Source organism: Danio aesculapii, chromosome 11 (genome assembly GCF_903798145.1).
Source record: "Danio aesculapii chromosome 11, fDanAes4.1, whole genome shotgun sequence".
Lineage (NCBI taxonomy): Eukaryota > Metazoa > Chordata > Actinopteri > Cypriniformes > Danionidae > Danio > Danio aesculapii.
In genome coordinates this window covers 25692119-25763893 of record NC_079445.1, presented here as the reverse complement: position 1 = coordinate 25763893, position 71775 = coordinate 25692119, and the positions used below count along the sequence as shown (strand labels likewise).

The 71775-nt window shown below is 34.9% G+C and overlaps 6 protein-coding genes across 7 annotated transcripts; 1 reads left to right on the top strand and 5 right to left on the bottom strand.

Annotated features, from left to right (window-relative positions):
• Nucleotides 1–3078: 3078 nt before the first annotated feature.
• On the bottom strand, nt 3079–13013 carry cxxc1b (CXXC finger protein 1b). Its single transcript, XM_056468731.1, has 14 exons — nt 12809–13013; nt 12305–12420; nt 12115–12215; nt 11892–12016; nt 9934–10089; nt 9714–9851; nt 9436–9543; nt 9174–9352; nt 6365–6572; nt 6147–6257; nt 6019–6068; nt 4258–4354; nt 3982–4134; nt 3079–3361 (listed from the first exon to the last, which is right to left on the bottom strand). Exons 1-14 carry the CDS (start codon nt 12809–12811, stop codon nt 3215–3217), a joined length of 1692 nt encoding a protein of 563 aa, XP_056324706.1. The 5' UTR covers nt 12812–13013; the 3' UTR covers nt 3079–3214.
• Nucleotides 13014–13378: 365 nt separating this feature from the next.
• si:dkey-245f22.3 (uncharacterized protein LOC492819 homolog) lies at nt 13379–23680 on the top strand. The gene is made up of 6 exons (XM_056468551.1): nt 13379–13450; nt 13768–13871; nt 14374–14521; nt 16911–17051; nt 19129–19353; nt 22899–23680. Exons 3-6 carry the CDS (start codon nt 14401–14403, stop codon nt 23210–23212), a joined length of 801 nt encoding a protein of 266 aa, XP_056324526.1. The 5' UTR covers nt 13379–13450; nt 13768–13871; nt 14374–14400; the 3' UTR covers nt 23213–23680.
• A 6130-nt stretch (nt 23681–29810) lies between these two features.
• Nucleotides 29811–49955, bottom strand: tfe3b (transcription factor binding to IGHM enhancer 3b). Of its 2 annotated transcripts, none has more exons than XM_056468199.1 (9): nt 49888–49955; nt 46472–46697; nt 43412–43636; nt 40805–40900; nt 38009–38120; nt 37839–37895; nt 37676–37751; nt 35632–35779; nt 29811–33170 (listed from the first exon to the last, which is right to left on the bottom strand). In XM_056468199.1, the coding sequence occupies exons 2-9, from the start codon at nt 46661–46663 to the stop codon at nt 32739–32741; spliced, it is 1338 nt and encodes a 445-aa protein (XP_056324174.1). In that variant the 5' UTR covers nt 46664–46697; nt 49888–49955; the 3' UTR covers nt 29811–32738. The 2 variants fall into 2 exon arrangements, with proteins under 2 accessions (XP_056324174.1, XP_056324175.1); XM_056468200.1 differs by having other exon boundaries at nt 37839–37889.
• A 1216-nt stretch (nt 49956–51171) lies between these two features.
• Nucleotides 51172–62179, bottom strand: gnl3l (guanine nucleotide binding protein-like 3 (nucleolar)-like). Its single transcript, XM_056468764.1, has 15 exons — nt 62117–62179; nt 61969–62009; nt 58494–58601; nt 58257–58373; nt 56657–56740; nt 56417–56552; nt 56226–56329; nt 55936–56080; nt 54918–55005; nt 54641–54818; nt 54423–54565; nt 53424–53560; nt 52944–53107; nt 51557–51728; nt 51172–51386 (listed from the first exon to the last, which is right to left on the bottom strand). The coding sequence occupies exons 1-15, from the start codon at nt 62127–62129 to the stop codon at nt 51319–51321; spliced, it is 1698 nt and encodes a 565-aa protein (XP_056324739.1). The 5' UTR covers nt 62130–62179; the 3' UTR covers nt 51172–51318.
• A 4149-nt stretch (nt 62180–66328) lies between these two features.
• LOC130236905 (red-sensitive opsin-2) lies at nt 66329–67837 on the bottom strand. The gene is made up of 6 exons (XM_056467641.1): nt 67738–67837; nt 67342–67638; nt 67088–67256; nt 66835–67000; nt 66509–66748; nt 66329–66427 (listed from the first exon to the last, which is right to left on the bottom strand). The coding sequence occupies exons 1-6, from the start codon at nt 67835–67837 to the stop codon at nt 66329–66331; spliced, it is 1071 nt and encodes a 356-aa protein (XP_056323616.1).
• Nucleotides 67838–69601: 1764 nt separating this feature from the next.
• LOC130236904 (red-sensitive opsin-1) lies at nt 69602–71407 on the bottom strand. The gene is made up of 6 exons (XM_056467640.1): nt 71305–71407; nt 70706–71002; nt 70406–70574; nt 70108–70273; nt 69782–70021; nt 69602–69700 (listed from the first exon to the last, which is right to left on the bottom strand). Exons 1-6 carry the CDS (start codon nt 71405–71407, stop codon nt 69602–69604), a joined length of 1074 nt encoding a protein of 357 aa, XP_056323615.1.
• Between the last annotated feature and the right edge of the window lie 368 nt (nt 71408–71775).

Sequence of the window (71775 nt, the reverse complement as noted above, 5' to 3'; positions counted from 1 at the left end):
TATCAGCTGCAGCAGATTGATCATATGGCTGGATGATCTCCAACTGGCAGTCTCCAATATTAAACCAAGAACAGGCTTGTACTGAAAACATTGTCCACCCTTCTCATAAGGTGAAATTGATATTAAATTAAACAATTCATGACTATAAAACATATATGGTTGTTAGACTGTTGCACGTTTTATGCTCGTGTTTATAAACTTGTAATGTATATTTACAGTATACCCACCTCCGAGAATAATGGGGGTCGCGGGCTGAAATGTTTGGGAACCCCTGATTAAGATTATGCTTTTATCTCTTGTAACCAGCAGGTGGTCTCAGTGTGCTACTGCCGCATCTGAAGTCTCCTCGCTTCCTTTCCTCTCCTTAGGATGTGGGGAAGAAGGAATGAAGTGAAATGATTTATCTTTGCCACCTAGCCTACATCACTGATTTTGCTTGCCTGTCCGCATTTTTAGCTAATACAGAGATAATTATTTACAACATACCTCTACAAAACCCCATGTTTGCCTATTTTGTGTTTTACCTATGATTATTATTCTGCTTTAACTGTGTAAAAGTACATTATATCAAAATTAAAGGAACTGTGAAAAACAAACCACATTAACAACAATTTTATGATCAATATTAATTTTGATGTGTGTTTGAATTCTCAACATAGTGATTATATTGGCGCAGATGTGAAGAGGGGAATTTATAACATGCGTCGTGCACGTTTAGTGAAAAAAAAAACCTTCAGCGGAAAGTCCTTTTTATATTATACATTTTATATTATAAACATTTATATTATATAAGTATTATTCAGCGAAAAATCCTTTTTATATTATATATTTTACATTAGGAACAACAGGGGATACATAAAACCTGTTATTTGCTCTAATATTAATAATACTAATATTATGTGACTGAGATTAATACAATTAAATACACAATTAGCTCTCATTTTCATTCATTTTCCTTTGGCTTAGTCTCTATTTCAGACGTTACCACATCGGAATGAACCACCAACTATTCCAGCATATGTTTTACGCAGCAGATGCACTTCCAGCCGCAACCCAGTATTGGGAATACCCATACATGTCTTTGGATTGGTGGGGGTAACCGAAACCAGGGCACCTGGAGGAAACCCACGCCAACACAGAGGGAGAACGTGCAAACTCCACACTGAAATGCCAACTGACCCAGCGTGAGGCGACAGTGCTAACCATCTTTCATTTTCTGTAAGCTTATTAAATGATTTCAGAACATATTTTGGGTTATTATTGATTACTTAAACTTTCTTGGACTGATTCGTTTCTGCATGTAAATTATTACAGATTATCTGTTATTCCAATTATTGATTCAACGTTGTTGTTCAGATAAAATCATTTTTAAAGCTTGAAGAATATGACTGACTGGATCTCAGCCCATTGATTTTTTTTTTTTTACATTTTAAAGTTTACATAAGTTTTATCTGGAAAATCATAATATTTTAAAATAGCTGCTCATAGAAACACAGTAAAACTGCTTTTTGATGTGCATTTCATTAGTCTTCATTATTATTTTAATTATAACTGTATATGATCATTTTTCATTCACAAACAAAACATCGGAATACATACTCATCCTATCCCTTTGTTAAAATTTGCTATATATACACACACACACACAGTAGTTGTAGTCAAAATTATTAGCCCCCCTTTTGGATTTTTTTTTTTTTTTTTAAATATTTTCCAAATGATGTATAACAAGAGTACGGAAATTTTTACAGTATGTCTGATAATATTTTTTCTTCTGGAGAAAGTCTTATTTGTTTTATTTCGGCTAGAATAAAAGCAGTTTTTAATTAAAAAAAAAAAACATTTTAAGGTCAAAATTATTAGCCCCTTTAAGCAATTTTTTTCGATAGTCTACAGAACAAACCATCATTATACATTAACTTGCCTAATTACCCTAACCTGACCAGTTAACCTAATTAAGCCTTTAAATATCACTTTAAGCTGTATAGAAGTGTCTTAAAAATATCTAGTAAAATATTATTTACTGTCATCATAGCAAAGATTAATTAAATCAGTTTTTAGAAATGAATTATTAAAACTATTATGTTTAGAAATGTGTTAAAAAATCTCATATTTAAAGAGAAATTGGGGAAAAAATAAACAGGTTGGCTAATAATTTTGACTTCAACTATATTTAAATAGATTCCTTAAATATTATAGACATATTTAAAGAAGATCCTTGTATTTAACACACAAATTAAGAAATATGTAGGGTGTTCAAGGCATTTGTTTAGCATTACTATAATAAAAAAAATCTTTTAGACAAATGCAGTGTACAGCATTGGGAGTCAAATATACGACCTATGCCTTAACAAAATTGGTTGGATATTGGACAATAAAAAAAACAAATGTACCATCTTTTCTGCTTTTTTATATGCATGGTTGAATGCCACTCTCATGGCATTTTCATATTCATCATTTTGTGTTTGTGCGTCCTGTAATATTTAAATTGTATACATATTTACTTTTAGTCTTGTCTCTAACTATTGAGCTTATTTCAAGGCTGCATGTGATCCCATGGCTATATTCACGTTCTCCTTGTATTGCTTGTTCAAGAATTACTAAAAAAAAAACATAAATATACACCATATTCATAGAATGTTTACTTATCTATTGATCTGTGCAGTACTGCTACATGACAAATTTTGTATTTTTATAAATAAAATTTCATGACAAAATGTATTATTTATTTTCATTTGGATCCTACTGAAACAAGAACTGCTTTAAATACGTACAATAAAAAAGCCTTTATAGATGTAAACCATGTTCACCTTAGTTTCACATAAAATATACATAAAAATAATCAGTTAAATATTAAAAAACAAACTAAATGTACGTCTTATGATTAAATCTATCTATTAGAAAATGTACATTTTCATGGATAATGATTTAAATTTTTTTCCTAAGTTATGGATTCTCACTAATTCTTGTGTATTGTGTGTTTGTATATATGATTTGTACATTATTTAATGAATAAATGAACACAAAACACAAAATATAAAATAATACTGTTATAATTCATTACTGTGACGCATGTGAAATGACTCCTGCAGACTACGGGAGACACATGAAGAAGGGTTTAATATGTATGGTCAAATAGTGACACAATATACAATATGAAAAGTATACAAATATAAACAGCAGGGGTTTTTCACATGAATACTGATTACTGAGATGGCTATCTGTCTTTGCTGCAGCGCAGGTCGGTGGTCAGCGGGTCATGCTGAATGGTCTGGTGGAGCATAAGGGCCAGCAGTCCTGCTCTGTTGGTCATGGCCGTCCTCACATTGCGTTCTTGTTCAAACAACTCGTCCAGCTTGTACCACTGTTCAGAAGAGGAAAAAACAAATCAAATGGATCATTTAATTAACTTTAATTATGATTTTACGATTTTAACTTAACGTTAATGTGTTACAGTTGACGACATCTGCAAAGCTGTAAAAACACTTAAAGTTCAATGCAATGAGACATTTTTTATCTGGTAGTGACTATGAATGAGTTTTTCCTGAGTTTGCGACATCCCCAACCCCCAAATTTACATAAACCTCACCCCAAACTCCCAAATTTACATAAACCACACCCCCAACCCCCAAATTTACATAAACCCCACCCCAAACCCCCAAATTTGCATAAACCACACCCCCAACCCCCAAATTTACATAAACCCCACCCACAGATGTCACATTTCCCTTAATTTCCAGTAGGCCAAGAGTAAATTATAATTCACTGACCAATCAGAGCCCATTGCATAGTTCTAAGGGAGGAGCTTCAGAGAATTTTTTAAAGAACGGTGGTGTAGAATTAAGAATAAAGAACTGAAGATTACTGTGATGTTTTGAGAATAAATGTTGAAAGTTACAGAGCACCCCCTAAACAAGATGAAGAATTCAAAAGCAGTGTATTGAGCACGCGTTTAAAACTCCCGTGGGGATTAATTTGACTGACCACTCTGACACGCTCCAGGTCCACCTCGGCCCGCCTGAGCTTCTCCCAGCAGTAATGCTTGTTGCACTTCCGTTTGGACACCCTGCAGTAATCTCCAGTCGGATCAAACACGTTACGCACTAGTGGACATCCACACACCTCATCTGATGTGACCTGAGAAGCAGAAAAAAAGGAATTTATTTAACATATATAATGCTAGGAAGAGACATGAAAATGGGTTATATTAATTAAGACGTTTTAAAGAAGAAACACTGCAAAATGTTGCAAAGCTCTCACCTTTGGGTCTCTGGAATGTTCTGGACATAAAACTTGCAGTCTCTTACAGTATGTTTTACTCTGAGGGTTGTACACGTCACAGAAAAGTCTTGTTGCACTAATAAGATATAAGAAAAATTCAATAAATAAATACACACACACACACACAACAAATGTATAATTTACAGTAAACTGAATACAATATTAATGTAAATTATGCTTAAATGTGACAGGGAACACTTGTTACTAATTACCTATGTTACTAATTGTTGTTTAACGTATTGTTAAACTTTTCAAACCACTAACAGAGTTTTATCTCAAGTTTCTAACCTCACACCATGTACCATATCTAAACTGAATTTTATATTTATTTATTACATATTTGTTGCCACATCAGCATCTTATGGCTATTTCGTGGCCAAATGGATATACATTAAAATATTATATGATAAAAACAAATTCGTATTATATAAAAAAAAAGAAAAAAAAAAAGACTTAGACAAATATATAAAATATAAATAGATTAAATTTACAAAAAAATTATTCAAAGTTAAATATGGTTTTTCAGTTCTATTTTTAAACTGAATTTTATATATATCCATCAAATTATTAGTATTTTAAATATCGCAAAAACAGAATTGACAAATAATTTATCTACTATTGGTTTACTCTAAAGATTTTGTACAAATGAACGAGAGAAGATTAAAGTGAAAGTAAAAGCAATTGGAGCAAGTTACGTGCTTTTTCTATCAGTGCTTTAAATAGTGTTAGCAAAACATTTAGTAAAACATTTTTAACCAATTTAACAAAGCCGACCAGAATTTAAAGACAAACACAAAATACATATTACTGAAATGAACGGTTTATATTACTTATGAGAGTAGACACACTCAAAAAAGTATGAATGTAATATTTAGTAGGCAAAGACAAATGTCGTTTAATACACATATAAACTCTATTTTCATAAAGTTTTAAAAGAATCAGTTTATCTAGGAGGCACACAATGCATTTACAATTCTTGAATCTGAGTGCTGGAGAGGGGCAAAGTGGGCTATTCTATCTAAATAGATCTACCCCTAGTCATTATCAAGCCACTAGCCTTTCAACACGCTTTTAACCATTGAAATATTGTGTGTGAGTGATGCTCTGGCACAGTTACTGATTTTAAAACACTTTTAAAACACTCAATTTTTGGATTTACATATAAGGGCAAGTCATTGATTACTCTTATATTCTGTTTAAATAACATATTTATTAATAATATTATATTTAAGTTTGTTTAAAAAAAACTTGACTTTATTAATCCCCAAAGGTAAATTCACATGTCACAGCAGAGCTCTCCATACTAAAAATAGATAAATAAATGACATTATATATATATATATATATATATATATATATATATATATATATATATATATATATATATATATATATATATATATATATATATATATATAAATATATATATATAAACAATAATAAAATTACATTCATACTGCACACCTTAGTTCCAAAAACAACGAGTAAACCCTTGCCCATATTTAATTCAGTTCAGCACAATTCATCTACTATGACTTTGGTTATACAATCTGATCACTGTTGGTAAAAAAAAAAGACTTCCTTTATCTTTTTCTGTTATTAAACTATCAGTGATGATCTTTTAATCCTGAATGTTCGTGTGTCAGTTATGACAGAATTTTAATTATGGTGCATCCATAGTATTCAGGGAGATTAAAAAAGAAGTGTTGTATCAAAATCATTTTGATATAGCTCTCTTACCCTTCTATTCTGGTTGGGAAAATGGAACCGAAAGATGTCTGGCTTTCATACTGTAAAAAAAAATATATATATATTTGTAAATGTGTTCATATTTCAGTGATTTATGAGCTTCTAAACCTTATGCTCACCTTAGCATAACATCTCTCCATATGCCTGAGCGCCACCTTGGGGTTGACGGGGTGACTGCAGGACACACAGAAGATCTGAAGGTCTGTGTCCTCACTGTCTGTTTCGTTCACCTGCATGAAAAGACATTAGTTTATACTACAAATGTAGTTCCCTCCACACGTCAGTTCCAGTTATCCTATAAAATTCCAACAACATCACCGTGAGACTGTAAACTCACATCTTCATCTTGTAAGACCAGCTGCTGCTTGGCTTTGGCAATGATGCCCTCCAGCTCGTGGAAGCGGCGCTCCATCTCTGCCAGGCGCATGCGTGCGGCCTGCTGCTCTCGGCGGATGCGCTCCAGCTGTTTTTTACCCTGCTCCTCCGCAATGCAAGGGCTTTGCTGCCACTGCTGGATGCGCTGCGGGAGGATCTCGTAGATGCGGCTGCACAGATTGACACATTATGAAGTCAAGTGATTGCAAATGTGATATTGTGAGACACCCAGAGCTCTACAGTGCGAATTAAAATAATTACTTTATGTGACTGTGGAATAATATTCAAGCACACTGGAACAACTGACCCAATCATAACTCATAAACCATTTTCTAAATGTTAGTAATATTAGTAGCAGGCATGGGACGATAACTGTGTTCAAGGTATATCGCAGTTTGGAAAAGTCAAGGTTTTAAAACAGTCAACATTTTCTGCTATACCATTCCTAAGGTATGAGTAAGATTTTTACTTTATTTTTTACTTTTTTAGGACAGCAGTATCTCCAGCAGAAAAGATCTCCAAAGATACCGTTTTAAGTTGTAAAAAAAAAATAAAAATCTGTGTTTTTGAAACAAATGAAGGCAGCAGAAATCAATCATTCATGTGAATTATTCAGCCTGACATGTTTACTGATCCAAAATATTTTAGAGCAGTAATCTCAATACCGTGATATTTTAATCCAAGGTTATCATACCATCAGAAATGTATACCGGCCCATGCCTAATTAGTAGTAGTGATGTGCAGATACCTCCGATACCAGATCTTTATGCTTTATAAGATCGATTCTCGAATAAAAACCTCAATACTTTTGATAGTTCAGTAATTTGATGTAATTAATATTATTAACAGGAACACAGTGGAAAGTAACTAAACTAATGAGATATTCTTTAAATAATATGCAGTTGGTGGGAACTTTTTTCCGCCTGGGAAAGTGTAGGCGCAAAATAGGAGCAGCTCGTCAGTCATTCACAGTCAGTCCAGTCACAACAATGGCAGACCGAGAGCGTAAACAAAGTCACTTGTGGAGCTATTACAGCTCTACAATCAGTCAAGACACGATTTCTATTTACCGCTACTTCAATTTACGTCAAAGTTTAAAATACAAAAATACTGTTTTGAAGCTATAATTTGAAATGTACTACTTTTTCACATTTATTTAACACATTGGTATCAGATTGGTATTGCCAATACCAGCCTTCATTTTACTCGTTATCGGATCCGAAAGGAAACCTGTGGTATCAAACAACAAAATATCTGGCCGACAAATAACTCTATGACAGGTAACTCAAATTGTGTCAACAAATATAAATGTGTATTTCTGTGCAGCTTACACATGCAGAGAGATCCGTCATTTACACGTGCACAAAGCATGGATCTACAGCTGACAGAGAGAGACCTCAGGCAAACTCAGCATCAACCTGAAAGACTTCTTTCTGAAAGACCAACGTGGCCTTGTATCCATGAAAAGAAAGATTGTTTCTGAAAGGACTTCTGCCAACAATGCAGAATCAGAACTTTTTAAAATGCTGAATCAATATCAGAGTTGCTTTTGCCCACTGGAGGGAAATGATGTTACGCAGTTCAAAACAATGATCTGAAGGATGACACCATGGCTGAAGAATTACTTTTAGACAGGTATGATTAAAAAACTATTTTAGTCATGCAAAGCTTATGTAGATTGGGTTCTTTTTTTATGAATGCGTTTATATGCACAGAGGTGTTTTTAGCCACTGAAAACTTCCAGAGAAAGATTGACTATGATTAAGTTCATGGAGTACCTTTTACAGCATCGATAATATAGTCGGTTAAATAGACATAAGCGTTTATTTAGTTGTTGAAGTGTAAAAGGAGATGTAAACAAGCGATGTACGAGGATCAGCGAGGACAATTGTAAATGAAAAGTCACTGGTTATCTTGTTAACGTAAGTGTAATGTAAAAACATGACCGGATATTTCTGTTTTTAATCATTCCTTTTTTATGATCTGATTTTTATTTAGTTGAATAGCAATACACAAGTAAATAGTGCTCTTCCGCCTAACCAGCTTTACTGAGGTGAAGTTTGATTTTCCCACATTCGTTCATTTTTGAACAGTGACAGCCTGTGACACGCTCCCACTCTAGCGTTACTTTGAATACTGGGTCTGAAATAGCGTGTAGCTATGACCGTTCCTCAATTGACTGTGAACAATGTTGTATTTTACAGTCATTGGGTGAATATATGATTTCACTACTTAGAATTTGCAAACTATACTTTTCTGAAATTATATTATTAAGGAGAAAGACTGTGCGGATATATAACCAACTTTTCCCCAATGCCAGTTTTGGGGAAATATAATTCCTGCACCTGCTGGCCTGTCTATGCTGGCAAAGTGCATGTCTCCACAGAGTTTTCGAATTGGTGACTGACATGATCTAGTGTTATATAAGGTTGTCTATCTTCATCTATTCGGTGCGCGTTCATGACTTAAGGAGGCGTGGCTTGGGATGGCTGGGGAGAAACATGAATTTTCAAAATTATGCTAACGTTAGCATTCTGGCAGATCACCTACTGCACCTTTAAACAAATCATTTCTTATATTGTGAGAAAAGATGGACAGAAAATGAAGTGTTTTTCTCAGATGGACATAAACCTTATTGTAAGAGACCTCCAAAGCAAAAACGATGAACTTTTTTAAAACAGTACATTAGGGGCACTTTAAAGCACATTAATCTGGTATTGGTATAACCTTGTGTTCCACACTGGTCGGCTGCACTTAATGAAATAACCTACTTGGCGGCCAGCTTCATGCCACAGTCCTCAGAGCAATATTTTGAGTTTGGCCGTGCCGGCTCAATGCAGTTCGGCCCCAGGCACTGTTGCGTGTCTCCTCCGTGTCTGCCGTCTGCCCTATCACTGTGTCGCAAACGGTCACGGTGCTTTTGCTTCTGCTTGTGGCGACGGGATTCTTTCTGTGAATGATAAACACGATCAAATGAAGATCAATTCCGTAATGCAATCAAATTTGTATTAAGTACTCTGCTCCCATTTGTACCTTCTTGTCAAATTTCTTGTCTCTCCTCTTGACGTGTTTGACTTTTATAGCTTTCTTCCGTGGAACAGGACTGTAAAGTTGGCCATCATCATCTTCACTGCCCCATGACTACATAAATATATATAAAAATAAAAAAGCAGATCCATTTTAAAGTGCTGAGACCTAACGCATCATCCCTAATAAGCAAATGTACTTTTGTACCTCTTATTACATGACAAGAATTCAAATTAATGTATATACTAAGTGGTTGTGGTTGAACTGCAGCAATTAGTAGTTACCGCATTTCTGTCCTTGTAGTGCTCATATGGATCCATATCGTTCTCATCATAATCATCGGAGTATCGTCTATCCCTGTGCATTATATTGTCTTTCCTCTCACGCAGCGAAAACTCCTCATCCCGAACACGCAGCATTTTCTGTAAAAACAATATGAGGGAAAATTTACTTCAAATCTAGAGCTAAACAATAAACAAACACGCTAAATATAAAGCTGCTTACCCGAGCACGAACAACACACTGCCTTAGTCGACACTTCTGACGAATCTTGTTTGGCCCTCCAAATTTCTTCATGTCTTTACAGAAGTCGCAATGACCACAGTCCTCTGTTCTGGTGCAGGGTTCACATTCACCACACATACGGGCAGAGCGCTTCACCTGGAACACAATGTTAAAGGACAATGTTGCTTTTACAGAATTTAATTATTTAACATTTTAACATTACAGATGTTTAAAGGGTCGCGAAACACCAAAACACATTTTTTGAGATGTTGACAATCATTTATATGTGCCACGTTGCTAAAAATACTATTAGGACACACATATTTGGCTGTTTTTCCGTTGTTTAGAGCAATTTTTTTCTTCCCATTTAAAAAGAATTTTTGAAGCAAAGTCACGGCGATGAGATCATTGTGTAAATTCCAGCATGGAGATTGGCTGCCTGGACCAGACAGTACAAAGTGTGACATCATTGAGTTTTCAGCACATCTGTTCATTAATTCATGAGAAAGACTTGGTTAGAACCAATCAATGCGCTCTATTGTGAATGAGATTCAACTTCATTAATATGCATAATATAGCTTTGAAGACTCCTTTTACCCGTTACAGTGTTGAGAGAGACGCCATGTTTTGCCAACCGTAATTCAAACAAGTAGTTGAAGAATTGTTCGTCAAACATGGGTCGCCAGTATTGCATTTATAAATGTGATGCAACGAAGGTTTTGTTTCTATTTCCCCACAATGAGAGCACAGCTCGTGTGTGGACCCACATGTGTGGATTACAGTGGTCTGCTAACATGCGACAAAAATATGTTTGTAAGGAACATTTTTACCCGAGAGCTTTTTGAATCTGGATATCCAGATTCGCCACTCGTCTTCTTTTAAAAAAAGACATGGCTCCAGTTCGTGTTAATTGTCCGGTCTCTACGGATTTAGTAAGTGTGATCAATATTCTTTGTTTGTGTTTATTCAGATGGCAAAGTTAGTTAGTATCGTCAGCTGTACTCTTTCAGCTTTTGAAGACATACCTTAGTTAAATGATTTAGTTACTAAGTTTACAGTAATATCACAACAATATTAGGGACTGAAAATCCTCCACTTCCACACAGCTCTCAGATACACTGTATATGCTGCTCTCCGAATGACTGTCTATCTCTCCTGGTTGTGTTAATGTTGCCGGTGTGAAAATCAGCTGTGGTGCACATAATAAAACTCAATTTTTCATGCAAACCCTTCCTTCTTTTGCCACTCGACACTCCCACCTAAACAAAGCTGGACTTTTTCCCTTACTTTTTTTTCAAACTAGGGATGTGAAACCACCCTGCTGAGACAGTGTGTGTGTGTGTGTGAGGGGGGGGTTCATGGCATATAGAGTTCATGGCTGGCTAATGTGAACTAGTGTCAAGTGTCAAAAAAAGCATAACAAAAATGTATTTTTCCCATGTATAACAGGTGTCCAACTTTCTGTTTGTTCAAGCATAAACAACTATCTTCAAACATCACTATCAATATTCACTATAAAATTTTCACCATCAATAAGTATTCTGACTATGAGTTTACAGAAAACACACACACACACACACGCACACACAAAAATGTCAGTTTTTATTGTAAAACACATCTGCAAGAATATTTAAAGCAAAAATTGTTTGATGGTGACATCATGAATAAGACGCAAGGATCACCATATGGCCTTAAAAGACTAATTATTTTAAAATCGTTATGCTTTCTAACTGTCATTAAAACCACAAAGTCATACCAGTTAATGACCAAGAGGATTTCATAAATATATATTTAAGATAAACTGAAATTACATTTTCAATAAAATCCCAAAACAATTATCAAATTTATACTTATTCCATTATTTAAAATGTTTATAAAATTGGTCAACGTGTTTCTTATTTCATAAATAACCTAACTGAAGTCATGCAACTAATATGGTCAAATGAACAAGCACCTACTTTAGACCCACGTCGCTTATCAATCTTGTATTCTGGAGTGCTGGATCGTTTCTCAACCCTCTCGGGCTCAACATCTTTATCGCGGTTCTTCTTCCGATACCGTATTGAAAGTGATGGATCCCTTCCTGAAAATATATATTGTATATAAAATATTGTTAAGTACATTTTTAATTATTTTGAAGCCAACCACATTAAGTTAACAAAAAAGTCTTGAGCAACTGACCCCGACACTGCTGACAGTACCACTCTCTTATAGCTTTAGCCATCTTCTCCGTCACATTAATACAGTGACCGTGAAACCATTCATTGCAGTTGTCACAACCACTGAGGAGTAAAGTTTTAAAACATGTTATGCTCTCTATTTGCCCTTATATACTATTTTTAGAGAATACGGTTAAAGATATTTGTCTCACATCATGAAGCAGTTGATGTCCGATTTTCGACAAATGCAGTAAAGAGGAGCATTTTCTCCTTTTTCCATACTGTTGTCCAGACCAGGAGTCTGGTCCATATCAGACATCTCGCTATCCTGTAAAGAAAGTAACGTTACAGTATTATAATAACAGACCACCGATCTAACAATAAAGAGAACATATTTTCCTCAATCTAAAGGCGAAATGAAACAAAAAAATAACTTTAGCCAAATTTCAAACATTTTAATTTAATCAAAATAATACATAAACATTACAATATATATTAGCATGATAGCTTTTGATAACCATTGGATAATCAATTAAGTACTACATATAAACCTAAATAAATATTTGTAAAATAATTATTAGTAAAAAAATATTCATTGTTTCATTCCAATAACTGATCAAGGAGCATTATTTGTGGGGTTTTTTTTTTGCTGCTCAAGTCGAAGCTAATGTGCTATCAAACAATAATAATGACGTTAAGTTAGCTAGCAGACTTACCATCGCTGCTCACCGCCTTCAAGAAGATCCGATCAAACAGACGAACTATCGATCAACTCATATAATATTTCACTGCATAGTGAATGCTGCGACTAGAATAACTGTAAAAAGTCCCCATATAAAACAAGAAATGAAGCGGTATGACAAACCAAATTATTCTGCCCGTGGGCTGAAAGCTAACGCCGTCGTTTCGGTTGTGTATGTGCAGAAGGCTAAGTGTCATAATAAAAGTCCCCAATCAGGAAAATAATTCAGTAACATAGTGGTCAGTGAAAGACTTCATAATTATGTTTTCTTAATTTTAATAATAACTATTATTGTTAATACAATAAAATATTATTAATAATAATAACCATATTTATAATCATCGTTATAATAATAATAGTTATTATTATTTTTGTTGTTGTTGTTATTATTATTATTAATAATGACAATTATGATGATTTATGCAATTTAAAATAATTGTTTATATTTATATGCCAGGTATTGATTTATTTATTTATTGGTAGGGGGTGTGGTGCACAGTCGCACTATCAACACTACGAGCATGCTAACAAATGGATAATGATGAGGCAACGGCCCCTAAAGAGCAGAGAATCAATCTGCCATCTGACGAGCGATGAGATGAATGTGGTGACGAAGGTTAGTCAATTTTATAAACTTAAACGATTAACGACAATACTTTATTTCAAATAACTTGAAGAACTAAATTATGAAGATTATAAAAATCACATTGCTGTTATCTTGCTGGGATATATACTTTGCCGAAAGATGATAATGATGATGATGATAATGATGATCTGTAGCCTAACGTTTTTATGTTGTTGTTTTTACGATAAATATAAAAAATTTACATGTGGTGAAGTTTGGGAAATTTAGGAGACCAGAATAATTTGTAATACTGGATTCTTTGTGATGATAATAATATTACACATTTGCTATAATGTGTTTAATTTCAGGTATAAACTAAACTTCTCTGCACATTTGAACAGTTTTGGGGTTTTCCCCCTTGAAAAGAAGGATTTGAAATCCTCATAGAAGTTTTTCAGCATTTTGACTCGAGGTAAGCAAACATTGGCCTAATAGGTTGCTGAAATTTATTGCCCTCTTTACATCTAAGATGCCTCTTATCCCTGTCACACAATATGTTTGCCAAATGGATTGAGATTAATAATAGATTAATGACTCTGGCACTTTTTGCTCCATCAGTACTTTTTTATGCTAGGCTTTGTGTTTTTTTGCATGTACTGTAAATTATATTTGTGCATATCAAATTCACAACTTCATAATTATCACATTAATTAGTAAATGTTGCTAACTTAGTCACAGAACAAAAATCTGACGCGGTGTAGACATTATTAACTGTTAGTTGCATAATGCATCAGCATGTCAAGTGATCAATTAGCATTCTCTCACCACAGTATTTTACCATTAGTATTTAATATATGTCACAGACTATAGCACATCTACTTTGCTTCCTGTGCTTGAATATTTCATGATATGGTTTTGAGTTGAACTGCTCCAGCATTTTCACTCTGCATCTTTACATTTTTTTGTTGTTGTAGCGAATACTCTGAGAGGAGTTTGTGAAGATGGACTGTGATCATGAGGATGAACATGGTGGCCGCTCACCGACTGGATCAAAATCTAGCATTCGTGAAGATGAGGCACAAACTAATCCAGCTCCTGCTATATCCACTTTTCAGCACTCTGGTGAGGAGTTTGTGTTCACTTGTGACTTTTTGAGCTTTTTTCCAAATATTTGGTAATTTACATCTCACAATTCAATAGTGAAACTCAAATTCAAACACACAAAATTCAGAGTTTATTGGAGCTCTAACCTTTTTCTCAGAACTTTGATAACATGTAATTCTAACAAAAACTAAAAACAGAAGCTAAATTATAAGCTATTATAAACTATTATAAAAATATAAGCTTTCTCACAATTCAGTTTTCTTTTGTTCTGTTTTTGTCCAATTTTAATTTATTTTTATGATATTATATTATAGTTTTGCAAGAACTATTATTATGTTGTTGCATAGTTATGTGCTCTTTCTTTATTCGAGGAGATCACAGTGAAATGCCATTCGGTTTCTAGACAAAACTAGATAATGTCATGTTTTTTCAGACAGAAATCAGCAGTAGCTGTATCTGCACTGAGATGTGTGAAATTAAATTGAAACTGAAAATTAGGCTATGCAAAAGTTCGGGCACCCTCTCTTTTGTGTTGATTTCAAAACCTGTAGTCACTTAATGCTGATTGATTTCAACACAAAATTGATTTGAGCGACTCAATGAACCATAACAATCCTTACACAGGTGCAACAAATTATGAAAAAGGATATTTAAGATAGCTGATTGTTGGTTGTGCTTCTTATTGTGAACCTGAAAGTAGCAACATGGGAACCTCAAAAGAACTTCCTAATGAGCTAAAAGATAATTCACCAACATTCAAGAAGGATGCAAAAAGCTATTACTAAATGTTTAAATCTCCACTGTCAGAAATATAGGAAGAAAATGGAAGGCCTCAGGAACAGTTCTTGAGAAGGAAAGATGTGGTTTGCCGAGAAAAATATCTGAAAGGTGAAGAATGGTTAGAATGGTCACAGACAAACCACAGACCACCTCCAATGAGCTCCAGGAACATCTTGCTGCTGATTGTCATTGTTGTCATTGAATGTCATTGTACATCGTTTCACAGTTAAGCGCATTCTTCACAAAGAACAGCTCAATGGAAAGTAATGCAGAAAAAGCCTTTTCTGCGTTCTGCCAGTAAGAAGAGTCATTTGAGCTATGCAAAGGCTCATCTGGACAAGCCTTATTCATTTTGGAAAAATATACTGTGGACAGATGCCTCAACCATAGGCACTTTTCATGATGGAAAAAAACACAACATTCTAGGAGAACCTGCTACTGCAAGATATGGTGGAGGGTCCATCATGCTGTGGGGATGTGTGGCAAGCACAGCTACTGGAAACAGCAGATTCTGAAGAACAATGTTCAGGAATCAGTCAAGAGATGGAAGTTAAGGCAGGGTTGGATTGTTTCAGCAGGACAATGACCCAAAGCACAGTTCAAGATCTACCAAGGAATTCATGCTCAGACATGATACAATGTTCTAGAATGGCCATCTCAGTCCCCAGACTTGAACATCATCGAAAATCTAAGGATTGATTTGAAAAGGCACTCAGCACCCATCAAACCTGACTGAACTGGAGAAATTGTGCAAGGAACAATGGTCCAAAATGCCATCAGCCAGAATTCTGAGACTTATCCTTGGCTTTAAAAAGCATCAACAGGCTTTTATTTCAGCAAAAGACGGCAGTACAAAAGATTATTCTGATACGTTATTATATTGTTGTGGTGCCCAAATTCATGCACCTGTCTGTTTTTGTTATGACTTAAATTGCATCGCATCTGTTGATTGAATAAATGTTGTCGAAGCTGAAATGCTGCTTTTTCCCTAGGATATAATTTACATCCAAATGAAATTGCTGATTTGAAAGGCCAGAAGGTTATGGTTTGCAATTATGAAAATTATCAGGGGTGCACAAACTTTTGCATAAAAATGTATATATAGTGAGATATAAACTCAAAATTATAAACATAAATGACACAAAACTGACTTTTTCAGTTAGGTCTGCAACTTTATTTCTTGCAATTTTCAGTTATCTTTTTGTCATTTTTATTTTTCACATAATTGCAGCTTTTTATTTAGCATTAATGTGTGTTAAGGCTTTTTTCCAAATATTTTTCTGACTTTGTATGTTGCAGTTTCAACTTATAAGCTGACAAATTGCAAGTTTAAGTCAAAAATCCAAGTATAAAGTCAGAAATGCAGGAACTCACTATCGCAAGAAATCACAATTCATAAAAATAAGAGCTAGAATTGCAATATCTGAACTTCACATTCAGAGAAAAAGGCTGAAATTGCAGGAATCCTTGTGTTTAAGTGTCACAATTCTGAGGATTTTTCTCCATTTATAGGATTGTTCATTTATATCCCATAATACTGTTTTCTTCTGCTTCGTAAATAAACATTGTAAAAAAGCTGACGTCTAGAGGAAAAAACAACTAATAATGTGCTTTATTTATTCCATAGAGTCATCTAATAACAAGGACATGGAATCTGCTAGAATGTGTCTAAAGGACAGTGAACTCTCACCAACAGATGAACTCTCTGATGGGAGGGAAAACTCATGCCTTATTTCTCCTATCACCAAATCCAAACCACTCGCATTTGGTAAATATCCTTCATGCTACCACTATACTTTTTAACAATATGACAATATTTTAAACATTGTCATACACATTGACAAAATTTTACATTTTCAGTTTAGCAAAAATCACAACAAGCATAATATATAAACTCAGAATAACTTCAAACATATTGAAAGAAAGAAAGAAAAAACACACAAATTCAACAAAAGAGTCACCATTTAGACTCTCCAAAATTGTTAATCTTTTTAGAGTAAGGCAAGAGGTCATCCCCTTTAACCACTGAGAGACACCAGGGCTGTCTTTTTTTCCAACAGTTACATGTTTAGCTTCTATTTATTCATTCATTTTTTGACTATGATCGCCACAGTGAAATGAACCACCAACTATTCCAGCAGATACCCTTACAGCTGCAACCCAGTACTAGGAAACACCCATACACATACACACAAGCTCCAATTTAGTTTATTCAATTCACCTATAGCGCATGTCTTTGTACTGTGGGGGACACCGGTGCACCTGGAGGAAACCCACATGAACACGTGGAGAACATGGTGTTCATTTAAAACTAAGGTCCACAATCATGCAAAGACAGAGTTATTTTTTAACACAGAGTTAAAGTTTGACAAGCAAATAAATTCTGTAGTCAGAAGTGGTTTCTATCAATTAATGAACATTGCTAAACTGAAGCGTTTTCTGTCTTCTAAGCATTTTGAAACCATCATTAACATCTTTATTATGTCCAGATTGGACTATTACAATTCTCTGTATTCAGGGGTTTCTCATGCTTCAGTTGTATCCCTGCAACTGGTTCAAAATGCAGCTGCTAGGCACTAAAACACTTGCTAGCATTTCACCAGTTTTATCATGTCTTCACTGGCTCCCAGTGCAATGTAGGATCCAGTACAAGTTATTGTTATTTGTTTTTAAAGGTTTGAATGGTCTGGCACCTACTTACATTGGTGAGCGTCTTCACTGGCATACTTCATCTACAGTTTCAGCTAGTTGCTCCCAAATCTCGATTAAAATCAAAAGGACACATTTAAATGTGCTCTATAAATAAAGCAAACAAACAAACAAACTCCACACAGAAATGCCAACTGCCAAATACTGACATTTATTCGTCAGGTATGGTAACCAAAATCCAACGTCTGATAGACGTCATATTAGTAACGTCAAGCTGGAACATCATAAGACGTTGATATTTTGTTGTTTTAGGTCGCGTTGGAAAGTAACCAAAACACAACTGTCCGACATTGGACATTGATGTCGGCCTGACGTTGGGTTCTGACATCTATCAATATGTCGTCGCATTTTAGTGTGTAAAAATCCTTTCTTTGAAAATTGATATTGAATTTGACAGTATATATTGGTGCATATTGATTAGTGATCTAATCAGATACTAGTATTTATTCATTTGGTCAGGGGTGCCCAAACTCAGTCCTGGAGGGCAGGTGTCCTTCAAACTTTAGTTCCAACTCCAATCAGACAAACCTGGGCTAGCGTATTAAGCTCTTATGTTGAGGCAAGTTAGAGCTAAAATCTGTAGGACACTGGCCCTCCAGGACCAAGTTTGGGCATCCTTGCATTAGGTAACAGCCGTTAGGTAAAAATCTTTATTACATTATTTATTATATATTAATTTATTAGATACTTATTAGTAACAATTAGTAATTATTCATTATTAGACACAATTATTCATTATATTATACACAGAAATACCAACTGGCCCAGCCAGGACTCGAACCAGCGACCTTCTTGCTGTTAGGTGAAAGTGCTATTCACTAAGCCACCGTGCCACCCTGTTTACCTTCCAGCAAACATAAAATTAATAGTGATCTTTTGGCCACTTTAAAGATCAATGGACAAATGTGCAATATACACAAGCTGGAATCAAGAGGAAATACTTTACCAAGATTTGACTTACAATATTCAGTATTTTAACCCAAAAACAATTAACTTTAGTACACTCTCACATACAGAAATAATTTCCTGGGGATATTGGGGATAAAATTATGCTTAACTGCAGTTGCATACTGTCCACTCAGGCTACCACCATACTTAAAGCTCAAAATAACCTCATCATCGTCTCTTTATTTTAGACGTGCATATAAAAGAAGTCCCAGTAGATGTGAAAACTGCTTTTCAGGATGATCTAAACCCTCCTGTGAGCGACATCAGCGGTGCCTTTCCTGTCTGCATTCAACTGCCTGCAAACCATCGTAAAAATATGGCTACTTTTAAAACAACACACCGTCATCGCAAAATCAGCCATTGTTCCACCTCCACCATCAAAAGTGGACTGAGCCTGAGAGCCCCCGTTGAAGGTAAGCAACACCTCAAATTCAATTTGACTCAATGAAATGAGGGAATTCAATTTTTATGACATCTAATGCATTATAGATGCCACAGAGATCCTCACTATAGCAGGACTGGACACAGCTTTGCTTCTGCCTTTCTTGCTTTATTGTATGTGTTTTGCTAAATTGATGAAGATGGAAACTTTACAACTTTTTTTTTCCGGTGCTGATTAGTTTTTTAAAGCTCATTATATTTATGCCAAGAGGACAGCCGTTGTGAGATGGACTACAGTGTCAGCAGAGCTGCATTACTTGCGGTTAGAACATCAATAATTTGTCTGTGTTTCAGCCATTAAAAGAATATTATGGGTTCAACACTCAAGTTCAGCCTAATTTACAGCACTCGTGGCGTAATGTTGATTACCATAATAATTCATTTATGCTTTTCCCGCCATTTCTTTAAAGCATCAGAAAATTAATTTAATGGCAAAATGTAGTATTAAGTGTACTCAGCAGACACACAACATCATACGACATTAATATTAGGTTACATTTAGTGTCTAAGGACAATGTTGTTTTGACGTCCAAAAACGACATGAAATGACGTTGATATTTTGTTGATTTTAGGTTGTGTTGGAAAGTGTCCAAAACCTAAAGTCGAGCCAACAACGTCAAATACTGACATTTATTCGTCATGTATGGCAACCAAAATCCAACATCTGATAGACGTCATATTGATAGACATCATATAGACATCCACACAACATCAAGCTGTAATATCATTAGACCTTGATATTCTGTTGTTATTAGGCTGCGTTGCTGCTAATCAAAATGCAGAGTTTGTCCGACATTGGACATTGATGTCAGCCTGATGTTGGGTTCTGACGTCAACTAGATTTTCATTTCTAAACGAAATGCTATGTCCCACGACATTGAGGTATTGACATCTGACGTCATTTTGACATCCTGAGCCTGCTGAGGTGATGTACAAGACTTTGTTTAAGATTATATGTATGTTAACATTGTTTTAGTCATCTTATCCAGCATATGTTTTACGCAGCGGATGCCCTTCCAGCCGCAACCCATCACTGGGAAACACCCATATGCTCTCATTCACGCACTCTCAAAACATATGCTGGATAAGTTGGCGGTTCATTCCGCTGTGGCGACCCTAGATTAATAAAAGGACTAAGCCGAAAAGAAAATGAATGAATGAATGAAAGTTCACACTGGAAATCTTATTTCAGCCACATTTAAAATAATAATGTGAACAGTCATCTATGCAAAAAAACTGATCTGAGGAAAATATCTGATTTGAGCATCGCAGTGTGAACGTAGCCTAAACGTTGTCAAATATCAAATACAATCACAAAATTGGAATTGGCCACCAAGATCTACAGTGTAATGCAGCCTATTTCCTCATTCATATGAGAGAGAACATTATAAAAGTGTGGGATCGGCTTACAGGATTCAATAGAATCTTATCTATTACTGTGGTGCTTTTAAAGGCATAATCCCTAATTTGACAAAATGACGTGGAGTTTAGATTTCATAAACTAGTCTTCAAATCACATTAAAGGGTTAGTTCACCCAAAAATGAAAATCATGTTATTAATTACTCACCCTCATACCAAAGATCCTTCATTTGTCTTTCAGAACACAAATTGAGAAATCTTTGGTGAAATCTGACATCTGGTGAAATCTGCAAAGTACTCATGAACGTGCGCAATATACTGACACTGAGGAGAAGAAACTGTCGTTATTTTTGTTTTCTGAATATGAAAACAATGTCTGTGCTTAATCCGTATATACTGTATATAGAGAGACAGATTGTGTGGATTTTGCTCAGAGAAATATATATATTTATTTATGTAAACACATAGAACACATGTTCTACACAGAGAATGCAGCTGTGGGTCCACCACAAGTTTCCATTGCCATATTAAACACCTAATTCAAATGTAAAATCATATGGGTTATCATTTTTTAATTTCTAAGGGGATACTTGAGGTACTCTACTTATAAAATATAATATTAAGTACACTGCAAAAAATGCTGGGTTCCACACAACAGATTTGTGCTGGGAGAACGTGAACGAATTAAGTTACCTTACAGTGTTAGTTTTTACAATTTTAAGTAGATTGAACATAAAACAATAAAATTGTCTGCCCAAAAACTCAAGGATTGTGTGGTTTTAACCCATTTCAAATAAGTTGTTTGAACAAACAGCAAACATAATTTTTTGAGTGTATATTATCTGGTATAGCACCGCTTAGACACCAGCATTATTCTCTGCTGTAAAATGAATGTAACACAATAAAAATCTTTCTAATATGGTTGTAGGTTTATCTTTTGAATACAGTAGACTGATTTTACATCAGTAATTTGCCAGCAATAGACGAGCAAGTAAAATAATTCAATTAAAGAAGTGATAACTAGCATGGATCATGAATAATGTGAAAGGGGCCACATACACCATTTTTGCATAGGGCCCAATAAACTCTGAAGGCAAGCAATTAGTTACAGATTTTTGGGTGAACTAACCCTTTAAAGAGCCTTCATTAAACTGATCACAAAGTCTGCAAAAACCTATACACTACCTGAGAAAAGTCTTGTCGCATCCTATCCACATTTTAGGAGCAACAAATAATAACTTGACTTTAAGTTGATCATTTGGTATCAGAAGTGGCTCATATGAAAGGCAAAGGCCTCTAGATTACACTTATTTTACCAAAATAAAATATAATCATGCCTTGATTTTTAATAATCTATTTAGGACAGCAAGATCTGACTTTGCTCAGACAAAAGTCTTGTCACGTAACAGAAATAATGAACAGTATAGAATATAAAGTCATGGTGGAGTGGAAAAAGAATTAATATTGTGTATGACTCCCATGAGCTTGTAGGACTGCATCAATACATCTCTGCAATGACTCAAATAACTTATTAATAAAGTCATCTGGAATGGCAAAGAAAGCGTTCTTGCAGGACTCCCAGAGTTGATCAAGATTCTTGGATTCATCTTTAATGCCTCCTCCATCTTAACCCAGACATGCTCAATAATGTTCATGTCTGGTGACTGGGCTGGCCAATCCTGGAGCACCTTGACCTTCTTTGTTTTCAGGACCTTTGATGTGGAGGCTGTGGTTTGTAATATAACGGGCAGCACAAATGTTTTGATACCTCAGGCTGTGGATGTTGCCATCCACTCTGCAGATCTCTTGCACGCCCCCATACTGAATGTAACCCCAAACCATGATTTTTCCTTCTCCAAACTTGACTGATTTCTGTAAGAATCTTGGGTCCATGCGGGTTCCAGTAGGTCTTCTGCAGTACTTGTGATGATTAGGATGCAGTTCAACAGATGATCATCTGAAAAATCTACCTTCTGCCACTTTTCCAAATGATCAACCAGACGTCAAGTTATTATTTGTTGTTTTAAAACCCGAACCTGAAAGAGTAAGCCAAAACTCTTGAGTTATTATGAATGAGAGTTGAGTCATTTTTTAAAATGGGAAGAGCTACTCAGTGTCTTCATGTTGATATTTTCTTGTTTTTCCTCACACATCAAGATCTGTGCGCATCCGTCCTGTTGGCGTGTCTGTTCTGCAGGTTTTGGGACTGCGTGCTGGCGCTGGGTGATGGGTGTCAGTTCTGCGTGGCGTCTCTGTGTTCCTCCTTCTGCTCGAGCATGTGCTGCTGCGATCCCTCCTCTCTGGAGGATCTGTTAGATTTGTGTCCGTGCTGCAGTTGTGCTGAATATGTGGAGGCGTGCGGCTGCAGCTGTGGAGAAAACACCTTCGACTGCTCCATCTGCGACCTGTGTCTGCAGACCAGCGAGTGTCTGGAGCTCGGCATGGAGCTCTCGCAGCTGCTGTTTCACTAGATGTCTCATGACCGTCCCATTAAAGCTGGAATGGAATGCGGCAAATGCAATGTGCTGATTTTATAAGCATGAAACTAAAATGCGCTGGTTGATGGTGGCTGTGATGCTGCACGGCTGCATTTTGATACTGCATCAGAGGACAAAAATTAAGCGTATAGTGTTTACATATCATCTGAAAGAGAATGTAACAAAATATTAAGGTTTATTCTCTGTCTTTTTTTATTTTGAAAAATTTGAGGGTAAATAGCATTGGTGGAATTGTAAAATGTAAACTTATTTAATATAAAGTCTGTGTGAACTGGAAGTGGCTGAGACTTTTATTTCAGGACGTTGATGTACTTATAATTGTGCGTTCACATTGATGGCGGCAGGACGTCAAAGCGCTGCTCCACCAGCGAGACCGTCAAAATTCACTACATTAATCTCGTATTTAAATAGACCGTTGCAGCATATCAACAAATCAGTTACATTCCCACAAAAAAACATGCTTTCTAGCGTGAAAATGTTGCACGCTCTTTATCAAATTCATTTAACTATGGAAGATCAAGTTGTTATGCTATGTTCACACCAGACGCGGCACGCTTGTATAAATCGCGCTATTTGCACGTAAATAGACGCTTGAACATTTTGGGCTCTATTTTAACGGTCTAGGTGCAAAGTCTGAAGCGCAGGGTGCAAAAGGGCGTATCCGTATCCACTTTTGCTATTTTAAGGACGGGAAAGTACACTCTGCGCCTCGGTGCACGGTCTAACAGGGTTGAGCTTATTCTCTTAATGAGTTACGGGTATGTTTTGAGAATAAACCAATCAGAGTCTCATCTCCCATTCCCTTTAAGAGTCAGTTGCGTCTCTCCAGGGCGCATTTGCTATTTACATGGCGGACTTTGTAAGTGGAAAAACGAAACACTTTAACAGTTAAGAAAACAGTTAAATGACATCTGCAGCAAGAGGATAATGAGCCTCCTTCATTTGGCCTTTACTTTCACTTTCTTTTGTGGATAAGGAAACGGTGTTGTACGCTCTCCACTGAAGACATGCATTAGCCTATACAAAATTAATTTTGTTTGTTATGCGCAAAGATTTGTTTCAAAACTATTTCTAAATTCAGTTCTAATTTCCAGCAAAGCAATAAATGAACAATAATAACAAAGTGTGGTCAAAAAAAATTTTATATCCAAAGACACGTCCTATGCCCCATATGGTCCAAAACCTGACAGGTGGACAAATCTTGCGTTGGTCTGAAACTAGCAACACGTCATGCAAACACGTCTTGCGCCTTATTGCGCCGGGTGTATAATAGGGCCCTTTGAGTTTACTGGCTTCTTTTGTGTGTGAAATTCACTTTACAGTAGACATGGATTCACATCATGGGCAGGGCTTCTGTCTGCCCGGTGACTCTAGCTTCTTTGCTAAATGGCTAACATAGATTTTATTGAGAGAATATCTGTGTTTATGTGCTTTAGGAAGGCTGAAAAACAGCGTATATTTGTTCGGCGTCATGTCTGAGTCCACTAGATCTTTTCAGAGGTGCACCCAGCTCTGTGAGTTCATCAACTCCACCAGAAATTATAGCTGGATAATGGAGGCTTTCAGTGGTGCTTTAGACTGAACCAAGCCCAGTTTGATAAACTGTTGTCTGGTATCGGCAAGAGGATTTTCCTCCACAACACCAACAACAGGCACTATATGTGTTAATCACCCCCTTACAAGAGCAAGTTCATAATTGGTTAATGTGGCGCGAATGTCCACTGAAGTTCAGATTTTCCAACTCAAGTGATTCACGCAAAATGCGAAATACGCACAAAATGCTCAACTCACGCTGCGTCATTCGCGTGAATCGCACCGCAGGATGTCTATGTACGTCTTTGCATTGACTTAACATGTAAATCACTCGTGCTTAACGCTTCATTCGCATCTGGTGCGAACCCAGTATAATAATTGTCCTGTCGTAAATAATTGGAAATCCACTGACCACAAGAATCAAACCCTTGGGAACATCTGTGGTCGGAACCAAAGTTCACAGGACTGTGTTCTCTGGAATCCTCTCAAGTGCTGGACTTCAACATTCCGATTTGTTGTTGCTAGATCAGATATGGTTGCGGCTGGAAGTTAACAAGAATTATTTATATTATTTGCTAAATTTCCCATTTATTGTAATTTATTAACGTCTACCGCCACCCCAACCCTAAATCCAATGTCACAGTACTGTAAAAATATTAATTATTGTTATTCAGTGTCATAAAAAAACACTGCTATATTGATGTGCATATCGCACTTCTGCTCCCATTGAAAATGAATGACTTCCTGCTACTTTCGGTGTGAACGCACAGTAACTGAAACTGAATATTGAGTAGGGGAGCGGGGTTTTCTATTTTCACATCATTCCCTCATAGCCTGCTAATGGTAAAAGGGGTGTGGTTAAGAATATTGTGGCTGAAGCTGTCAAACTGATGTCATCAGAGAGCCACACAAATGCAGAATCAAATGATCAGACAAAGATTGAAGATTACCAAAACACACACGGATTAATTGTTCACCTAAAGAATAACAAAACATTTTTATTTTACAATGACTTCTAAAAATTCAGCTATTTATTTGTTAGTTTTAATTTAACTTGAATGTTATTAATCTTTCTAAAGAATATTTACCCTTTTATTGGGCAATCAATGGAAAAACCATGAAAATATACTTGGTTAAAAAAGGTGAATCTACTTTATTGTTTATTTATATTATTTTAAAGCTTTTCTGTCTGAAATGGATGCAAGTAATTGTGTGACCTACTCTATTTGTTTAATTAAAACTGACCAAACTAGTATTGGTGTCACATTTATATTGTTATTAATATTTTGTTAATATTTAATTTTTAGTTCAAATTGAAGGTAAATCTGAATAATAAAAATTATAATCCTGGATGTTTATTTAATACATTTTCCCATCTGTTAAAAAACGCTCTTATATACAGTATGCAAGATCTATTGGATTTGTTTTCACAAAACTAATAACTTGTACATCAAATATACAAATTCATTTTCAAAAAAACCTTTTCATAACAAAAGAAGAACAAAACCTTCTCTTTAATTGACTGCAGACATAACGAACGTAAATATGGCAGTGATACACACATACACAGACGCACCAGCAGCAGAAGGTCTTGCAATTTAGTTTTAATGAGTGTAAAAATGTCCTCAATCACACACCAGCGCTCATATATCAGGACTGTACTATTATTGCTGTATGACTTTGCATAATTAAAATCATTTAAAAAACAATAAACCCATATTTATGCCTTGACATATGCGAAGAAGGAAAAAAACAGGCAAATGACAAATTCTATCACAACATTCAAGTTTTGAAATATATTTTACATGCTTTTACCTATAAATGGTTTAATTTCATATATTATACATTCATTTGTAATGCTGAAGAACTCACGGAGAAGACTTTGGAGAATCATTCCAGTTTTCTATTTACAAACCAAACAAATGACTGTTGTTCCTAGAATGCTAAAGGCACAGGTCGATCAGAGGTCGAACTTCATTTGGCTTTATCTGGCAACCGCTTAATGTCACGTTTCCGAGTGTAAATACATTAATATTTGCCAGTAAGTGTGTATTTAGCTGCATCTAATAAACTGCTGATTTAGATCTACTGGTTTTTAAAAAAAGCACTTTAGGCAGAGGTAGCTTGTAATATTTTACACCAGAAAAAGCTAGTTGTGCATGACATTGTGTGGCTTGCTTCCTTACACACTTCCCAAAATTCTGTAACACTTTATACATAATTAGCCCTGTTAACATCTCGTATTAAGAAGCGTTTCAGTTGATCATATCACAAGTAGATGAGGGAAACACATTTGTGGTTTTTTGTCCACTTCCTTTAGTTTACAACTTGTCCTAAAGGGTTAGTTCCCCTAAAAATGAAAACAATTGTTATTAACTATTCTTCAGAACACAAATGAAGATATTTTAGGTGAAATCGGAGAGCTCCCTCATCCTCCATAGACAGCAATGGTTCAGAAAAAATACCAAAAAACATCCTTAAAACTGATCACATGTCTTCAGTGGTTTAATTGAAATATTATGAAGCTTTGAAAAGACTTTTGTGCACGCATAAAACAAAAATAAGAACATTATAAAACTGTTTCTTCAGCTCAGTGTCAGTATATTGCGCATGTTCATGATTGCTGTTCACTGGTACTAATCCGTATACTCCAGATGCGTCCTATACTGACACTGAGGAAAACAGATTTTTTATCCGTGGTCAAAAACATACTTATAGGTTCATAATATTCCGAATGAAAGACATAGAATGAAAGCATACATTTTGAGGATGTTTTTTGGTATTTTTCTGAACAAGTCGGGAACATTGCTGTCTGAGGAGGATGAGGGCGCTGTCAGATTTTACCAAAGATATCTTCATCTGTGTTCTGAAGACGAACAAAGATCTCAGGGGTTTAATTTTAGGGTGAAATATCCTATTAAAGGAGGGCGTACTGAACATGGTGCGAATTTTGTGGGTCAAGCTCGTCAAAAGTGAGGTTATGTGAAAAGCATATACCAGTGCCTTCGGATGCACTGATATACGACTATTCGTGATATAGTGATATACGATCCGAAGCAATCACATGAATTTTCGTGCCAAAAACATGGACAAAGGAAAACACAGCTTTCATGGTATGAGTTAAAAATGTCCATTTCCTGTTAACATTTGAGCGCTGTTGAGCACGTTCTTAAACAGCTGATTTGCCATTGTGTTCACATTGATCAGCTGATTTTTCTATAAGCTGACATACGAGCGATCTGCTGATGAATCGTGGCTTTAAAACACTCCAGTGTCCCTGTAACTGTGCTTACAGTCAGTAAACAGCGGTAAATTCGGTTAACTGATAACCTTCACAGCCAATCACAGTCATTTCTGTTGAGCATGTGAATACAATGGCAAATCAGCGCTGTTTAGGAACGCGCTCGACAGCGCACAGATTTCAGTATCGATTGGTATCGCATCCAGTATTTTGACAACCCTAGTATGAATAGCATACTGTAAAAACAAATCCGTTATTTACATGTTTTTTTTGGCAGCTGACGTGCTGGAAAAAAAAGTAAATTAATGGCCGTTAAATTACAGAAATTTACTGTAAAATAACAGATGTCAAATTACAAAAATTTACCAGAAATTAAAATGTAAGGAAATTTTTGTCATTTAACATCTTTTATTTTACGGTACATTTCTGAAATTTAACAGCTGTTATTTTACGTTTTTTTCCCGGCACCCCACCTGCTGGAAAAAAATGTACACAGTTTTTTACAGTGCATAATCTATTCATGCAAGCCGCATTTAGCGTGAACGCCCAATCAGAGTATACTATTGTCCACTTGTGATTGGATCTACGAAAACTAATCTTAATATCAGGTATAACAGAGCTTTCATTCACATTAATTTATGCAAGAATTAGCAATTAACTAGCAATGAGCATCTAGCTTAAATTCCTTTATAATTAATTATAAATATACTACAGAAGACAGTTCAATTGTTTTTGTTCATAAATTCATTATAATTTAGAATATATTACTCCGTTTTTTAAAATGTGGAAATTATACTTTTTAAATGATGCCCGATGCTTTAAATACTGCTAATAAATTGACTGAAAATAGATTTTTACCCTACTGTAAAGTGTTACCAATACATCATGAATGAGCACTTTAGCAAAATGTAACATTAAAAATGATCTCAGTTTAAAACAAAGGGGTGTAAACGAACAAATCAAATTAGCTGTAGTAAAATTAGTTAGTAGTAAATAGGCAAGTATTTGGCTGAAAGTAAAGCCAGCAAGGAGTGTTAAAAAAATAGACATTTCTGATATACGCTGTAAATATTGCTTGAACATCTTCATCATAACAATGTGAATAATGAGTTCATGCTGTTAAACACACCTCACGAAACATCCCTTTGGTATGGTAAGTGACTATAAAGTGACTACGCACGCCACACACTAGTCAAATAAAAACAATAATGAGCGTCACGTCATTTAAAGCTAAAACGTCCTACATTTTAGCTACAAGAAGGCTAAAAGTTTTGGGAGCGTTTCATATTTCAGATAAACATACGGGATTGTTGTGATCACTGACTGCCTACGATACTGTATAATACTATAGCTGTTATTTATAACTGCCTCGAATTAAAGAGAACAACATGTGGGGTGTTTTTAAAGGAGCAGTCCACCAAAAACTAAACATTTGTGGAACATAAAAGAAGAAATTTTGTTGTTAACGAAAACAATGGACTTCATTACAGCTGAAAATTGTATAAATGTCCCTAAAGTTTCAGCTCAAAATATCAGAGAGATAAATTACACCATTTAATGAACAATAGGTTGTATTTATGTCTCTTTAAATGCAAATTAGCTGCTACTGTCCTCCCCCTTTCCAGAAGAGGGCGGAGTTTTTACAGCCTGTATTTCAGTTAATTAGTTACAACAAACAAACATGCACGCATTTGAACTTCTTGTCAGTTTAAATTCTGTATGTATGTATATATATATATATATATATATATATATATATATATATATATATATATATATATATATATATATATTCTAAACGTTTGTCCTAGTTCTCTTGTAAACATTTGAATGTTTGAAACAGAAATAACTATATTATGAATTAGACTGAACGACGACTGAAACGGTTTCATAACTACAGATGACAACTGTTCTCTTTGGGTCAATGGATAATGTATGAACATTCAATAATGAACATTCAACCTATGTATGAATGTTTCTTTGCATAGTACTTGTCAAAGTTTTAATAAAACCACGAGATTGTGATTTTTAGCAATTAGTCTTGTAGCTCTATTTCTTATAATACCTTCTTTTATGTTCCACAAAAGTCAGTCAAAAAGATTTGGAATAACGAAGTCCAAAGTATACTTCACTTCATATAAAATGTTCAGCGACACAATCTCTGTCATTAGCACAGTATGTACGTTTTTAGTAACCATGAGTACTACGCACACATAGTTTACACATGCAAATTTGACCAAAAAAAGTCAACACTGAACCAGTCCACAGTTTAACATTTGGAAAAGAAACAGACAGATCAGCAACAAACTACTGAAGACTGCAAAAGCAACGAACACTTTACGTTGAGGAGTGTGTGATTAAACATATCTGGAACTCTAACTTAAAGAAATAAAAATGTTTTTTATTGGTTTAAGTTAGAGTTCTGGACATTTTTAGAAAGAAAAAGCACTGGACAAGTAAAATGTTTTGTAGTGTGCATGTTTTAAGCACCTATGTTCACACATGCTCTCAAAAATATGTATACTGTAAAAACCGTGCACTGGACTGTGCTAATAGCTCATTTCCACTAAGCAGTATGATTCGGTACAGAACAATACAGTACGCAATTATTTCTGTGTCCAATGTTAAAAGTAGCGAAGTCTATCATTTTTTGGAACTCTTTTGTAATGGTCCCTAGCATAACAATATGGTAACAGAGGGGTGGAGTTGCTGAGCGCTATTGGTTTACAGAGAATTGTTACCAGTTTATACAAGACACGACAATACAGGAAGTGTCATTTTTCACAGTGTTATTTTTACCTTTCACACATACAGACCTTTCCGGAAAATTACCAGCAATTTTCCAAAAAGAGATCATGTGTGAACAGGCCCTTTTAGAAAATACAGGTAAATTCTTTCCCGTAATTTTCCAAAAAGAGAAGTTGTAACATTCCTGGTAATTTGCCGGAATGCTGCGCTGTGTGCAGGAAAATTGGAAAGAGCGTGTTCACACTTAGAACGTGCTGACGTGAGATGTCTACTCCAGCCAATCAGAACATTCACATCGGGGCTGTTTATGAAAATAAAAGCCTTTGAATATTTTTCCAGACACATTTAGCTGCTTGATGTAAGTCAGATAACATTTCTATGTTCCTTCTTAATGCCAACTGTAAAAATTATCAATAAAATGCTTATGATAAACTGCTGTTTGTTTACCTTCAACCTCTGCTTCAGTTGCTTGACGCGTCTGCATGTGAAGCAGCCGGTGAGCGCTAGCACACACACATATTATGTACATCTCGACATGCGAAAGTGTTCCTCCATATGTCGAAGTTGTTCACAATACTTATCCATCCACAGAATTTGTAATGTAGTCAAATGTGTTTAGCTGCGGTTCGCGCTTCTGCCTTTGGATGTCTCTGGGACAAAGCAGCTGCATGAATGCTAAAGCTTTAAATAAAAGTGAAACCATTAAGAAAAGCCCGACCCCTTCTATGTTTACAAATACAAGCACTGTCGTTTAAAGCTCATTTCTGGTTAATGATGTCATAAATTTACCAATATTTTAAAATGGATCTGTGAATGGTCTTTTCTAGAAAAATGCTGGAACGTCTTTGTCTGTGTAAACAACGCTTTTTTGAATTTACCGGTAAAGTCAATCTGTAATTTTCCGGATATTTACCGTTATCACTGTGTGAAAGGGGCTAATGACTGTGCGCAGCAATGAACTATGCTCAAACATAGCTTGTTGTCTTCTCGTGACAAAAAGCCACATGCCAAGAAGAACGAACAGGTTCTGCTGTATGTGCTCTATTCTTGTTTAAGGCTGCTCATGTCACATTTAAAACATGTGGAAATCGCAATTCGTGCTGCACCCTCTCCCTATTTGTGCATGCTTGCCATGTGTCTACATTTAAAATATGCTGCAATTTGTGAAAAAGCCATATAGCTTTCTACTTTGAGCTAGAATGACATCAATCGAAACTTTCTGGCATTCACAACGCCTACCAAGTTCTGTTGGCTGTGGAAACACAAGCTTGATCAGGGTGAACCATACTGAACTGTACTGCACTGCACTAAACTGTACCGTTCAGTAGAAACTAGTGTTATCAAAAGTATCCAGATTGGTACCAAACGATACAAAAATGTTTAAAACATCCATATCCTGCTAACATTTAAGCACTGTTGAGCACATCCTTAAACACCGCTGATTGGCCACTGTGTTCACAAGCTCAACTGAAATCATTGTTTTGGCCATGAAGGACATCAGTTCACTAAGTGTAAACACAGATACATGGACACTGGAGTGTTTTAAAGCTGCGTAGATCACACGAGCCATCAGCGGAATGCTCGTATGTCAGCTCAAAGTCAAACCAACTGATCAACGGACCCTGAAATGCTCCAGCGTCCATGTATCTGTTTACACTTGGCGAACAGCAGTGAAGAATGGTGAACTGATGACCTTCATGGCCAATCACGGTCATTTCTGTTGAGCATGTGAAGACAATGGCCAAGAAGTGGTGTTTAAGTATGCATTCAAATATTGGCTGTAAAATTACGTTTTTAAAATTTCAGTACCGATTAGTATCGAACTCGATACTTTTGACAAACCTAGTAGAAAGAAGGCAGCAAAGTATACTTTGGACTTAAAATGTTAATTTTGGGTGAACTTTCCTTTTTAAAAAAACCCCACAGCGTCCCACATGAGGAAAAAGCACTGAAACATACATCTAATGGTCAGTTGGGTCACAAGTCGTCCTCCATGTTTACACTGCTCCCTTGGCTGCTGGTTTTAGAGGCTCCGGGTGACATCGGGGAGAAGAGCACATCCGAACCCCTGACGTCATCCATCAGAATGTCACTAAGACCAACGTCAGGGTACAAATCAGAGGCATGTTCGTCCAGCTCTGTGAAGCTAAAAGTCTCCAGATGTAGCGGGCCACTCACGGCCACAGCAGCCGGAGAGCCAGATGGAGGTACTGAGAGGAAGGGAGATGGTGAAGTCTGTGCCATTGCTCCATCCATGTTGAGGTGGCTCTGAGGCTGACCGTCTCCGGCGCCGGCCTGCATAGACGCATTTGGCTGCAGTAGCTGGTTTTGGATGTAGGATGCATCAGTGTTCAGGCCTGGAGGCATGGGGGCGTTGAGGCCATGGTGGCGTGCTTGTATTTCTAGTTCCTGCATACAACAAACAACAGGAGGTCACATTCATGTCATCTTGCTGGTGTATATATTATATACTGGCAAAATAAGCAGTATATTAGTAGCTGAAACAGTGTTACACACCATCAAATCTGATAAATTTAGATTACTCAAAACATTTAAGTAATCTAAGGCAACGTTTACATGACAAAGATGTAGTCAAATCTGGTGTGTTTGTTAGCACCTGCCTTTAAAATCAACTGCACATTTCTATATACCTAACACATACTTTGCACAGGCATGGCGTCACTGTTTTCAAAGATTCTTGTATTGGGTGTTTACATGGATGCGATAAAGGTAAAACTTAAAATACGTTTTCAATCCGCAAAATGCCATTATAATGTAAATGTACAGGCAAAATTGTTCTGGTTTTGTTTTGTTAATGGCCCCTAACTCATTTTTTTAAAAGTTAGAATAACCACCCTACTGCTCACAATGACTATGTTTACATGGACATCAGTAGTCAAATTATTTGTCTTACTCTGAAAAAGACAATAATTTGAATGTTTCTGTCATGATCCCATTTTACATGTTAATTCGATTAACATCATTGGATCACCACGCTATACACATTTCCTCTGGAGTTTCATGTAATTTCAGGTGTTTCATTCTCAATTTGTCACCTTTAACTGCAGTTTGGCACTTTCACTTTCAATCCGGAACATATCATGCATGCCCCCATGACAAACGAGATATTGGATGCGAGCATGAACTGCTGGAAGAGTGGCATTTTAATGGAATTTGATACCGCACGCCGTATGGGGAAAAAACCTCCGTATTTCACAATTCTTCACTGACTCTCTAGGGGCAGAGAATAGTGTCAAACAGCCGTGTGTGTATCAACTATCCGGTCGCAAAACGCGACAAAAACCCTAAACAATGATAATAGTTTGATTAAATTGTTTACATGTCTGTACTGCACTTCAATAATGCAACTAAAATCGGCATTCTCCACATGTCTTCAATTTCTGTTTAATTCGATTATGACTTCAGATTAAGCCAGATTAAGGTAATCAAAAATTGCTGTTTACATGGTAGACCCTTAATCAGAGTATTGTCTTAATAGCCTTAAAATCATTAGCAGTATTGGTGTCCATGTAAACATACATTGAGTATGTTTACATGGACACCATTACTGGTAATGATTTTAATTATAATTTGAAGATAAATATTGAAAAAAAAGTCATTTGTTTACGTTAATGTCACATAAACTCCATCTTTAGTGTCAGACTGCATTTGTTCATGTAACTATAAAAGAGATTTTTTTAAACACACTTGCAGGATTTTATTTTTTTGGATCCTGCAGCATAGCATATACAGTATTTCAGTCCATCATCAACCAAAGCACAGGCTGTACTCACACATACAAATTTCAACATAACAGAAAACTTAGTAAATCCCAACATACACAAAATTACAGTTATAAATAACGCTTAAATTCAACTATATAGTAATTTGCTTTCACACAATCAGCTTCAGTTCACCTTTAAGGTGCAGTACGTAAGTTTGACACCCAGTGGTTAAACTAGGTATTGCATTCCTAAATCAAAACAAATGCAAGCGCAGGTTGCCAGATTAAGGACTAACAGGAGCGAGCCTAAAGGCTGATTTAAATCGCGTTCTAAGTAAAAGCAACAGTATGCGATAGAAGGAATATTTTTCATATTAAAAGCAGTTTTTGTCCTAACCAACTCCTTAAATTGATTAGAAACGGCTTTTATTTCTTACAGGTGAACAACAAAAAACTGACAATGATCACCTCAGGTACACCCCATGTGCTTTATTCAGTGTTAAATGCTAAAAATGTGAGTTTGAATGCCATTTTATGACATTTGTTGCCATATACGGAAATAAAGTGAAGTAAAGAGTTCAACTCTGATCTTGAAAATAAATGAAACCCTTTGAAATTGAACTTCAGAACTGTGACTCAAAACCAACGCATAGTGATTCAGCATGTACATATGATAACGTTAAAGTGGCTTAATATGTAATAATTAGATTATAAACCTCACCATTTCGTGAGTGAGTGCATATTCTGTGCTTCTGAATGGCTGTATAATGCAAATATTAGTTAAATGACCAAAACAAAGACAAGACGCTCTGGCCGGTGACAAATATTTTCAAAGCAGAATATCTGACTTCAACATTGTATTTCAGATGAACAAGAGTGTTTACTAAGCATGTTTCTTAAATATCTGGAAACATATTATGGTATTTCTATGCTTAAGATTAAAGAAAATTTAAAAAGATTAAAAAAAAAAACTTACACCTTTAATACAATAAAATATTGAGTTTATGTAACGTCTGCAATGATTTTGTGTGAAATAAACTGGATGATGTTTTGCTCATTTTGCATACAGACAATATAAGGCAAGTAGGGCAATATAAGGCAATTTAGTTTCGGACTTTTGTAATGAAAGCCCGGGTGGTGATGTACCTGTATGCGGAGAATCAGGGCCTGGTTGGATTGCTCCAGTTTCTTCTGCCTCATCTCAATCTCTTTGGCCCTCTGCTGCTCTTTCTGGAGTTTTCTTATGTAATCAACTGAAGCCTTCAAAATGGTTCCCTTGTTCCAGCGCATTTCCCTAACATTGTGACCAAACAGGAAGTAAATATTATTTATGTAAATATTATGTGTTGACAAACTAGTTTTTTGAATGCACTGTTCTTTAAATAAATTAAAGTCCTCCTGAATTATTAGCCTTCGTGTATATTTTCTTCCCCAGTTTCTGTTTAACAGAAAGAAGGTTTTTTTTCCAACCCATTGCTTAATGTTATTGACCTTAAAAGAAAAAACATTATAGGAAATACTGTGAACATTCCTTGCTCTGTTAAACATTATTAGGTAAATATCTGAAAAAGAAAACAAATTCACAGAAGGGCTAATAATTTTGACAACAGTATATTAGTTATATATGGAGTGCTTCCCACACATAGACTTCACTTGGACGGGCCGCCCAGGCATATTAACGGCTGTCCAAGTATATTTAGTGACACGTTTTTTTTTTTACTATTATTAACATCCTTTTACACTTTTTGTATCTGTTAAGTATAACCAAACACCTGCGATCAATTGAATAGTGGAAAATCTCTCGTTTACCAGTTTCGTTCTGTGTCCGCAAGACCTGTCAACAATCAGTTTCAGGTGCTCTTCAGACCACACAGAGATGCGCATTTTTGGGACTTAAAAATTTCATCTGGCCCGAGTTTCTAAATTTCATTAAATTTCAACTTTTGCTATCGCGTTCTAAAGCTCATATGAGTTTTTGCATTACTCTTTTATTAAAGACTACTGTCTTTAATAAAAAGGCACAGCCGCGAGACGGCTAAATTATACATTCATTAATCTAAACGACTCAGAAAAACTTTACTATATACTCAAAGAGGACGAAATGACTGGTCCAAACTGGCTGCAGAATATATGTTCACCATTAGTAATGGTTAATTAATGCAATTGCCTTATTTAAAAAAAATCTACTCTTTTTAATTTTGCAATTATGATAATTTTTTGAAATATTGTCTGTTTTTATTAACTTCTCTGTCATTTATTTCTCATTCGCTGATTATTTTATTAATTTGATGATGTTAATATATTACATAGGTTATTTTATATATATATATATATATATATATATACATATACATATACATAAAATAAAATGCTTTGGCATTCAAGTTTGCTTTGAACTTAAAAGAGAGAAGCAGACTTTACCTGTCAGTGGGTGCACATGGCTCCTGAATAGCATAGCAGTAGCAAGTATTAGCAAGTAATAGCAAGTATTTTTTTATATCACTCTTTTTAAACAGTCTTTTTTACTTTAACCCATTGAAAAGAAACAGTGTCATAATAATAATAACGATTATTATTAAAAATGAAACTATGTTTTGTTTGTCGCATATAGGTAACTATTTATGTGATGTGGGTAAATGGTGTGTTTCAATCCAGCTACCAACGCAAGTATATTTCAAACCTGTGGGAAGCACTGATATGTATATAAATATATATTTTAATTGTTATATTTTAGTGCTATCCTCAAACCACTAGGTGTCTGACATATTGTGAGTAACACCTTTCTAATTGTTTAAAACATATATATATATATGAATTGATCATTTTTAAAGGTAGAGATCAGAGATTTATAGGTAATTAAAGTTTTCATTTTCACAAAAATGTGTGTTATACTGAAGGAAGATGAAACATTATTTCATTCATTTTGATATATTTTGTTACAAATGTTATTTGAAACATTAAATCATACTGAGTTGTTTATATAAATATACTAATTGAGATTTATATTATAATAAAACATCACAAACTTCAAATAAATTGGTTTTGGTACTTCTAGACTGTCTCTTAAACCATTTATGAAACTTTTCACCATGAGAGATGTTTTGGATCAAAATATTTCAAGCTCAAACAATGCTACAGTCCGTTTTGTATTGTTTCTCAAAACACAAAAGCTTGAAGGAAAGAAACTTACGGATCAGTGGATTTGGGTATTAGAGCCCCTAACTCCTTTATCCTGTCATTTATGTTGAATCTTCTCCGCCGTTCAACTTCACAAAACAAAGCGCAGATGTAATCACACAGCAAACAGACAATAATACACTACTGCTACTGAAGTCTGTGTGTTTTGAACTTACTGAGATTGTGATTATCTTTCTTCTGCCTTTCCTTCATGAAAGCTCTGGCCTCTGTTTCTGGAAAAAACAACCGCCATTATGACCACCGCCAACCCTATACTGTACAGTAGATACAAAACACGAGAGAAAATAATGGAATATAGAAGACAAACCGAGCACAATAACATTACCAGTATATTCCCTTTTGATGTTGGGCAGATCTGCTGGACAGGAGTTGCTGACTGTGATGGTTGGAGTTGTCATACCAGGACTGTTGTAGACATCCAGAAGATTTCCTGGAAGCTGAGACAGAAACACACTTTGAAAAACTCCAGATTATGATCAAACCAGCCTAAAACACAATATTATCAAATAAAAAATACTGCTTTACCACCAAGTTTAGCACTGTTGATGCACATGACTTTAAAAAACGCTAAATTAAATCAAATGTAGATCTCTGGACACCTGAACAACCTGCAACAGAAAGACTGTATGCTCTGTATTTAGTGTGACAGGGTGGCTTTTGGTTTACTATTAAAACACACGTGATGCTTATGGTTTTCTCAGTGTCTGTCACCTCACTATGAGGACATGTACACATAAACTGCATTTTATTTAAGGTGAGAGAAACTTTTGTCGTAAAATGTAAGCAGAAACTCAAGCTTCAATATGACAACTAGTTGAATTAAGTTTGGTTTAACTTAAAATGTTAGATTTCATGATTTCAAAATAAACAGACAAGCTTTTTAGATTACTCGAATTTAAATGAACCATTAAACAAACTCTAAAAATTTCAAACATTCAGAAAATTTACTTTCAAAACTAAACAGAATTTGTGGGACAATAAAAAAATTCATAGAGCTCTAAAATTGATGCAAAAACTACTTGCAAAAATGATGCATAATTATTCAAAATATGCATTAGAAATTCATTATCACTCAACCCAAACCCCTTAACAGCATTGTTTGGAATCCTGTCAGAATATGTTAAATTAAATTCGTTTGAGCAAAACTTTGGAAGTTCACCCCAAAAAAGCTTTTGCTTGTTACTTTAAGTTTAGGTTTAATCTCAGACCTCCTCACTAAAAATTGGATTATTTCTAACCATAACAACAACAACAACAAAAATAATAGTAACACCAATAATAACATTAATGTCATTATTATTAACAACAACAACAACAACAACAACAAAATACTACAGCAATAATGCTAACATAGTTTGAAATTATTATTCATTTGTAATTTATCTTTCTTGGGGGGAGGGCACAGCTGCAGAAAGACTTTTAATGTGAATTTTCATCTCACATTTACCTAGTTCGCTCTACAAATAGAAACGCTTGGCGCATGTGAACTATTATGTTGTATTTAACTGTTATGTATATATATGGAAGTTTTTTCCTAACCAAATTCAAATGAAAATTCAAATGCCTGAAAAGATCAAATAATAAATCAAAATGCCTTCTCAAATGAGAAATCAAATGTATTTGATATTTAATTTTCATGAACTCAGTAAAATCCTGTAAAAATTAAATGACAAATCAAATGCTCAAACTTTAATTCAAATGGAGGAACCAGTTTCTGGTGAGCTGGAAGCTCATGATGGACTGATTATTAGGACTATAAAGACACCTCATTCACAAACAATCTTTGCTGAGTCTTGTTTTTCCCTGTGAAGCATTACATGGTTTTCGCTGTTTGTTCTGCCATGTTTTGATCCTTGTCTTGTTTACCGTTATTGTTGTTTTACTTCCTGTCCTGTTTGTAATTCTGTGTTTAATAAATGTTTTGTTAACATTTGTCTCTGTTTAGTTTTTTTCCATTGAACTATGTTTGTTTGTTCTGATAATGTATTATTTCTTAGTACCAATTACCAAAATATTTTTATTGTTCACTCAACTTCAGACATCTTAGTTCAGTGCATCTGATGTTTTCAAAAGTTGAGTACACAAGAAAAAAACAAAAGGAAATAAGGATTATGTTTTTTTGTTCACTCAACTTTCAGACATTTCAGTTCTGTAGACAAAAAAATGTTCAGTTGGCACAACTTAAACAGTTTTGTTACAGAGTAGTTCACCTCTCCAGAAAATGACAAAGTAGTTCACCTCTCCAGAAAACGAAGTCTATCTTATGTTAACCCAACTAAATGTTTTTTGTATTACAGACAAATAATTTTAGGCCAGTTCAGCTGAAGAAAGCTGAACAAAAAGTGACAAGAAATAAGGATTATGTCTTTTTGTTGTTGTACTGGCTTAAATACTTTTATAGTGGCAGATGAACCCAATAAAGCAAAAAAAAATACAAATAAAATAAAATAAAATAAAAATGCATTAGAATTCTGATAAATCATTAATAAACATTATTTCAATATTATTTAATATATTACTAATATTACAAAAATTACTCTAATATGAATTTTCCTTATAAAACTGAATAAAATATGTAACAAAAACATAAATTATACAGATATTTTCAATTCAAAACAGGACATATTCAAGACCTTTTTATGTAAATAAATTGATTAATGAGATTTTACCTTTCCTTTCCTTTCATGCTCCTGCAATAACATTATCCTCATTTCACCTTTTACTTCCTCCACCAGCAAAAAAAAAAAAAAATGGAGGAAACCCTTTAAAAGCTGTCGTTTCAATCCGGTGTCTTGCTCTGTACTTACTGTCCACAGTCCCGTTTGTCCCTCCCTGATCATTCCTGTCTGACAGGTGTTGGTAAAGTGTCAGAAGTGCATGTTTATATGTTTATGCTTCCCCACTGCTGGCCTCCCTCATAAGTGCACTGGTTAGCACTCACTCTTAAAAGGGGTGGTGGGGGGTATATTTACGTTCAGGAAATGCTGTACTGTAGCTTTCAGAATGGCTCATGGTGGTTTACCACAAATACAGCTCTGTCTCAAAGAGGCTTTTATTCAGAACCTCACCGTAATGCTATATGGATACATTCCTTAATAATGAAGATGATCGCTGAGCTTACCGTGTTCGGAAGCTGCAGGCCAGAATCGATCAGTGACAAGATGTCATCGTTGAAGCTGGACTCAAGGCTGATGATGTCGTCGATGACATCATCCATCTGAAAAGACACAATTAAGGTTCAAAATGAGTATTAGTATTAATATACAAGAGTGTTTTAAGACCTGAAAAGAGTGTGGTTTATGGGTGAATTAAAGCAGAAGTGCAATGAGGGGTGAAGATATAATTAAGCTGCTGCTGTGGTATTTTGCAGTACATTGTGACAAAACTAGAGCGAGGACAAACTGAACTGTGAAAGGTAGGAATGTTCTGGCACGAGTCAACAAGACTGTGACGTGCAATAAACAATTACTGTTTTGATAACACCTTAAAGGGATATTTATAGTTTTTAATAGATATTTTAGTCACCAAATCTGTTTAACTTTTCATTGAATTGTGTTTTTTGTATTGGCCTTCTCCAACATTCGTCAGACAGTTTTGTATTCAACAGAAAAAAAGAAACTCACAAAAGTTTAGAGCCATCTAAATTTGAGTAAATGGTGGGGAAATAATTTTTTTGGGGGGTGAACTATACCTTTAAGCCTGGTTTCCAACTTGTTTTTAATGTGTATGTGTGCAGTTAAAGATACAGGTCTTTTAAATTGCACTACATTTGATAGTGTATGTCAGCAACAAAAACATGTGTTGACACATGAGCACAAGCAAGAAATATCCACGTCTACACTTTTCCCTCCGAATGTTATGAGCAAAAAAAACTATTTGTACTTGTTCAAAACAAAACAGTAGTGGATACTGTTTTTGGCGTCTTCAGTAGTTTGTTGGTTGTTCTCATTTTCACTCATTTGTTTCTGATTGTGACAAATGTCTCAGTTATTTGTTGAGTGATGACAACTTGTAGTTGAAACCAAGTTATACAAACACAAGTCAAGGCACAAGTGTGAGCTGCACATTAGACCTGCACAGATAATCGAAAAAAGATCGCAATCTCGATTTGACCCTACACACAATCTTACTTCAGCTTTTCTACGATTCAGCCAATTATATTTTCAAGGTCAGGAGACAAGCGTAAAGGCAGTGAAAAGTAAAACTGAAAGTGCGCACACCATTTAAATAATCATATCGAATTTTAGAGTTATGATTACAACAAGCATTTGATTTGTTGTTTCTTTCATAGCAAACACAAAGTGTTGTGCATGAAAATAAATGCTTACTGGGTCAGTATAACTACTCTAGCTTATATAATGTTGAATGTAATGCAAGAGGGAATCTGATAATGACAAATATTTCATTTTACCAGTGAAAAAAGGGTCTAATAATGTTGTAAATAAATCATGATTTGTAATGATGTTGTAAATGACAAATGATAAATGATTCTCATTTTAGCCCTAATCGTGCAGCCCTACCGCGCGTACACTGCCAGGCAGTTACAAAAATCAGTGGTGCATATTGTTTTGATGACAAAAACTATCATGAATAAACCTCGCATGCATGTTAGAATGATCTAATTCTATAGTGAAGTCCACAATTATAACATTTTTCACACCAGATATGCTGCTAAACAGGTGTTTTTGTTACCCAAGATACTGCAACATAAGATAATTATTACAAACGTGTTAAAATTAATTTATGTTGTTAGCTGTGTAAAATAATGTGCTTGCCTGCTTTGATTTATATATATATATATATATATATATATATATATATATATATATATATATATATATATATATATATATATATATATATATATATATATATATATATATATATATATATATATGGTCACACTTTATTTTAAGGTACACTTCTCGCTAATTACAAACCAAACCAACTAATTTTGGCTAATTACCAAACCATTAACTAAGACTTTTAGCTCAATAAATGACTAATTTGCAGCTTATAATTAATAGTTGATCAAATAGTTTTTTAGGAAGGTTTTTTTGTAGTGGTTACGATTAAGAATGTAGCATAAGATCATACTTCTTAATAACAACCAAGTTAACTGGCTTGTTAACTGGCTAGTTAATACTGGGAATTGGTAATTAAACTAAAGTGTTACCAAAATGATTTGATTTGTAAGACTGTGGTTCCAGAAGGCTTTGGATTCAGTGCATATTACCTCAGATTAAATTAATTTGGGTGAGAAATTAATGGATAGAAACATTGGCTTGTGCAAATATCCCACGCTTGTATCTTAAAGTAAGAATGTAAAATAAAGTTGGTCTCTCAGTGCACACAGATGGAGTTGCAGTGAGTGTTGTAGTTTACAATGGCATTGTTTCAGATAATCTGGGTTCCCGTAGTGCACAGTCTATGCACCGTCCTCAAGAACTGTGCTAAATCAGCTGATAGTGAAGTGCAATACTGTTACCAAGCTGCAGAGCTTTCATTTTATAGAAAGGGGGCACAAAATGTCACTTAAGATTTTAACATCTTAACAGTTCAGATGACTGCACATATGATGGCTGTGCTATGAACAGTGGGAGTACAAAAAAACATATCCAGGTACAACTTTGAGAAGTTGCGTGCATCCCTGAATACAGTTCTCGTTTTTGGCCTTTGCATCTGAATGACATGATCAGTACACAATGTATATTTAGATGTGCTTTACCTCTTCTTTGTTGGAGCCCAGATTAAGATGTGCCATCGGGCTATTAGGAGCACTGCTTGCTGAAGGGCCCATTTCTGGAGCCGAGGCTGAATGCGGGACAGGAGACACACCGAGAGTTTGAGTGCCAACTTTATTGCCGAGTGTGGTGGACAAGTACTCCTTCACTTGCTGCCTCTGCGCCTGCTGGATGTGGTATTTAGTTGGGTTTTCCAGATGGGTTTGCACCTACAACCAAATAAAAAAACACTCCATTAGAGCTCATGCAAAGAGATAAGGGACATTTCATGCTACATTTTGCACTGTTGCCCGTGTATTAGTCATAAGGAAGGAAATGTTGCCACTTTTAATTAAAAAGGAACACACATTTAAGAGTCTACACTGCATTTGACCTTAAAAATACATTTTTGTGAAGCTAAAATAATTTAATCTCACTGAAGAATGCATATCTGTATTTAAAATTGTGTTTCAATTAAAAAAATGATATTGTATTACATCATATATAAAACTTTGAATTATATTTGAAATGTACTGCATTTATTTATATTATCTTAAAAGTGCTGCTACATATAAGGAACTTAATGTATTTAACATTAAGCAATACACATGCAAAGCCCACACACATTTCACTGTTTGTGTAATAGTATGCCAGTTTATAGTGTTTATAGCAAATGCCACAATAACATCTGTTTAAACTTTCTGTGCTAAATTTGAACTATTTGTCATGTGTGATGGGAACTAAAGAGCATCAAGTTTGGTTTTATCTAGGGATGTAAAAAATGAATACAATTTTTGAATAAAATGATCAGACTTGTCTAACTACTGACTAATATTAATTAATTAAATGTATTCACTACATGGTTAGGGTAAAAATGTAGGTTAGGTTTAGTTGCATGTAATAATGCATGATTAACTGTAGTTACTATAGTAAAAACACAGAGCATGTGCAATAATTACACCTTAAAATAAACTTAGCAAATAAAGTGTAACCTAAACTTTGTACTAGACATTTTGACACACAGTCAAGAGTTTTGGTTGTTACTCAGATATGCACAGTAGTATAAATACATTCAATTCAATTCATCTTTATTTCTATTGCGCTTTTACAATGTAGACTGTCAAAGCAGCTTAACATAGAAGTTCTAGTAAATTGAAGCTGTCAGTCCAGTTATCAGAGTTCAGTTTACTTCAGTTCAGTGTGGTTTAAATTTCACTGCTGAAAGTCCAAACACTGAAGAGCAAATCCATCGATGAGAAGCTCTGCAAGTCCCAACCAAGCAAGCTAGTGGAGACAGTGGCGAGGAACAAACTTTAAATACATACAATTGAGGTCAGAATTATTAGCCCCCTTTGATTTTTTTTATTTTTTTATTTCCAAAATGATGTTTAACAGAGCAAGAAAATGTTTACAGTATGTCTGATAATATTTTTTTCTTCTGGAGAAAGTCTTATTTGTTTTATTTTGACTAGAATACAAGCAGTTTTGAATTTTTAAAAAAACATTTTAAGGTCAAAATTATTAGCCACTTTAAGCTATTTTTTTTGATGAGTCTACAGAACAAATCATCGTTATACAATGACCTAATTAACCTAGTTAAGCCTTTAAATGTCACTTTAAGCTGTATAGAAGTGTCTTGAAAAATATCTTGTCAAACATTATGTACTGCCATCATGAAAAAGATAAAATAAATCAGTTATTAGAAATGAGTTATTAAAACTATTATGTTTAGAAATGTGTTGAAAAAAATCTTCTCTCCGTTAAACAGAAATTGGGGAAAAAAAAAAAATAGAATTCTACTAATTCAGGGGGGCTAATAATTCTGACTTCAACTGTGTGTGTGTGTGTGTGTATATATATATACAGTATATATATATATATATATATATATATATATATATATATATATATATATATATATATATATATATATATATATATATATATATATACACATATATACACACACACAAAGTATTATTACTGTTTGGTGGCTCATAAGCAGGCCCACACAAAATCTGCGCGCACAGAAATCCACAGATTTGTAAGTCTATCATTGAGGGTATTAATTTACTGTAATTATGCAAAGTGTGTAAATATATATTTATTTAAAAAAAAATGTAATTAAGTAATATACAAATGTTTATATCATTTATTTATAATACATATTGTAGAGTAATATTTTGTCTTTTAGTTTAGGGGTTATCAAACTTTTCAGCCCATGACCCTTAAAATAACAATGCCAGTGACTCACGACCCCCAAATTTTAGGTGGCGGTCTTAGGTGGTTACAAATATGCAAACGTTGCTTCTACAACAATAGGCATATATAAACCTGAGCATATTAACACCAGAAAAAAAGCAACAGTCTAACAACCATAGCATTTTATAGTAATTTATTAATTAAATTTAATATTAAGCTCAGTTAATGAGCCTGGTGGACACAATGTTCAGCACAAGTCTATTGTTGGTTTAATTGTGGAGACCACCAATCAGAGATCACTTTCAATGTTCAGCTTGTATTTATTTTTTATGTATTTGATTGCCATAAAGGTGTCAGAAAGTTTAACCTGGTGCTACAAAATCAATTTGCCGCAGCTGATGCTATTGCTGTGTTGTTCTAATGTAAACACATCGATCCTATAAAATAATAATTGAAAAGCTTTCATTTGCATGTTCTTGTTTGCTTTTTTACTATTAAACTAACTACTTTTTTAATCTTCTGCGGGTTAAGGTTAAAATATGGTAATTTTAATAGTTTAATAAAATTTATTTGACGTTTTTAAATCACAAAGCGACCCCTTGTCATTGTCCCTCGACCCCCACTTTGGGAAGTTAATTGTTTTAGTATATATTAAATGTTGTTTACCAAACAAGCGGATCTAATTGGATTTGCATTGTAAAACTTGAATAGTTCAAGTTAAAAAGTTATCATTATACATACATTTTTAGTTACAATACTCACAAAATCATCCCATATAAATCCACAGATTTTGCTACAAACTTCTGCACAGAAATAGCAATAAAATTCTGTCCGGCCGTGCTCATAAGTCAGTCAAGACCCACCTTCAGGACCTCCACCGGGACTTGTGCTGGAGGAGGCCGGGCAGCCATAGGTGGCAGCGAGACAGAGATGGCAGGAGTGGCGTCTGCAGGGCGGAGCTGAGCGACTGATGCCTGCTGCTGCGCCTCCCTCCTCTCCTGCTCCTGCGCCTGCTCTCGCATCAGCTGCTGCCGGAGCAACACTCGCGAAGACATGCTGCTGTGCTGCGTCCACCGCTCTATTAACAAGCTGCAGAGGAGGAAACAAGTAGGAGAGCTGCTCAATCTGCCACAGGAGCTGCAGCCAGTATAAAAGGAAACAACTAGGACTACCACTTCTCCTTTTGGACAATGAGGAGTTAAAAAAATGAAATATAAAATAGCTGAGTTGTGTTACTTTTATTTAAAGAGAAACGCAAGCAGCGAAGAGAATGGACGTCAAAAGTGTCCCATTTTGAAAATTTGTATGCATTTCTCAGTAAATATAGGCAATGTATTTTGGTTTTTGTTTTGCATTTAAACAGTCACCAAACATATTTAGAAATTGAAAGATAATACAATTAAATTCAAGCTAAATATTGCGAAAAAATTACAACCTACAAAATTTCAACTAAATTTTTCCTTTTTTTGCTTCTCTTGATTTTTCCTCTTTTTTAAATTTGTATTTAATATTTTCGATAACATATAAATGTCAGTGTACAAGATTTTGCATCATTATCATAAGTTATTTTGTTAGATTAGCTCCAGATTTGGCTTCAGTACTGACTAATCTAATGTATATGCATAAATATAATATTGTACAGCTACCTTTTAAACATATGAATTAAAAAGACAGATTTGTGTGAGGTGTACTTATATATGCTGAGCACTGTATATAGACAGAGAGAGCTGGGTAAGATGACAAAAATCTCATATGACAATATAAGTCACTTCATTTGCTGATAACAATACACAGAGCTCAGCATAAATGAGTACACGCCATTTTGAAAATCAATATTCTTCTCTGTAAAAGTAACTTACAAATGTTTAATAAAAGTTAATATTTTTCTACTTTATCAGTGAATATTGGTAATATTTTGTGTGCATTTGAACAGATTATATTAAACAGATATATTTATTAAAATAATAATTTAAAACAACATCTAAAATAATAATATCACAAGAAATGGGGGGAAATTACAAACTAAATTTCAACAACATTTTATATATATATTTTGTTTCTCTTCATTTTCCTTTTTTAAATTTGTATTTAATATTTTTCCCTACCATCTAAATTTGAGTACAAATCTTTGGAGTTTAATTGTAAATTATTTTGTTAGATTAGCTCTAAATTTGACTTCACCACTGACTAATCTAATGTATATGCCCAAACATATTATTGTTCGGCATTCTATATCAAATATTATATAAAAGAGAGATTTGTAAGGAGTGTACTTATATATGCTGAGCACTGTATAGCATGATATAGTAGCATTTCTGTAAATTCAACACATTTAAAGTTTATATATATTAACCACATGTATATGGCATGTTTTTAACATTTTAAATTATATACTCAGAAATGTACTAATCTGTATTTGATCATATTTATCAACTTTATTTAGAACTTCAGGGCAAAGGTTTGTCTAAAAAAAAAATGTAGAAATATAAAATTAATATTAATTAAATATAAAATACTTTTCAAAAACTAATGATTATAGGCATGACATAAGAAAACATTATCACTAAATATAAAGCAAAATGTAAACATTGCACTTTCAAGATTGCACTCTTACATCCCCATAAAGCGTGTGATATTACACAGTAAACAATGTATCGTATATGTAATCAGATACATATTTAGCTATGGGAAAATGACGAGATTAAGAGATGACATGAACACTCAGTTTTGATAGATTCAAAGTATGGGTAAAATAGTGATAGCTTTTTTAAATTCTATAAAGGTTTGAGAATTTCTTCTTGCTGAAGATTTACAATCAGAAGTATTCCAGCAAATATTAATTCTGAACTCTTCAGATGTAAAAACATTGGTATTGTACTGTCTAAATTAATACAAACATGAATAAAAATGCCATCTTTTTGTTATTTTGATCAAGCAATAAATTATCTAAATGAAAAAATATAAATTGAGTTTGTCAGTGTATTAATTACATAATAATTCATGCTGAATAATAAACTAACAAATCAAAATAACACATTCATAATAATAAAATGTTGTACTCAAACAAATAAATTTAAAATGCTTAAATGGTGTCTTAATTCTTTCCATAGCTGTAAGTTTTATAACATCACACACACACACACACACACAAAATATATAAGGTAGCATATGTGTATGCACATATAAACAACATTTCTCATACAATTATTTTGTTCTGTAAACTACTGACATTTCCTTCTAAAGTACAAAATAATAATACTAATTTTGCATTTACAGCATTTTCATAAAAGAAACATAGGAAAACGTCACATTCTTCATACATGACAAAATTTTATGATTAATATTAGGTGGAATACATTTGTTATTTTGACTTTGTTTTCTAATAAAACATTATAAATTATATATAGAAATTATTAACATTATAAAAACAATAGTTTTATTTGAAACTTACAAGAAATTATCACAAGCCTTTATCAAACCCATACCTTGTTAGGAAGAAATTTCAAGTGGTCCCTTAATTTTGTGTTTTTATATATATTTGGTCAACTTTGTTGTTTTAAAGTGTGTTATAAATAAAACTGAAATCATATTTCTCAATTTATTGAAAACTTTAGGCCAATATAGACATGCCACCAATGTGAAAATACACAAAAGATCAACATTCAAATACACTGAAAATTTACATTTGGCGTTTGACCAAAATACCGTCTTAACACGCACGATCTGAGCATTAATGTCATATGATTGAAATCTGCAGGTCTATCAAGGGGAAGTACAGAATTTACCAATGACAGCTGCCGAAATGCCATTGTCCAGCATTTATTTTGAATGTTACAAATATTAACAAAACTTCAGAATCTGAATGTATCCTATGCCCACAAATGAACAACATACTTGTTATAATTGTGCAGTTTGTTATGCTGTATTGAGGGAGAGTTATGTAATGGTTCGGAACATAAGGGATTGGGATTAGCCGCCGAACTATTTAAAGTTGAATAAATTCGTTAACTTAAACCAAGTCATCTTGTGTATTAGTCATTTATACTAGTAAGCAAATGTATCTGCTTGTAACTCTCTATGGCGCACTTAACAAACCCCGAATGGTTGTTTTTGACAGCATCCAGCTGTCAGCGCTAGGCTAACTAGCTAGCAAGTAGACTTGTCAAACAGCGTTGCCAGTATAAAACTTCATTAACGTCTACTCAGACGACAGCATTAAGAATTTTACAAGGCTTATACACTCGTCAGCACGACCAGGGGTGATAATAAATTTAGTTACCTGGTTGATGTTATCACAAGTAAAGCGAGTTTGCTGGAAGAATCGCCATTACCCGCATGAGGATTTCCTTGTTTTGGATGTCACACACACGCACACTACCCATCACATTCATCAGCTGGTGTCCATCAATCCTGTTTTTGTTACTTATTTAATAGTTATTAAACTGTATTTAATAAGCATAATTAAAATAAAATATAAAAAACTTAAGGTATTCCTTTACCTGAAATATTAAATAATTCTAAGAAGTCTTTAATAAGTCTTTACTTATTTTTTTTACTTTATTTCAGTTTTAGTTGAGGTAAAAAGAAATATTACAAACTTATTACTCAAAATACATAAATTTGACTTAATTTTGTTATATTTTCTGCTCACCCGGCTGTATTTATAACAGCAAAATGGTTATATTGCAAAGTAATATTGAAATGCCTTTTAGAATAATAAATTTAACATAGTCCTGGGATTAAAACCTGAATTTTCCAGAATTGCTGCTCAAACGTTTATAACTGTTCACTTAATTATAAGTGCAGAAAACCTTTTTCCTGTTTAATTTTGTGTAAACAATGATGCATGTTAGTTTTCTGGATTATATAATTCACAAAGTTAAAAATACCAGCATTCATTTAAAATGTATACTTAGAGGAATTAAAGAGATATTAATATTTTTAAAATATTATAATAATCTTAATTGAAGTTGGTCCAATGACTGGTGGCTGAGGGTTTACAGTGTATTTAGACTTTTCAGCTCACAAGGCTATTTTTACTTTCAAATTCAAACTCCTATAAGATTCCAATTGAATACAAGATGGTTTTGCCAATAATATTCATTGATTAATGAATTAAAGTGAATGCCTGAAGAACCCACAACATTTGTCCGATGATATGATCTTCTTGAGAGAGCAAAGTTGAGCTGACAGGAGAGTGGGTGAAGGGTTGGAGGAAAACAAGCGTTCCCGTATTTTCACTCAGCGGGGTGTGGAGGCAAATGTCTGTGTGTAAATACACCATGTTTGTATTGTCCATATGCAGAGAGATCAAAATATCTTGAATATCTTTCAACCTTACAGAGAAAAATGTTGAATTAAAGCTATTAAGATTTTTTATTCCGAATCATACAGCTCTTCCTACACAAAGTTCAACTAGCCCTTATAAATGTGCACAAACACACACAAATTACTTAAACTGTTTTACTTAAATCAATACTAAGATCTTGGGAGAGCTACACTGTAAAAGAAAACCCGCAGGTGATTTGAGTAGAAAGGAAATTAATAAATAAGCACAAAGGTCTAGTTAAGTCATTCTCCTCAGGAAAAATTTAATTTATTTGCATATTTTAAATTGAAGATCATTTAAATATACAAAACTGTTACATTTTTTCGACCACAAATTAAATTAGAATGAACTTCTGAGCGTCCTGACTTGCTGCTCGTCACATCAGCTGTCAGAGAAGGAGAAATTCAAAGCTGCCGTGAGAGAATCTGAAAGTTTGGTGCCGAGTTTATCTATAAAATAAAAAGAAGAAAGCAGTAGTGTTACGATGCAGTTTTAAAGCAGTGTGGTCTGGCTTCCAACATTGAAAATAAGCTGCTCAAAATTAAATTTACATGTCATCAGGCATTTAATTTATTCAAAGTACAAAAACCGAAGATTGAAAGAAGAAACTGGGTCTTACCAGCTCTCTTTTGCTGCTTCTTCCTCTTTTTGTTGGCCGCCTGAAGAGCCTGACCTTGCAGGAGTGGATCAATATCCAGAATGTCCTTCAGATCCACTGGCTTTGGCCCGACAGCTTCAACAGCACCGCTCTTTGTCTTGGGAACTTTGAGCTCAACGGTCATCGGTCCAAACTGAATAGGAGAGATTAGAGTCCTAAATGAAAAATTCACCCAACAATAAAAATTGCCCCATAATTTACTCTTAAGCAATCCTAGATGAATATGACTTTCTTCTGAGTACTTTTACATTTTATCCTGGCTCATCAATGCTGTTTGGTAGTAGTTTTTTTTAATTTTCCAAAAGCACATCAATTCATCATAAAATCTAACCTATATGCCAACAGGGGGTGAGCATGTCTTATGTAGCGGATCAATGTGTTTTTGTAAAGAAGTAAAATTGTAATATTCAAACTATAAACTCAAATATAAAAATAATCAAACTTTTTCCAAAAGCCAACCTCAGCTCAAAGTATAACGCAACACGCATTTGTAGAGGAAATTACAAGACAATCACTTACCACACAATGCTTACCACAGAAGATGACAATGAACAAGAAAAACTGTAGGCTTAGCATTACTGTATAACATTATCCTTGTTCATCTACTCTCACAACAGCTTTAGCTATAAATGCATGTTATGTCCTGCATCGAGATCAGCCAAGAAGCTGTCAAAAACACGCAGTTGCATCTATAATTTAAAATGAATAAATATTTACAAAAACACAATCTGATTCATGCATTAAATCCCTGGAAACATTTGGGTTAATATTATAATGGATTTATGCGCTTTTGGAAGTTTCCAAAACTTGCCTACTGCCCAAACCCCATTAGAAAATGCTAAACTCTTACTGTGAACCTTCGAAAGAAGAAAGTCATATATATCAAGGATTGGGGGTGAACAAATAATGGGGTATTTTTCATTTTTAGGTGAACTACTACTTTAAAACACATCTAAACAAAATCCCCACTCAACTAAACAGCACACTGATTTATAAACATGTATTTATTTATTATTTTTAATTACTTTGATTTATTTATTAAAATTATTTATTCTCTAAAAAATTGAAAATTCTGCCATCAATTACTCATCCTTCACTCGTTACAAAACTTTCAGTCTCTTTCTTTGGTCAAAAATTGAAAGTCATTGACTTCAATACTCATTTTTCTTCTTACTATGAATGTCAATAGAAACTTTCATTTGTGTTCAGCAGAAAAAAGACTGAAAGGTTCATAACTTCTTAAGGGGGAACAAATGGTGAATAAATAATTTTTGATGCACAATCCCTTTAAATGTAGGTCATTATGAAAGGATTTTAGATTAAGAATAGAACTGTGTATTTGCTATACCTCTGGATCCTCATCTGCATCCATTGATTCAACTTTGTCTTGAAGTTCAGGGTCGTATAATGGTTCATCCATATGCAATTCTGCCAGATCTTCCCCATGACCTCCTTGTGTCAACCCAGAGGTAGCCATGCAGAATCCCATCTGTACATCAGACGAGCCACACTCTAAATTGTACAAACATATATTATCAGAAAGGTATAGACCATTTCAATGGTAATGTCATTGGCTCATGAACATTTCCTGCTTGTTATCATACTATATTATAACTGTAACAAGAGGTAATTCAATCATATTTTCACGTTAAAACAGCTATTATAATATTATTTATTAATAAGTGGACCTTTTTGAATTCTCAGAAGCTATGAAAATAAAAACTGTAAAACAGGAAATACAATAGGACCATTGTTATTGTTTAGATTCCTTAAGATGGTCTATAATTAAACATTCTTTTATTTTAGTGATACTACAGAGATCAGTTACCAGCCAAAGCCTCTAGATTGCCCTTCTCCAGTTCATCCCAGTCAAACGCTTTGCCCATCTCAGCTACAATCTCAGCGCTCACATGAGTGGGCAATGTGTGCGTTTCAGGAGGATGTGTGAAGTAACTGATGCGACCCCTGGAAAAGACAGGGAAAAATTACCTTGACCGTCATATAATCATTCACATCCATATATTTCTGCTTGCCTGTCTATTTTTAACTGTTTGGCACCATCTTGTGGAAATATGATACATAGGTTAGTATATGCTCCATTCAGCCAGTTTAATTTCTGTCAGCATTGCGTTTGACGCAATCTTGTAACTGAATAATGCACAGGTTGGTGTATGCTTCATTCAGCTGTATTTCTGTCAGCCTTGCGATTAAATAATTAAAGTTCAGAACAAAGTTGCCCAGTTTTTATGTTTTGAAGCAGTGTAATAAAGTACATCCAGGGTGCCACATTTTTAAAACCCCAACTGCGTAGCGTGGCACCGTTTTATGGCTCTGTGTTTTTGAAATGCTTTGAAAGTTGGAAAAGCACTCAGCTGATTGCTTTTAGAACATGGCTAGCATTTCTGCAGCACTTCAGTGGACATGTGTCGTTATAGAACTCATCACAAACTGCTTTTCCACAAGCAGAGAAACATACTAATAATGTAGAAGGTGTTCAGTGTTACTCAAACATTTATTAAACACCCTCATGGTAAGTTAAAAACACATGAAATTTAAATAATGGAATAAACAATTTAAACACTTTGTCTAATAAAATGTAAATGATAAAATTAGATGTAGCAATGTAGACATCTGAGGAGAGAAAATAAAAAAAACAATCATAGTAATGTCACATAGGAAATTCTGGAACATTCAATTTAATGTTTTTTACTCTATATATTAAGGAAACTGTTAAACAAGTTACAGATTTTTTTTACTTTTGATTCCACAGCCATTATTCACAGTGTAGAGTGCTGATGGGTAACTGATGTTAGGACTATAACCTCACCCTGTCCAATCCATGAGAACGCTCTTGGCAGCTTTGTCAGAGTCAGGAAGTCCTCCTTTCCTCAGCTTGCCTTGACGTCGGGCAAGTAAGGCCAGGAACTCGTGTGCCGTCTGGAAGTCTGGAATTCCATAATGATCTATAATCTACACATGAAAATTGAGTTGAACATTGTGCAATACTGTTTAACACTCATTTAATAAAATTCTATAAGTCGCTACCTGCATTTTATTGCAGCGCCTTAATATGGCTTCAACAGCTGGCAATGGGTCTACTAGCTGTTCGATCTTCACACAGTTGCGTAGGATCATGGCAGCATCACTGGTTAAAGTGGCCATGACGATGCCAGGACAATCTAAAAGTTTGATGTGCTTGTCAAGATGGACCTCCTGTAAACACCTGAGAAACAGAGCGATTTTAAAGTTAGACCTCTGGAAGTTTGCTTAGAAGGGACTACATATAATTTATAGAAAATATCACCAAAGGTCATGAACATACTTTGTAACTCCTGGCGTAGCTCCAACATTACATGCCCGAGCACGCTTTAAGCTGTTAATTAAACTGCTTTTCCCCACATTTGGAAAACCTGAAAGACAGGTTACATGTGATTGCAAAAAGATTGCACTTTACAGTCTTTATAATCATTTAAAAGGGGCAAACAACACAAACTGAGGAGAGAAAGAACTTCTGTTTTCATGCATCTGGTTTAAACAGTTCACTGTACAGCATCTGTGTATAGACTTCCGATGGATCTCACAGTCAAAACACTAATGATATTAGCCAATCAAAACAGCTGTCATTTACTGATACGCCAGTAGACCTTATTTATTTATTTATTTATTTACATGGATTTTAGACAGTGGGACAAAATGAATGTTGGAAAATAACAAAATAAGTTTTAATTTTAATATTAAAACCTATTAATATTAGTTTGTGCAAAAGTTGTTTTCCGATATTAAAAGCTCTGATATTAACTCGCCGACAGGTGTTGAGAACTCAGTCAAAAAAAATAAAAATAAAAAATAAAAATCACAGGCTAATCAGTGCTTGTTCACGCGAGTAACAACCACCACAGTAAGAATTGTCAAAGACGTGATCTAAGAGAATAGTCAATGAGTCGCAGACACCCATGAGATATTTGGCATGCTAAATATCTGGAGCTGTCGGCAAATCAAAATCATGCCATGTGAAATGTGTTCTGACAATGAACTGAACTCAGCATAAAGGGTTAACTAAGATTTTTAGCTCAATGACCTCCTAATATGTTACTTATTAATAGTTATTTAAGGTAGTAGTTAGGTTTAGGTATTGGGTAGGATTAGGGATGTGCAATAAGATCATACTTTATAAGTATCAAGCCAAATAATAATCCAGCAGTTAATATTGGGAATTGGTACTTAAACTGTGTTACTGAAAACTTTCAACATTACAAGAACAAACTCAAAGAACAAACTAAATTAATAAAATAAGCAAACATCATGAGCTCATAAGCATTAAATGTACAGTAAAAGCTTACCAACCACTCCTACAGTAATGGCAGTTTTTATATCTTGGTTCCGGCAGTAGTTTCCTAATAATTTCATTAAGCAATCTGCTCCAACACATGCACTGCTTTCCAGAAGCTCTTGAGTAGCCTGAGTCACAGGCACATGACTGCGTTTCTGTGAACATCACACAACAGAAAATGCTTACTGAAACCATATTTATATTTTAGACCAAAATTAAAAAAAAAAAAAAAAAGCATGGTTCTCTGAATCCGATACTGAAATCGCTGCCGATACCGATCATCAATACTGTAACTCTCACCAAATTTCTGTTCTGCTGCTGAGTGGAAGATTTGAAAGCCACGGTAGGAAACTCATTGCGAAGATACTTGATCCATTTTTCCACAATATCCTTGGACACTAAATCTTAAGGTTTACAAAATCAAAATGTTCTTACTGTTGCAGTATAAACTTGATAAACTTAGCACAGTAATATATTAAGTTCTCTCTTACCAATTTTATTTAAAACAAGTACAATTTTTTTGTTGGTTCCACTTTGGACAACAGCCTGTTCAACCTGTGGACAGCGACAGCCTAAAGGGTCTCTGGCATCCAGAACCTCTAGAATAACATCTGCCGCCTCGATTACCTGTTAATAGGAGAGATGAACGCAATAAAGTGTCATGACTATGTTGCTATGTTTAAGAAAATGTGTACAGTGTTATTATAACAGGCGAGTACAGGAGGCGGTACCTTTTTAAACTCTCTACAGTACGCTTTTCTTGAGTTCTCAGATTCGAAGTTGACATGCTTCTCCAGATTTTGCATCTGGATTTCCTGCATTCATTGAAACAACAGAGTTAAGAAAGGGGTGCAACTCTTCAATATTTTGCACTTGTAATCAGACAAATCTTTAAAAACGCATTCAAATTGTTAAAAAAAATAAAAGATTATGACAAATAAAATATATATTTTTTTTACATTTGAACAACTAACTTAGATTTGAAAAAGATCCCTTCATAATAGGGCTGCACAATATTGGAAAAACCTGTAATATTACGCAATATTTTGGTTTAGTTTGTTTATTTTTAAAGCATAATAAACCAATAGTTGTTGACCATTGTGCTGTACAAAGCTAAAAACAAATGATCAAAAAAATTGAGGAAAAGCAACAGATAAAACACATAAAACAACATAGAATGCATCCAACATACCACACAGCATCAATGATAAATAACAAGGCACCAGATAGGTACAATAGGAAAAAAATTCTCCCAATTTAAAAGCTCTTTCTAAGAGGTGTAGTTTAAGTTTGCCTCTAAACAAAGATTCATTGGAAATTGTTATAGTAGACATAGGTAACCCATTCCAAATTTTAGGACCTACTACTGAGAAAACTCGATTTCCTTTTTTTTTTTCCTATTTGGATTTTGTTTTGCTGTGATATATATTGCGACATGAATATAATTTAACCAGACTATTTGCGCTATGTTTGGAAAGATTTTATTAATTTAATTTAACTAGGGTGACAAAGTCTCTTTCTATGCAGCACTTCAGTTAAATAAACAGTGCTTTAAGGTTTTCTGTGGGGTCCAACAGTATTCAAATAGAAAACTTTTACAATCAAATGTAAAATAACATGGTCATCCTTGTATAAATAATTTTAGACAATAATTCATTCTTTCTTTTTTTCCCCATCGGCAACAGCGGAATTAACCACCAATGTTTCTAGCATATGTTTTACACAGCAGATGCCCTTCCAACTGCAACCCAGTACTGGGAAACATCCATACACGCATACACTACGGCCAATTTAGTTTATTCAATTGATCTATACCGCATGTCTTTGGACTGTGGGAGAAACCGGATCACCCAGAGGAAACCCACGCCAATATTTAATAGCAATAATATTTAGTAATCTAAACCTGTGATGTGACTATTTCAGACACACACTGCGATATCGATGCTCAAATGATTTAGTGTTCAGCCTTACTTCATAATATATTTGAAGATATCATTTCAGATTTCACAACAATATAACATCTTTAACTTTTACCACTTCAGCAATAAACTGAATGTCTTCTCTAAAAAGAGACCAAAGAATTCACCATTTATGGAATTTTATTTTCAGGTCTGTACTTAAAAATCTGTTAACAGGTCATAAATGAATTAAAACTACAGCATTAATATAATTTAATATCCTACAATCCTCTAAAAAAAACAATACAAGACAAAATAAAGTATAATTGAACTGCAACATAATACATTCAAAGGATGTTACATTTTTGAATGGTAACAGTAATATTTTATAACAAAACTTTTTTTTACACTTTGTTATTAGTCAGACACCAACCCTCTGTTCGAACTCTCTCTGTCGTAACTGTATGTCTTTCTGGTAACTGTCCAGACTTCTTCTTTTCATCATCTCTTTCTCTCTTGACAGCCTCTGCCTCTCCTGTTGCTCCTCCAACTAAAAAGTAGTTCAAACAAATCGATATTTTTCATATACAAGTCTTTAACTGGTGACCTATACATAAAACCATGTTATTTAGATGAGGAAACCAGCTACATATTAAAGTTTGTTCCTCACCCTCTGTTTTCGGAGTTCAGCTTGTCTCTGACTGTGTTCTTTGAAGCTGCGCACATTAGGTACTCCAGGATCCTTCTTTCCTCCTTGAGACTGAGTCCCATCTTTAGGCTTGAGGGAAGAGAATCAGATGACAGTCAACAAGAATGTTAGAGTTAGAACTTTATTGTAATTGTAGTGTCATACAACGAACAAACAAAATTTGTTTGGCAGCTCTTAGATACCAACAGCAATAAGATATTTAGAACAAATTTTTAAAAACCAAAGATATGAACAATAAACAAAAGACTGAACACAATGGCAGTTGAACACTGGGACACAATTTATTTCTTAAAATGTTAAAAGTCCCCAGAAGTGCTTTGAAATGCTTGAAATGCTTTTTTTAGCTGATGTGTGACATAATTTGAATTAAAACATGAAGACAGGGTTGGAGCTTAAAAAACCCCAATAGATTTTGTTTTTAAATCACAGCTCTGCCAGTTGATGAGCTCAAGCACATGTGGCAATAGCTTCTTGAAGGGGGCGGGACATAGCAGATACTAGAGAGCTGTTGAATGGTCAGAATTCATTAGAAACTAAAAGCAAGGGCGTAGATTCGCTCTTGACATTGGTGGGAACATACATACCATGAGCACAAGCATTGAACAGCTCAAAGTCTGTTTAAAACATGAATAAAGTAATAATGTAAAATAAACACTTAAAAATACAAATAACAATCCTGTTCCATGCTGCAAAAGTCAATTTACATTATTTTACTGCAGTCTGACTTTGGGGAGGTATAAATGTAGAGAGATTTAGAGAGTTTTATCCTAATTATTGTTTTGTGTATTGTATTGTTTTATGTGTAAGTTAAGAGTTGACGAGGATTACTTGAAGTTGATTAGATTATTGGTTGGGACATTTCAGTAATTGGTGGATATTGGTGGGAACATCCCCTACGTCCATGCAAATTTTACGCCCATATACTAAAGTATGAAGGATGTGACAAACTGCAAGCTTTGGGTGTTTATATCTTCTTAATGCAAAATTTGTCACTGTTTCAGAGCACACTAGTTTATAGACAACCTTAAGACTAAAATCTAAAACAAATTTAATCCTTCTTATTCTTAGTCGACTTGAGAGAAGTCAAAATATACAGAGCTGGAATCCAGATAAAATTCAAATATGGGAATGATTTAATCTAATAACATGTTTGATGTATACAATGATAGTTAGTTACATTATAGTGTCATTTTAATAGTTTTGCTTATTAAATGAAAGACACTGCAGGCAAGCAGGGTAAAAAAAGGCTAATATTTATCATCATATTTCCCCAACTGATTGATATTATGCATTACAGGTAGGGCTGCACGATATTAGAAAATGTTTCTGCAATATATATTGCGATATGAATACAATTTCACCAGATGAATTAAATAGCCCTATTTGGAAATGGTGTATTAAATTTCAATAGATTGGCACGATTTTGTAAGGGAATAAATCATGAAATGTAATATGCAAATATAGGAGTGAAATAAAAACAGTGCTTAATGGTTTTCAGGATATAGTCAAATCATACGAGGTACAGAAATTGAAAAAAAAAAAAAAAAGCCAAACTTAAAATAACACTGCAAAGACTTTACTGTTTACACAGTTCAATACAATTATTTTCTATTAAATATTGTGTCTGAATGCCCTTAGTGCTTAAAAACCTGTGCAAACCATAAACTTTTACTCCATTAAGGTTAAACTCTGCAATAACTCCAAAAAATTATGTGTATTTTGATCTGTGGCTATGTATTTCCAATAAAATAATATATAATCCAAAACTATACAATCACAACTCAACATTGCAGGTCCTGCAGTGTGACTATTGCAGATGCGCACATTGCGATATTGATGCTGAAATGATATATTGTGCAGCCCTAATTAAAGATTTTCTCAAATGTAATTGAATATGTGGTGGTTTGCAAACATTTCTAGCAAATAAAACCAGAACATTGAATGAAGTGATCATTCTTGTTTATTTTATTTTTTTGACATACTTGAGTCGAAGGGTTTTACAGTGGGGATTTGAGGAATCTCCTTTTATGACTCGATCAAATTCAGCATCAACAGCCATAAAATAAATTTAAAAATGTAATACAATAAAACGATCAGGCTGATTATGTAAGAACACATCCTTCAGTAAAACCTTCAGAAAACAGATATGTTAAAAAATGTTAAGTTTGGTTTATATATGTGCAGCTGTGAAGCTTATGAAGTTTAGTTCAGAAGAAAAACTAATTTTGAGAAAAATGCCTTCACACAAGCAAATTTATGATACAAAAAAAGAAACACTTAAAGGTATATTTTGTTTACATTAGACTTAAAAATATATACTTTATGAAATGCCATCTCAGAGGTGCATGACAAACTGTTTTTGCCAAACTGCACAAACAGTACAGGCCCAGGGGAGGGGTTTGGGTGATTCGGAAGACCCTCACTCACAAAGGTCCAGAATTTGTCCCATACATGAGCTTATTTGTCCTATTTTGACTGCTATGCCATCATAAATGGCATCAATAACCCATTGAAAAAGGATTTAAGAATCCTTTGTTGGCTGATGTTTCGGTTTAGTTTTGGCCAATGCTAACAATTATTCTTCATTAGTCCAGCATCCAGCTATGCAAGAAAACATACAATCTGACATGAGAGAAGTCATCTTTCACTAATGTATTGTTTTTAAATAGAGAAAACATTTTACAAGTAACTTTTATTCGAAATCTTGGACCTTATTCTTGAAACAAAAAATGACCTATAAAAAGTGGTGTGCAGCACCAAAAGCATACCATAATAAAATTGATTTGAATAATATTTTGACTATTGATGTTTTTTTTTAAATGAAATTTCATATGTACTTTTTTTTTTTTTTTACAAGAGATGCTAGAAAAATGGTAGAGCTCTACATTATTATTATGTTGTTGTTGTTTTAAATATTTTTTTATTTAAATGGCCAAATTGTGAATGAGGAAAGTTGAATGTGATGGCCAGTTTGTTAATTGGCAAATAAATGACAACAGACTACAATTTTAATTTAAAACAGATTTTTAAAATTCTAATGATATACGAATTAGTAAATTAAAAACGAAGTATTTTTTCATATTTATTTATTCTAAATCTTCAGGAAATATTTTGGTACATCAAAGTGTTGTTATGATGACCATCCGACAAGCTAATTCGGTTAAAACAGCGCTTAAACTATTACTAAAATGCAGTATTAAAATAGAAATTTAAGCGTATAAATGCAAAAAGGTCCACTTTTTAAGGAAAAAGATCCACCCCTTTCACCAGGCTGGCTACAGGCCTGCAGTAACAACAAATAAAAATGCCCTAACATTTGACTGAGTTTCTGGTTCTAAAACTTTTATACAGTTCAATATTTTTATTACAACTAACGTTATATAATAAGCCCAACACTGAGGCGTCAGTAAGTTAGCATGAAGGCTATGTTACTCACCTTTTTACCGCAAAACCCCAGCCGTTTCGCTCGCTTTTGCTCTGTAACACAGTGAACGGTTTTTAACAAGCAAAATCATATATGTCAACAGATCTTTTTAACGCTCGATCAACATAAAAAGTATCAGAGATGTGTTAACGTTACTCACTTGCTTTGGACATGCCTGCACGTGTGAATGTTTAAAGTGCCAGTGTGAAGACTGCGACACACGACAGGCTTTCAAAATAAAAGTCGACTGTTTTGGACAGTTGTAACTGTAACCAACACGGTGAGTTGCATAGACTGTATGGTAAAAAGTCAATCTTGTCAAATGTAAATCATAAATTTCGATATTACGTCGTCAATACAAGACTTAAACCGTATAACACTTTCATCTGATTCATCTGACACTTTTCATCTCTATTTTTCATCTAACCCTAACCCTGATCTGAATAATAGTTGTTTTATAAACTAAACTAAAAGTATATTATATCTGGCTAGCAAGTTATCATATTTATCATATTTACAAGCTTTTTGCACTATACTGTTTTGCATCATACTGTACGTTTTGCTATATACTGTTTTGCATCTGCACAACTCTGATTTGCACTCCTTGGCATGTGCCCTTAAGTGTAAATTGTATTGTTTGTTTTTACTTATTTTTAGATGATATTATATGTGTAATTGTATTTATTGTAATCTCTTTTTAAAATCCCACTTTTTGTATTAATATTATTATTACTGTTATGCACCGAGGGTCTGAGAGTAACGCAATTTTGATTCTCTGTATGTCCTGTACATGTGGTTGAATAGACAATAAAGCTGACTTTAAAGCTTAGACAATAAAGTTCTCATTAATGAGTGATAGTTAAAGTAAAAAGTTCTGTAGTACCATGTTTTTCCAACCATGTTATCACTGCATTTACAGTCTTTTTTTTTGTTTTGTTTTGTTTTGTTTGGTTGGTTATAAGTTCTTTGAAATATGAAAAATGCACTAAAATCTATATAGGTCCTAGGTCTGCACGATATTGGAAACAAACATACATTGGGATATTTGATTTTCTGCTCTTTATATTGCGATATTTCACAAGATAACTTAATTTTAGATTGATTGAGATGATTTTGTAGAGTGCATCTGCATAAACTATAACAAACAAATTACAAGCAGGGATCATTTAAGCACACAAATGAAGGAGTCAAAAATAAAAAATAATGTGCTGTATGCTGTTCATTGTGTAAATAATTAAACACAATTAATGTTTGCTAAAGCTACAAATGTAATAAATCCTTGTGCCCAAACACTTAAACTTAAAAAATGCCTTAAAACCCAAGCAATTGATAAATGTTCAGTTTATTATGGTTAAACTGAAATGACTTCAAAATTCTTGTTTTCTGAACTGTTGTCAACTATAATCCTGACTTCACATTACACGTCCTGTGATGTGACTATTGCATATTCACACATTGCAATATCGATGCTAAAACGATATATTGTACAGCCCTAATAGGTCCCACGAAATTAAAGTTTTTTTTAGATGTTAGTATCAGTATTACTCATTTTTACAATATCTATAAGCTAGTGTGCCGCAAAACAGTGACAAAATTTGCATTTAGAAGATATAAAGCTGATATAAGCATGTAAAGCTGTGTCTAAGGACAACGCTATTTTGATGTCCAATTATGTCAAATGACGTTGATATTTGACTTTTGCCCAAATGAGATTATGTCAAACATCAAATAAAAATGCATATTTCAAAGCTCTTCACGAGACCTTTAAAAATGTTTTTAAAATACATTGTGTAAAATCTATAGGAGCATATCTGAAAATCATCAGTTTTATTGGATAAAGTGGAATGCAAAACCAACTAATAACTGAAAGGTTTTCAAACAAAATAATATTCCTTTCAGATGAAAAAAGTTTGCAATGTTTCTCATGTTTATCTACAAAACTAAAGCGAGTAGATATATAAGAAAATGGTTAAATACATTTTACCAAAGTTTTTTTTATAACTAATGGTTAGTGGTGGAAAGCGTACTGAAAAATTGTACTTATTTAAAAGTACCATTACTTGCCTAAAAATGTAGTGCAAGTAGAATAAAAGTACAGTTGTGAATATTACTCAAACTTTGAGTAAAAAGTAAACCTTTCAAAAGTACTCAAGAGTAGTGAGTATTACACTGTAAAAAGCTGATGCATTTACATGTAATTTGTGGATGTGTGTACGTTCTTTAGTGCATTTAGTTATGCCCAGCAGGCACACAGCATCATAAGACGTTTAATATTAGGTTAGATTTAGGTTGTGATGTCAGATGACCAAAATTCAATGTCTATCCAGCATCTAAGGACAACGATATTTTGATGTCCAATTACGTCGTCAAATGACGTTGACATTTGATTGATTTTAGGTTGTGAGAAAGTGACGAAAATCCAATGTCGAGCCAACATCCTAAACCAACGTCATATTGACGTCAAATACTAACATTTATTCATCAGGTATGACAAACAAAATCCAACATCTGACAGACATCATAGTGGTAACATCCACACAACATCAAGCTGTAACATTATTAGACGACGTTGATATATGTTTGATTTTTAGGTTGGACGTTCGACATTGATGTCGGCCTGACGTTGGATTCTGATGTCAACCCGAGTTTCATTTCCTAACAAAATGCAACATCCCCACTCATCTTCTCATCAGTGAGATGCATCTAAACAGTCTCTGGGTCAATGCGTGTAAAGATTTTGGACATCTTCTTGGATACTTGTAATGCTTCCAGTTTGCTGCAATTATAAATCGCCCATGTCTTGAGGTAGTTCATTATGAGGCGATTTACCTTCTATGTGTGATTTGATTGGACAGGAATCACAGGACTGATTTTTCTAATCCCCATAGACAAAAAAAAATTAAGTAGTGACTGCAGGTTGAAGGAAAGTAGTGAAGTAAAAGTACCAATACAGCACTAAAAATGTACTCAACGGTAAGTAAAAGTACACATTCTTAAAACAACTTAGTAAATTACAATTTCTGAGAAAAACTTCTCAATTACAGTAGTTTGAGTATTTGTAATTTGTTACTTTAAACCAATGCTAATGGTGCTCCACGCAAGGGCACAAAATAACCCAAACAAGAAACATTTTCAAAATAGTTGTCTTTTTTAAATAAAGTGTAAAAAATCTGCTCTCAAGTGACTTGCCCTGATAAACCTGAAGCAAATGTACATGGACATATGCAATGTAGAACACTCAACACATGTGCCCACATATACACAAATACACTCAGCAGTGTTTTAACCTAATGAGTTCCATCATATAAGCTTCCTAGCAAAAGTCAAGACTTTACTGGCCAGCCTAGGTGAAATCCTCTATCCGCTTGATGTGGAATAGAGCTTATACGAGATTACAAGATGTTACCTGGCTTCATGTGCTCTGAAAAAAATTCCTTGTAACCTGCATTCTTGGAAATTCTCTTGGATTTTGCATATGCTTGGCAAACATAAGATGTCATCTGTTTTGTTTATCAGTTCCTGAAGTTATCAGTTCCTTAATACCCAGCAAGCATTTTTTTTTTTTTGTAAAAGATGTCTAATAGATGTCTAATAGACATCTAAACAGAATCATCCTGGCTAAAACAAGGCTAAATTTGGGCTGTCAGTGAAAATCTAATAGATGTCTAAGAATAGGCCAAAACTAGACTCGTCATCAAATAAACAGAAATGAATGACTACACATATAAACTCTATCTAATCTGTCTATTTGACGACTAGTCTAGTTTTGGGCTATTCTTAAATGTCTATTAGATTTTCACTGACAGCCCAAGTTTAGCCTTGTTTTAGCCAAGCTGTCTACGTTCAGACGTCTATTAAACACAAAATTGTTTGCTGGGTATTATTACTCTGAGTATATTTGTCCATCAACTTAAAATGTATTCAGATGTGAAATAATGAAGACAAATAAAATAATGTAGCTTGCAATGAATGGAAGACTACAACGTATCATTTTGCTGCATGATTTATTTTCTTCAGAAAACATTGAAATAACATAAAAATGTATTTTTTTCTCCTTTTTACATTTGCAATTGGATCTAAAAAAACAACAATACGTGTCATAATTGTTTTTACATTATTCATCGAACCTGTCTTTCTTACATTCTTCAGCATGAGAGAACTTTCATGAAAGATTTGAATAACAGCATTGCATCGCAAAATAAATCCACTTAGGACTTACTATATGGTGTTCAGTTTGAGTCCAGCATTGCCATAAAACAGTTTCCTTCAGAGGAGTTTTGCCTACATATGTACAGTCAAGACTATTGCATCTTGGAATCTGAAAGTCCAGGTCTTCCCTCTTGTTCAACAGGAGCTATAAATCACATAAGATTTATGCAGGAGCCACAGAAGACACTTCTGTTTTGGATGTGGACACCTCAGAGCCATCATCCACCTTCTTTCCAAAGAGCTGCATGATGCATACACGGAACTGCAGATAAAGAGAAATCAAGATTATTCATGCAGGAAGTGTTGGCCAAGGTCTGAGCTCTGTTAAACAGCACTGACATACCTGTCGGTTCATGAAGACATAAATGATGGGGTTGTAGATGGTGGCGCTCTTGGCAAAGTAGGCAGGCATGGCTGCTGCCAATGGGTGGAAGGAATAGCCTGGGTTTGCAGCAGCAAAGCAGGCAAAGGCCGTGTAAGGACCCCAACAAAGGCAGAAAGCAAGGATCATGACAACCACCATTCTGGACACTTCCTTCTCTGCCTTCTGTGTGGACTCAGAATCCTTCTGCTGCTGGGCAACCTGGTAGAGACGATTCAAAAGCACACTCAGTTCTCCATAGCAGAAATTTTTCCTTTAAAACGTTTGCTCTCTAAAGGTTAACTTACAGCATGGATGGCCAGGAACACAGCAATGTAGCAGAGAATGATGATTGCAAGAGGAAGGATGCAACAGGTGACCATTAGGACCAGCATGTAGGACTGGACTCCGGGATCCTCGTTTCCTCCAAACACATCAGGGCCACAGGAAGTCTTCAGACCATGAGGCCAATACCTTCAGAGCAAGGATAACAATCCTCATGTACATGTATGACATAATTAAATTATTTAAAGTGCAAAGCTGGACTATTTCATTCCTTACCTGCTCCAGCCAAAGATGGGAGGCGCACACCAAACAGCAGCCCAAACCCAGGAGAAGATAATGCCAGCAGATGCCCATTTACCATCAAACTTGACATTTCCAAATGGTTTACAGACAACCACCCATCTCTCCCAAGAGATGACAGTCAACGACCACAGTCCAGCAATACCTGTAATGTTGGATATCATTAAAAACCTCATCAGATTTTCAGTCAGATGCACTATTCAGTTTGCTTTTTGTGTTTAGTAACTTACCACATACTGACACAGTGTAGCCTTCAAAAATGCACATAGGATGTCCGAGGATAAAGTAGCCGAAAATCTGGTTAATGACACTGATCGTGCTGGCCAACAGAGTCTCTCCCAGATCAGCTATAGCAAGATTAACCAAGATCCAGTTGAGAGGGTGACGGAGCTTCTTGAATTTGGCCGTGGCCACCAGTACCAGGCCATTGGTGAAGGTTGAGGCGATAACCACAAAGAACATCCAGACTGTTGCAACATTGTACACCCATCGAGGGGCAATGTGGTAGTTGGGACCCTCAAAGGGATCTGTAAAAAAACATTATTATTAAAGACTTTCAGAATATTATTCAACCATAAAGCACATGATTTATCCAGCTGTTCCAGAAGATTTAGTTAGTATTTTACCCCTTGTGTTATTGGAGTTGGTATATGCAAAAGCGGAGTCCCTTGTTGTTTCGTCCCCTCGCCGTCTCGCGGCAAATGCCGCATTGGCCCACTCTGCCATTTTGTTAACCCTGAAGATCAAACAAAAAAAAGGAAGTTATTTCCATTTGCCCATTTTTGTGTGACCAAAGATGGTCAAAACCACAATGGTTGTACCTGTCACAGTATTCTTCTCTCTCTGAGTTGGTGGTAGGTCTTTCCTTTGCCCCTTACTTCTCCGATTGTGGTTGAAATCGCAACCAACATTCTGGCAGACAGTGTCAGAGGCATTTTATACCAGCTCATTGCCAGAAAGATTATCCCTCTAACTTTCTGACGGAAGCGAATTAAGGTTAGATGGGAGGCACAGATGTCTCACATAACAGGAAGTGCCCCCAGATCTGCATAGGAAGGTATGGGCCTTAAAGCCCTCTGTGATGTCACACATATTGGATGGAAGCAGAGGTCCTTGCATGCATTTGCACCCGAGCGCACGGGGGCACATAGACGCACAGAATCAAAAAGGTAAGACCTCAATTTGAGGTTAATCTTCCTTAGATAAGAAGTGCTTTTAGTGTCACGTTCCCGTTGAAATTGCTTAGCCCTCCCTCAGGCTTAAACAGAGCAATTGCAATTGACTTGTTCCACTTGTTTGCAGACTCCTAAGTGACTTTAAAGCTGTAAATCCTGTCAAGGACAATAAAACATATTGAGTTGAAAGTTATTTTGCTTTAAGTAGGTTGCCTGTAGGTGTCTGAGGGACTTCAGTTCCAGTTTCTACAGAGTGAAACCTGGAAAAAGTGGGTGAAAGTGAAACCGGGGAAAGATTTTAAATAAAATGTTGAACCTTTTGAACTTTTCAAAGTTTGAAACATAAAAGTAAATTATTGCAGAATAATCATCTGTGAAAGTATATGGGGAATATACTTTATAAAATAATGTCTTTTTATTATTGGTTCTCCTTCAGCTTATGTATTAGAAACAAGGTGTTGATTATGTGTTTACCTATTATAATTAATTCCCAAGGAAATGCAATAAATCTACATTAAAGCCTTGTTTATTAAGCAGTACATGGTGCCAAGGTCAGGGATTCAATCCCCAGGGAAAGCAAGAGCTTGAGTACCTTGAATGTAATGTATTTTAAGATCTGCTAAGTATAAATAAAAATATATTTATTCACACATTTGTCTCCAACATTTATAATTGAAGAAATGCATCTTTGAAAAAGGCCCATATCTTAACTAATTTGATCAAATAGAGCCCCACAATGTAATCTATTCAGAGAGATGTGCATGCAAAATAAAAGAGACCCAGAACAGAATATTTATTTTGCTGCTTTTTTATTTTCATCAAAGAAAAAATAGAACCATATTACATGCTGTACATGGGTAGGCATCTACCTATCAAACTTTTTTTTGTCATTTTTGTTTTCTTGCAAGATGGCTACAAAATTAATTATTATTACATCACCACTAAACATCAGTCCAGCAGAAATTGCACATTAGAATGAGGTGATAATCTTTTACTGTTAGTAAATCCATGCTTATTGTCAAATTCCTTCAAGCAGTGCTATATATTGGTGCACAACCTTCTGAATAGCCAGTTGATAAGAATATCACAGACAAATGAGTATGTTACAATTGATTATCATAAAACTGTAACATCATTCCTGTGGATCATAGGGGCATTGAAAAAGTGATGTTGCCGTGCAACAAGGTATTCCCCATCACTCCAAGGGAAATATCTGGAAGCAGAGTTGTCGAGATGCAGTGTGGGCAAACAAGGAATATAAAAAGTCTCATTTTCATCTTTTCTCCCCATGTCTGATTCAGATCTGGTGCACAACTTATGCAGGAGCCACAGAAGACACTTCTGTTTTGGATGTGGACACCTCAGAGCCATCATCCACCTTCTTTCCAAAGAGCTGCATGATGCATACGCGGAACTGCAGAAAAAGAGAAATCAAGATTATTTATGCAGGAAGTGCTGGCCAAGGTCTGAACTCTGTTAAACAACACTGACATACCTGTCGGTTCATGAAGACATAAATGATGGGGTTGTAGATGGTGGCGCTCTTGGCAAAGTAGGCAGGCATGGCTGCTGCCAAAGGGTGGAAGGCATAGCCTGGGTTTGCAGCAGCAAAGCAGGCAAAGAACGTGTAAGGACCCCAGCAAAAACAGTAGGCGAAGATCATGACAACCACCATTCTGGACACTTCCTTCTCGGCCTTCTGTGTGGACTCAGAATCCTTCTGCTGCTGGGCAACCTGGTGGAGACGATTCAAAAGCACACTCAGTTCTCCATAGCAGAATTTTTTCCTTTAAAATGTTTCTTCTCTAAAGGTTAACTTACAGCATGGATGGCCAGATACACAGCAATGTAGCAGAGAATGATGACAGCCAGAGGGATAATACAGCAGGTGATCATGAGCACCACCATGTAGGACTGGACTCCGGGGTCCTCGCTTCCACTGAAGACATCAGGGCCACAAGAGGTCTTCAGACCATGAGGCCAGTATCTGTAATAACATTTAAGGTTCTGTAAAACTTGGTCTCACAAGCCAAAGTGTTGTTTCCTATGGATACAAATGTGTTCTTTGACAGAATTCTGTCAAATTCTTACATTTTGATGTTTAAATAAGTGATTGTACCTGCTCCAGCCAAAGATGGGAGGCGCACACCAAGCAGCAGCCCAAACCCAGGAGAAGATAATGCCAGCAGATGCCCATTTAGCATCAAACTTGACATTACCAAATGGTTTACAGACAACCACCCATCTCTCCCAAGAGATGACAGTCAAGGACCACAGCGCAGCAATACCTGTAATGTTGGATATCATTAAAAACTTGACTCAAAAATGTGACACAAATAAAGATAATGAATAGTGGTGTAAAGTATAAATGTGCACTTTTTATTTATTTGTAAAATCAGATGTTTTATTAGTAACTTACCACATACTGACACAGTGTAGCCTTCAAAAATACACATGGGATGTCCAAGGATAAAGTAGCCAAAAAACTGGTTAATGACACTAATCGTGCTGGCAAACAGAGTCTCTCCCAGATCAGCTATAGCAAGGTTGACCAAGATCCAGTTGAGAGGGTGACGGAGCTTCTTAAATTTGGCCGTGGCCACCAGTACCAGGCCATTGGTGAAGGTTGAGGCGATAACCACAAAGAACATCCAGACTGTTGCAACATTGTACACCCATCGAGGGGCAATGTGGTAATTGGGACCCTCAAAGGGATCTAGAAATACAGAGAAATATCACCATTTTGATGGGTTCTCACCTAATATCTGTTTAAAAACACTTTGAAAGCACTAGTCTGAAATTGGTTTGTGTCCTGTATGATATTTCAGGAAAACTGTACATGAAGATGAGCAGACCAAACATTTAAATTCTTAAACTATTGAGAAACAGTTAAGAGCTATCGGATGCTTTTATGTAGCTTTCAATGTGAACAAAATCATGATCATTGATCCATTGAATGTGCCTATTTAAGTCTTCTCAAATTACAAATATTTGTATGAAAAAAGTTGAAAGACTCACCCTTGGTGTTATTGCTGTTGGTATATGTGAACATTGCTTCTCTCGTGGTTTCATCTCCCTTTCGCCGGGCTGCATAAATTGCATCTCCCCATTGCTCTGCCATTTTGGGGTTTGTTGTATAGCCCAAATCTGTAGTTTTTAGCTGTTGTAAAGGTGTGGGCTTTGGCTCTTCTACTGTCTGCTGTCTCTGGCCGACTGGCACCAACACGACACTGGGCTCTTGACAATGTGCTTTTATAGTCTAAAAAAGAGGGTGCCCTTGCTTAGGGTGAAGAATTGTTGAGGTCAAAACAGGTATTGGAAGCAGAACAAAGATTCATTCATTAGGCTTAATCAAGGCCTAAGCCACGGTTCCATCATTGGATTGTTGAAGCCATCACAGGTAAACCTAAACAATGCATGATTAAATTTGGCAATCAAACCAGTAGTGCTTAAGGTGAAGGGCCTGGTGATACTTTGAGCAGGTTGGTG

Excerpts from the sequence above, each read along its gene's own strand:
- cxxc1b (XM_056468731.1), bottom strand. Across the intron at positions 6,573-9,173 it reads GGCATGAAGCTGGCCGCCAA|CCGCATCTACGAGATCCTCC; the intron begins GTAGGTTATTTC and ends CAATCTGTGCAG. Across the intron at positions 6,069-6,146 it reads TGGAGAGATGTTATGCTAAG|TATGAAAGCCAGACATCTTT; the intron begins GTGAGCATAAGG and ends TTTTTTTTACAG.
- si:dkey-245f22.3 (XM_056468551.1), top strand. The coding sequence starts at position 14,401 with ATGGACTGTGATCATGAGGATGAACATGGTGGCCGCTCACCGACTGGA. Across the intron at positions 17,052-19,128 it reads ATCCAAACCACTCGCATTTG|ACGTGCATATAAAAGAAGTC; the intron begins GTAAATATCCTT and ends TCTTTATTTTAG. Across the intron at positions 19,354-22,898 it reads CCTGAGAGCCCCCGTTGAAG|ATCTGTGCGCATCCGTCCTG; the intron begins GTAAGCAACACC and ends TCACACATCAAG.
- tfe3b (XM_056468199.1), bottom strand. The coding sequence starts at position 46,663 with ATGTCTTCGCGAGTGTTGCTCCGGCAGCAGCTGATGCGAGAGCAGGCG. Across the intron at positions 37,896-38,008 it reads CATCAAAAGGGAATATACTG|AAACAGAGGCCAGAGCTTTC; the intron begins GTAATGTTATTG and ends TGTTTTTTCCAG. Across the intron at positions 35,780-37,675 it reads ATACCCAAATCCACTGATCC|GGAAATGCGCTGGAACAAGG; the intron begins GTAAGTTTCTTT and ends TCACAATGTTAG.
- gnl3l (XM_056468764.1), bottom strand. Across the intron at positions 54,566-54,640 it reads GGCGCTGCAATAAAATGCAG|ATTATAGATCATTATGGAAT; the intron begins GTAGCGACTTAT and ends TTTCATGTGTAG. Across the intron at positions 51,729-52,943 it reads ATGCAGATGAGGATCCAGAG|TTTGGACCGATGACCGTTGA; the intron begins GTATAGCAAATA and ends TCTCCTATTCAG.
- LOC130236905 (XM_056467641.1), bottom strand. The coding sequence starts at position 67,837 with ATGGCAGAGTGGGCCAATGCGGCATTTGCCGCGAGACGGCGAGGGGAC. Across the intron at positions 66,749-66,834 it reads TGTTCCTGGCCATCCATGCT|GTTGCCCAGCAGCAGAAGGA; the intron begins GTAAGTTAACCT and ends CGTCTCTACCAG. Across the intron at positions 66,428-66,508 it reads ATGTCTTCATGAACCGACAG|TTCCGTGTATGCATCATGCA; the intron begins GTATGTCAGTGC and ends CTTTATCTGCAG.
- LOC130236904 (XM_056467640.1), bottom strand. The coding sequence starts at position 71,407 with ATGGCAGAGCAATGGGGAGATGCAATTTATGCAGCCCGGCGAAAGGGA. Across the intron at positions 71,003-71,304 it reads CAACAGCAATAACACCAAGG|ATCCCTTTGAGGGTCCCAAT; the intron begins GTGAGTCTTTCA and ends CTGTATTTCTAG. Across the intron at positions 70,274-70,405 it reads CCCATCTTTGGCTGGAGCAG|ATACTGGCCTCATGGTCTGA; the intron begins GTACAATCACTT and ends ATGTTATTACAG.